This window comes from Syzygium oleosum, unplaced genomic scaffold (genome assembly GCF_021117445.2).
Source record: "Syzygium oleosum isolate NSW1041296 unplaced genomic scaffold, Sole_v2.1 Sole_v2.01, whole genome shotgun sequence".
NCBI classification, from domain to species: domain Eukaryota; kingdom Viridiplantae; phylum Streptophyta; class Magnoliopsida; order Myrtales; family Myrtaceae; genus Syzygium; species Syzygium oleosum.
The window spans coordinates 985,965-1,058,053 of NW_026607485.1; the positions used below are offsets into that span (position 1 = coordinate 985,965).

At 40.2% G+C, this 72,089-nt stretch overlaps 3 protein-coding genes and 2 pseudogenes across 5 annotated transcripts; all 5 read right to left on the reverse strand.

Annotated features, from left to right (window-relative positions):
• Nucleotides 1-6,730: 6,730 nt before the first annotated feature.
• On the reverse strand, nt 6,731-13,707 carry LOC115661648 (tRNA-specific adenosine deaminase TAD2-like). 2 transcript variants are annotated; one of them, XM_056310269.1, is made up of 8 exons: nt 13,408-13,707; nt 11,982-12,019; nt 11,790-11,856; nt 10,651-10,810; nt 10,471-10,567; nt 9,218-9,321; nt 7,751-7,848; nt 6,731-6,957 (listed from the first exon to the last, which is right to left on the reverse strand). In XM_056310269.1, the coding sequence occupies exons 1-7, from the start codon at nt 13,483-13,485 to the stop codon at nt 7,805-7,807; spliced, it is 588 nt and encodes a 195-aa protein (XP_056166244.1). In that variant the 5' UTR covers nt 13,486-13,707; the 3' UTR covers nt 6,731-6,957; nt 7,751-7,804. The 2 variants fall into 2 exon arrangements, with proteins under 2 accessions (XP_056166244.1, XP_056166248.1); XM_056310273.1 differs by lacking the exons at nt 11,982-12,019; nt 13,408-13,707 and adding an exon at nt 11,956-11,978.
• Nucleotides 13,708-18,845: 5,138 nt separating this feature from the next.
• LOC115661647 (uncharacterized) lies at nt 18,846-20,283 on the reverse strand. Its single transcript, XM_030583875.2, has 3 exons — nt 20,036-20,283; nt 19,302-19,744; nt 18,846-19,191 (listed from the first exon to the last, which is right to left on the reverse strand). The coding sequence occupies exons 1-3, from the start codon at nt 20,115-20,117 to the stop codon at nt 19,099-19,101; spliced, it is 618 nt and encodes a 205-aa protein (XP_030439735.1). The 5' UTR covers nt 20,118-20,283; the 3' UTR covers nt 18,846-19,098.
• Nucleotides 20,284-21,876: 1,593 nt separating this feature from the next.
• Nucleotides 21,877-26,321, reverse strand: LOC115661646 (inosine-5'-monophosphate dehydrogenase-like). 2 transcript variants are annotated; one of them, XM_056316442.1, is made up of 5 exons: nt 26,139-26,321; nt 24,627-25,617; nt 24,226-24,405; nt 22,969-23,223; nt 21,877-22,313 (listed from the first exon to the last, which is right to left on the reverse strand). In XM_056316442.1, the coding sequence occupies exons 2-5, from the start codon at nt 25,611-25,613 to the stop codon at nt 22,242-22,244; spliced, it is 1,494 nt and encodes a 497-aa protein (XP_056172417.1). In that variant the 5' UTR covers nt 25,614-25,617; nt 26,139-26,321; the 3' UTR covers nt 21,877-22,241. The 2 variants fall into 2 exon arrangements, with proteins under 2 accessions (XP_056172417.1, XP_030439733.2); XM_030583873.2 differs by having other exon boundaries at nt 26,149-26,319.
• Nucleotides 26,322-29,053: 2,732 nt separating this feature from the next.
• Nucleotides 29,054-31,449, reverse strand: LOC115661651 (protein SRG1-like; annotated as a pseudogene).
• Nucleotides 31,450-38,960: 7,511 nt separating this feature from the next.
• Nucleotides 38,961-48,602, reverse strand: LOC115665599 (protein SRG1-like; annotated as a pseudogene).
• Between the last annotated feature and the right edge of the window lie 23,487 nt (nt 48,603-72,089).

The window sequence follows — 72,089 nt, forward strand, 5'->3', positions numbered from 1 at the left end:
TCAACAATTTTTTTATGATTGTTCGAACAAAACTGTCCGTTTTAGGACATGAAGGGTATGTCCAAAATTGACAATTTTCATGTTTGAAGAGTTGTATTTGAATTGCAATTTTTCGGACATGAAGGGTTATGTCTGAATGGCGGTTTTCACACACGAATGGTTATGTCCGAATTGCAATTTTTCAAACATGAGTGGGTGTGTCCGTATTGACAGTTTAGACACCAAGAGGAGTGTTCTATTTATCTTATATATTGGACAATTCTGTTCAATTTTTTATGAACTTAACTTCCTTCATTTTTTTCATCTTCCTTAAAAGGAAAAAGAAGACAGCCATTTTTTCAATTGTTTCGCAGAGAGTTTTAGGAGATTTACTGGAATTGCTATCTAGTATTCTCATAGTGACTTTGTTGTATCCTGAAGGAATTTGCCAGTGATCTATAGCAACTTTGTGGGGCAAATTGAACCTAAAAGAGAGTGATTACACACATCAAAATCCGACTACATTTCGATTCCATTTACTCCAACCTTTTATTCAACATTTATTAGCGAATTGAGTCGGAAACTGAGGTGGAAGAGCTCGATCAACGCCTCCATTGCCACCAAACAAGTGTTTGACTGAGAACAGAGTACCACGAAACATGTTCAGACCTTAAATCTGAGGGGAATGTGCGGTTTCCTCTCGACTCCATCCATTTGTTAGAATGGAGAAGGGAAGAGGAGACTATTTCCTTCTTTTGGATTTCGAATAATTTCTATGAGAAGTCGCCCTATTGCTTTCTCAAATGTTCACTGATTTACATGAGTAAGTTCAAGTTTTTCCTTTCCATGTAATTTCTTCTTTAAGTGCAACTTTTTTATTTTGATATGACGTTGTAAACAGTCCTACTTATCAATTATTCATTTGTATAGTATTGTCTGTGTATATAGACTTTAATCCTTTTGTCTTTTTAAAAGAATTAGCTTAGGCTGATGATGTTGTGTGGTTGTTTTGAGTTAACATATATTTGTTTTCTTCCTCTGATTATATAATTATATCATTGTGCAAAACACATTTTTTTAAGTGATTTTGATTCTGTTTCTAGGTGCCTCTGCTGGTAGAGTTACTCTTGGCCGGATTATAAATGTCATTGGAGAGCCCATTGATGAGATAGGAGAAATAAGTAAGGAACATTGAGATGCTTAGCTCTCTGAATTTGAACTAAAAATGTGGTAGTGTTCTTGTTATTTCAAGTCATTTGATCTTTGTATTTGCTTTTACTCATTAGAGACGGACCGCTTCTTACCTATCCATTGAGAAGCTCCTCTTTGGAATATTGGAAATGGTTACATCTTCTTCTCGGCTCGTTCTTCATGATGGTCCTTGTGCTGATGAAACCATGTCCAAGTGGAAAAGGTTAATTGATCTCATTTCTTTTAAATATCCTTACATCATCTCCCGCCTAGATGTTTAGGAGGAAATAAGGGTGCTGCTGGCAAACTTAAACCTCATTGGTAACATTGAAAACCTCAAGTTTTGGGAGAAATATGAAGAGTTTACATTTCTCTTCGACTATAGCTTACAAGCCTTCAAGTCCAACATTGAGCAAATTGATTCCGTCCAGTCCTTTGCAGATGAATATTGGGACAAGGAGAAACAAGCCCATTGTGCAAGGAAGGTTCTCAAGGGTCGACATAAGGACTTCAAACAGGCCGAAGAACATTCCAAACTTATGCAAGATAGGAAGAAGCTTGTGACCAAGCTGAACATTCTCGATACTTAAATCGAGACAGAGAGTGAGACTGCCAAATCAACGATAGTGAAGGAAAGGATCTTGAAGAGGTTGAACAACATTGATCACGAGATTCAAGTTCATCAAGGCCTTGTGGCGCGCCTTAGTCAACTTTTGGAAGAGCAGGAATCCTTGTCTGACGAACTCAATGAAGAATATGACTGTCTGTCCACAAGATTTAAAAGACTTGACATCATATAGAATTGATGTACTAAGGAAAATGAACGGTTGGAAGAATGTTTGTCTGTCTTTTGTTAGCACTCTAAATCAGCATGTTAACCCTATGTAGTCTATTGAAACTTTAATGAAGCATTCTTTTTTAAATCAATGCATAACATCGACTTGGTGTTCTTTAAACTACGCAAAATACAATTGCAAGAAGAGGATTGCGTCATCAATAACCCCCATGTTACTAGATTTTACTTTATTATGAGTACATCATACTACAAAACAAAAATCAATTAAAACCTACGATATCGTTGGATTTGTTTTTGGTTTTCCTTCAACTGCCTTTGATCAAATAAAAGGAATCCAAGTTGGTTTCGGTTTGGTTTAGTTCAATCAATGGCTTGAATTGGTTTTTTTATTTGTTAGTATTCCCATGTAAAAACCGGCGCTTCATTACAAGATGTGGCGATTAATGACAGCACAATGACTCTTTGTTAAGGATCTCTTGGGGCATACAACAAATTCATTTTCTTTCTAGTTCTTCCCCTATGCCTTTCATTACGAGTCCCAATCACTTGGATCTTCTCATCACATCCACACTTTCTCTCTAGGTCTTCCTCTGGATTGTCTCCGCTCTCGCTTAGGCAAGCTTTCGCCTTTTCCTTTCCCTCTTCCTTTTGTTACGCCTTATGTAGTGCTTTTTTAGAATTCTCGAGAATGCACGAGTAGGGAAAAAAAAGAAAAAGACAAACCCGAAACCCGACCTGACTCGGAGAACTACCCGAAGTTCTTTACTTAATACTTGAACTGGATGAGACCTGAACCGAAAATACTTGAAAATTTCTCTTCAGGTCGGGTCGGGTCAAGTAAAATTGACACCCAATCAAAATGTGGCTTAAATTTAATAAAGCCCAACTTGTGTCCATGGCCTAGACCCGCAAAGTCCGATTTTAGTCCACATATTAGGATCTGGCCCGAGTCCCCATTTTTTGGAAATATAGATTAAAAAATAAAAACAATCGAAAAATTGGTTATCGAAATAACCTCTGATTAGGCTATTAGATTTGAGTATCAGAATTGGTTTAGTTTCATTTAGATAGTATACACATGATTTAGGATAGTTCATGATTTCCTCTAGTTTAGATTTAGCGAATTAGTCACTTTGGAAATTGAAGTCAATTTGAACTAAGCTCATAGGGGATTGTCGTTCTAGAGCTTAATAACAAGGCCATGTAATATTCTTTGCCCAAATCGTAACAAGTTACTTATTGCACTACATTGTTTTACTCATTCTTCATTCCTCTCTCATATCAATTGATTGTGATTATTTTATATTGTTTTCTTATGTGGTGATCTGCTTTCTTTAGCTGAATGGTTAGGTTACCGTTTTAGGATTAAAATAAACATGAATAAAAACATCGCACGGACACTTAGCAGGCAAGAACTTTAGGACTAATAACTGGTAAACAGATTACATGGACACTACAAATAATCAAGTTTAGGTATCGAAATAGCACTAGTTAGAATTATTGTAATCAAGTCACCAACCCTAACTCTCTGTTTGCGTAAGAAGTGAGGTATACTTCCATAGATCACTTGATTTCTAGCTGATCCCAATAAACTAGTGGACTCCTCATTTTCGTAGGGTTAATCGAAAATAAAATTGAATATTTCAACGTTGAGCTAGGTAAGGGTTTAGGAGAACCTGCGCTGAATAGGGACCGTTGGTTCACCTTTGGCATTACCTCTAAACCTCATCCTTTTCCCCTCAACGGAAAAGAGGGTCGCGACAACTTGGTGACTCCAATGGGAAAACGAACGAGGTTAGAGGTAATGTCGAGTTGGGTACCAATGATCCTCAATCCGCACAGATTCCCCCAAACCCTTACCTCGCTTGACGTTGGAAATTAATTTCAATTAACTCTATCAAAATTCTAAATGAAGAGTCACCACTAGCCTATTGGGGTTGGCTAGAAACCAAGTTAGGTATGGGAATATACTTCACTTCCTACACAATCAGAGATTTAAGGTTGGAAACTATATTACACTAGTTATTTAACTAGTATCTTTTTGGTACTTAAAATTGATTTTTTGTTAACTAAAGTGTCTATGCAATCATCGTATCTAATTATGAGTCCTAAAGGTCATTCAAGCCGCTAAGTGTCCATGCGATGGTTTTGTATTTATTATGGTCCTAGGATGTAACCTAACCATTCAACTAAGAAAATGAATCAAAACACACAATCGATATAAAAACAATCACAACAAACAAACAAATCAGGAATAGTAATGAAAGTGAATAAAATGGTGAAGTGCAGTAAAATAACCGAATACAAATTGGGCAAAGAATATAACATGGCCTTATTATTAAGCCCTAAGACAGCAATACCATGAGCTACAAGCAAATCGAATCCAATTTGTTGTTTAAAAAATCCATCTACCAAGACTAAACTATAACAAAGGTCACTAAAATCTCTAAACTATATGAATATCAAATAAATGAAACTATGCTAATTATAATACTAAAATCTAACAACCTAATCAAGGCCTATTTATCTAACCAATTTTCTAATTTTTTATTTTCGGATTTTTTAATTTTTAACTCATTCTTTTTTTAATAATTTTTTATTCTCAGTCCATCTTCTCCAGAAAACGCAAGCTTCTTCTTTTCCCATCTCTACACAGGACACTCTAATTCAAATTTTCCAACTCAAATTCTCGGCCAAATCTTTATCATCTCTATTCAAGTAACAAACATACAAAGTTACTTATCCAGAATCTATCAAACCATTCAAAATAGAATCCTCTCAACTACAAAACATCTTCCTTGGAAACCACTATAGCTGAACATTTCAAGATAGTACAAATAGTATATAAGCATCCAGAATTTGCCCAAGATCAACACGTATGAACTTGATCCACATACTGTCAAAAAAAAAAGAACTTGATACACAGAATCATTTACCCCCACCATTGATCATCTCTGACCATCACCAGATTTACAGTCTTTCAACATTTACAACTGTATGTTTGCTAAAAAGCACAAGATACAGATATCAAAAATGGAACCACAACAGAGAAACTAACTCAAATATCACCAGAGATCAAAGAGTGTATCAGTGATTCCAGTTCATGTTCTCACCACAATCGCCAACCACCAACACCAAGACATACAGACTAGAAAACAGAGCAAATAAACATAGTGCAGAGAGAGTCTCAACAACAGGTCCAAGAATTTGCAACAAACACCATTGCCCATTCGCAAGTGCGGCATATCCAGTAAAGATAATCATTTAAACATGACCAGAAGAGGATGACAAGTTTGATCCATTAACAAGTATATGACCGTCAGAATCTATACGATTCTATTCACATTTAGCAAACCTATTGCGGTACCAATTTAGTTTAAGCTCAGGCTCAAATACATCTATAGCACTTTGACGGATAGAACACAAAAAACGAAAAAAGGACAAAGATCAAACAAGCCACATATAAAGGAGATCCTCAGTCTATGAACTAATAGACACATCAAATGATCAGTACGACAGACAAGTTCATCTCAGTCATGTCAAAACTCTCTCTAATTGTTCAATAACAAGAGTTCATCTAACTTGTGCATTTTCATCGAACAGGTAGAGTATCTCTCAGCTAAGGATCTCATATTCAATATAAGGACACCATTTAGACCACAAATCATCACATCAGCATTTCTCTGTCTCTACACTGGGCGAAAAAGTAATGGAGAACAGGTCATTGAACTTTACCTTGGACAGAAACTGGAATTCTCGCTCCGGCCGGAACAGAAAGTCCTAGGTGCGTGTGAGAGAGAACCTTCATTTGAATGGGCTCAGGTTTATATCTTTTCCGAGTGGGCTCTGTGTTCTTCATTTTTATTATTATTATTATTATTTTTTATTTGTTGATTTCCTTATTATTTATTTATTTATCTATTTTTTTTTGTTATTATCTTGTTGTTTTTAATTGGAACTTTTATAAGAATGAACACTAGCATTGATGACCAAAATCCAGGTGTCGACAAGGGCTTCTTCAAGGGAGAAAAGAAATTAAGACACCATTGCCCCTATTCCTTTCTATTATTTCTATCAAGGCTCTCTCTAAAGTCGATGACTTTAAGATATTCTTCAATGGCTGTTTGAAATCTTCAATGTACTCCATATATTGCAAAGCATTCTCTGGATTGAAACTGAATCCCGATAAAATACAATTGTTTTTGGTTGGATATGAGGATCGATACTGTGCTGAGTTGCTTCAATTGAATGGTTTTAAATATGGAAAATTGTCTGTTAAGGTTTAGGTTTGGGATCTTTCTCTTATCCCCAGAAGACTGAGTGACAAAGGATGTAGGTCCTTGATCAGAAAGATTCCAACTGGATGGACCGTAAAAACACCTCAATTATGCAGGTAGACCCCAACTGATCAAGTTTGTTATTATTTACAGCTTGATAAACTATTATTGTCAAATTTCTACCATGCCAAAGAAGTTGACATGAAATGCTCAACATTTGTGTAAAGGAAGGTCAGAGAATACTCATGGGGCCAAGGTTGCTTGGAAGAGGTTTGTTTGCCTAGAATTGGAGTCTTGTTTCTTTGTAAATGACATGTACACTAAATAGGATATGGTATTAGTGAGGCACGGAACAGCCCCGCATCCTAAGGCCTGTGGCTGGGCACTGGCCCATTAGATCGCGGACCGTTAGGGATCACACATGATATAGACCAGAATAATGAAGCTCAGACACATCAATAGCATGCCTAGAATTACCTCAAACATCGAAAGCTCATAAAAAAAATCAAGCTAGATTACTGAATATTTTGATGACAAAAATTAGCATCAGAAAAGTGATGCCTACACAGGGTCATGCAATAAAGTATCTTACAATCTGATAATCAAGTTAAAGCATGAAATGGACTTGTGATCACAGCTACAACCCTCAATAAACACATGAACATCTAGGCAAAAACTGATCCGGATGTGCATCACGCTTCCTTTCTCAGGTCCCTTGATAAAATTCCATGATTGAAAAAGCAGTAAACGACAATGCATTGTCAGTCAAAGTGCACTGAATCATTTGCAGACACTTTATCGTCAATAACGTTCACACAAATCTCTTTACTTAGAGGCCTATCTGAACAACATTATGATTATACAACTTTTTAAGATCTAGAGACAAGATAATTACAGTTAGCTGTTTCTGACACCACAAAACAAACAGCAGAGAATCTTATTATGCTAGAATCTGCACCAACGATGTCACATCTAGATTTGCACTTTTCATGTAGTATACAAAGAGTCAGAAAACTATTAGTTCATAAGTTATTTTGCGATGAGTTCACCTCAAGAATGGGAACTATCTTGAACTGCAAGTTTGACTTTAGGTTTAGTCAAATGAAGAGATTAACTGACAGGAATAAGAACAATGGCCATTATAATTAAAATAAACCAAGAATCAGGAATGAAGAGCAAGGATGTTGTCTAACTTCATTTTGAAGACCTTTATATTGCCTCGTGATTGAATACCACCATGCAAGAGAATTTATAGCTATAGGTATACTCAATCGTCACATGAGCATCATATCATACTGCCACAGCAAGAAACATTGCCACAGCGCCCTAATCCGAGCCATTCAATTGTTAACAGGCTATACTACAGAAAGGTCTCACCATGCAGCCCATTTGTTATATGCACAAGTAACTGATAATCGTTCAATATGCAGCAGAGGTGCTTCATAATACTATACATGATGTACATTATGTTCAGAAAAGCAAGGAATCATAAGTTCAACGGTCTTACCTAGTTGTGCAAAGGCATAAGAAGATTCAACAGGAAGAATCAATGCACATAGATCTAATGAGAAGCCTGAGTAACCCGTGACCTGTGAGGCTTTGGAGCTGAAAATCAAATATTAGCATTCAGCATACATATATATAAACAAATCATAGATTCCACAATGTCATAAACAGAGAATAAATGGAAAAGGAGGGGAAAAAAGGAGAAGAGAAATGATACTTCATGTAACAAGGTTCAACAAAACAAAGAAGAAACATGAACCAAATTGATTTTATCATTGCAAAGGCAAATTATTTAAGGCCATCTTTTCTGTTTTAAAGCATACTAATTATCTCAGAGGCATGAAAAGGTTATGGTCCTATCAGTCTCTTGAAATATTTGCAACTGAAGAGCACAAATTAGACATTTGCTCGACCAAGAACCATATAAGTTTAGTAACTCACAATAGGAATCAAGGAAGAAGATATTTCTCTCTAACGAGTCTAACCAATGGATGATCAACTATTAAGATACTGCACTTCATCTTTTCCTTAACCAAGGACATGACATCCCATTTTTCAAATGGCAATCTGGCTTAGGTATACCGAGTCTAGAGGTAAGCTACTTATGATTAACAGGGTATCTGAAAATCAGCCAAGAAAAAAAAAGACTGGGCATCTGGAAACTCTATCTTTTGTTTACTGGGCCAATTCGACACCTACTTATGGCAACTCTGAACACCGCTCCCCTCAAGCAACTATACTTAGTGTCAGTTTGGATGTGTGCACCATCTCAAGATGAGCACTCTTGAGCACCTTATCCTTGATGGAGAAAACTTCTGAATAGGTTCTTATCCAACCAATGACCCACTAGCTCGATGCTTGCAATTTCACTAACCCTTAAGTCATTACAAAACTTTCCATTGGGCCAGCTTTATTTACCTGGGATGTGCAAATATTTCTCCACATCAAGGATACAAAAACATATCTTCACTGCAGCAAACAATTTACATATGGACAAGTGCGAGAGAGAGAGAGACAGAGAGAGAGAGAGTTGTTCAGCAAGATCTATAATCACCAAAAGCCCCAGCTACAGTTCTTTCTCTAGCTGGTTGAGAGAATTGATTGAAAAGTAGAAATAAAAACAGGCTTCCTGAATTCTTCATAATCAATATGGAAGGGGATCAGTGCTAGGAAGATCATCGTATTAGGCTCTAAAAGATAAATTTTTCCAGAAAGGTCTTTCAGGGAGACGTTGCTAGCAGACACAATGCTCACCTTCATTGATTGATAAAGAAAACTTTCTTTCAAGGGTAGAATTTCTCTATTATGCTCATAAAAGCCTCCTCTAAAGTATTTAACTATGCGTCCATTGAAAACGAACTACCAGTTCCCTTGGGTTATCTAATGTAAATAGGTGCAAACTGCATTATAATAACATTCTTTCGAACAAACAGTTCAACTTATTAAAATGGTTGATCGCCATTTATACCATTAGGGTTTCCTCGTTCATAAAAATCTCGCAGAAGAGAAATGGCTTCTGATGCCATTATACCCCCACAGCATTTGAAACCCTTAGATCCAGAATTCCCAATACTGCAAGAGAAACAAGAACAAAGTTGGAAACATTCATAAATCAGGCAGATGCATCCCAGAATGCTTTTGACTCATAATCAGATTATTAATCGCAATGTAAATATAAATTTCAAGCTCTAAAAGTATTGAGTTTTCATGGTTTATTCTTTTCCCTAAACTTTCTGTTGAGCTGCATCCTTGGTACATCTCTTGCTTCTTCCCCCAGTACTCGAGCTTGTTCTTTCAAAACTAACACTTTAAACAGATAAACAATGTCCATAATCTAGATTAGCAACTTCATGTACTGCTCAGATCACAATAAAACAGATCCTGTTTCACTACATCTTAATTCTATGTCAACAAAGTCGGATTAAAAAATTGATGAGTTCAGAACAACCTTAGGAAACATGAACTGTTAGCTCAGAACAGAGTCAAAGAGATGAAAAATCATACTGCAAACACAAGCAATACACCACAATTTAGCAGGCACATGCTCTCATGTATGCAAGAAGAGACAATTGCAACTATTAAACAAGAAAAGATATTTCTTTATCAAGTACATTGCCCATGGCCGATCAGAAAGCGTAAATTTTTCCTCATAGTTAAAATATCATACTTCTTTGAAGATACTATATATCTTGATTTTAACATGATAATATTAAAGACATCAAAGAATCTCACTGCAGTGAAAAAAGCCAGGAAGAAGAGATGAAGAAACAGGGGGGAGAGGGAAAAGGAAAAAAGAAACTAATGTTAGCTTAACATGTGGCACTTCCCAAAACTGTAAACTTTTTAGGGCAAATAAAGAATATAGAAATGTCTAACAAGTCACCAAGAATTTAAGAAAAAGGAAACAAAGCGGGAAAAGAAAGAATAAATATAAACTTGACTTCTTAATGCTTCCAGAAACACTTTCTTCCATTTAGACTAAGGAAAGGACAGAAAAGATGGAAAAAGTTCCATAAACCTCCATTTATTTTCGTGGTTATGTGTTGCAATATTCAACATGCAACAACATACAGAATCACAATGAACCCACATCCATCAATAATCAACATAAGGAATCACAAACCTCCAGTAAGCTTTAGTTGTCAATTGTCATATGTCACAATTTCAAAGTAAAGCTACATAAATACAAAACCAGCAGCAAAAGCAAGTTCATAAACTGACCTAATGCATGCCTCAGAGCTACTTGAATGCAACGACAGTATTGAGCCACAGCCTCCAAATTTATCATTTGCACAGCCATAATATACTTCCTTTATACCTAAAAAGGGTAATAGTCATCTAATCATAAATAAGCAAATTTTAGGAAGTTCAGTTTTATTTCAGTATGATCAACAGATGTACCAATGATAGATAATGCTGCTGCACACATTATGCATGGTTCACATGTCACATAAAGGGAGCATGCTGAAAACTTCTCTGCAACTTCTGCAGCCGAAAATCCAGTCCTCTGCCACTGTACAAGAAGAACATCAAGAGCTTCCATCTCTGCATGTCTCGTTGCCTATAAAAGCACAAGGAGAAAAACAACACAAGCATGTCAAACTTAGGAGCTTTGTTAGAGAGACAGTTACTCATAGTGCAGTTTCAACATAAATTTAGGAAAGGCATTTCATGAGAAATATTCTCCTTCAAGTTAACTGATTAAGAGTATATATAAGATTGAATAAGGCATATACTACATGAAGTCAACAAGTTTTGCTCACTTGAAGTTGCTGAGAATCTCACAAGGAAAAAGGCTTCTTATTGGATTAACCACCTCCACCTTTTCTAACAGTATTTTTAAATATACCCTTGTAGCAAAGGTGCCTTTGTTTTTTTTATTAATCTCCACAAGATACTAAAAGGGTCAAATATTTTTCACATCAACTATTCATTACTATGCATGAAGTCATTTATAGTAATGTATTGCCACCTCATGACTATAAATTATTACAGAAATAGACTATTAGATAAGAGATGATCCCTACCTGAAATCAGGCTTAAACTAGTTGTGTAAATGGTCATTGTATGAAGAACTGTGCCCAAGGAGCAGGTTCTTACATCTTAAAAGGCAATACAATGGTAATAATGCATTTTTAGACCATATAAGTACACCAAAAGTCTAGCTGAAAACAGCCCAAGAGAACAATGTTAGGAACTTCACAAATGCAGATAAACACCGTAATATTATTCGAGACAGAGCACAATGGTGAACGAAAAAAGTAAAACTTTGTGCATAATATTCTTAGCCATAGCCATATTTTATGAAGAGTAATGAGAAAAAAACCCCTTACAGCCTAATAATGCATGGAAAATTCCACTTATTAACATATTTGATAAGATATTATTTTATTATCTAATTAATACATATTAACGGAGAAACATAAAATGATCAACAATAAACTACAAGTGGATAATTCGAGGGTATTAATTCGGAACAATAACAAAGTGCCGTTGGCCAAAATTTATAGGAGGGGGTGGAGAAGCAATGATAAACATACATTCCGTGTCTCGTTAGTCCGGTTTCTTCCTGCCGCAACAACATTCCCATCCTTAACAATCACACAGCTGTTCAATCAAAGAGTCCAATCTAAAATCATTCGCTAATTAAGACTAAAATCCTAATCATCTTAATTAGAAAAAAAAAAAAACATATATGAAATGCACCTCATTACGGACAACCATTATCTTACCCAACTGGAACTTCAAGGCTGTCCAATGCAAGCTTTGCCTTGTATAGGAAAAGCAAATAGGTCTTGTTACTTGTTAGGAGAAAAAAATATAAGAATAAGAGTCAGAAATTCTTTCATGCATGCATGCATATAGGCAAATGCAAGAGGAAATCAGCATCACGTTTATGTCAGTATCAATATGCAGTTACTAAGGGAACAAATGCATGTCCCATAGTTATATGATCAAGTTCTTGCAGGTCCTGTACAATATACTGGTCACTAACTTCCAAGCAATGATTATCACCCCATGCTCATTTAGTATTAGAGATGCAAATCCCACCTAACGGTTAAACTGATATGGCTCTAACAACAGTACAGCAAAAACAAGAACTAATTTGGGAAACTACATGTTGCTCATTCTAGTGTGTCCTATCATGGGTATCTCAGAAGCTTTTCTCTCATTAATGAGGTTTCACTCAAACATTCAAGAAGCTTCCTGGAATTTTAGCTTCTGGGTCATTTTCCTTTACACATGCTATGGTAGATAAGGATAAAGAGAGATCCCTAAAACTATAGTGAAGCCCCCAGAAATCAGAATTGACCATCAGCTTCTTGTGATTTGGTCTTTGTTTTACCGAATAACTTTGGTAAATTCTGTGTTTCTCTTGATTTTTTCTTTTTCATATCCACAGGCCACAAGACCAAAGAAAAATCCACCTAACTAGTTATCCAAGGGCACAACCGATGTTCATATTATTCTCACGCTCCAAGTAAACTTCGTTTTCAATTCTCCCTAGGTGCCAAAGTCAACAAGTGGCAAAAGGACTGTCCTATCCCAGTGATCGAAGTTTCTCATAATTCAATTGTCCTGGCAAAGCTATCACCCACTGCACATTTTTATGACAGGCAAATACTACACATCTGCATTTCCTAGACACCTCAAAAGCACCCAAATCTCTCTCTCTATTTTTTCAGTGTGGCTGGTTGTCTGCTTCAATGAATGGTTTTGCGTGAGGGAGTTCCCAACCCTATAGCACCCGGATTGGCTCAGTTTTTCACCTGAGAAAGGGACTGAACCAACCCATGTACACCCTAATTCCCTTTGTTTCCCTCTCCCTCACTTGCTTTTTTAGTGTTTTTTTTCCTTTGAACCTAGACTTCACCTACTTCTTTCAATAAATTGCCACCTACAAAAACAAAGAAATAAAAGCTATACCTTCTAGAAACTGTTGTTGATTTTGCAGCGTGTAGCTTCGATTACCAATGGATTCACTATGAAGCATCCACAGGCAGCACTTACAAAGAAACACTTATTCAACGTCTCTTGAATAAATTCAACTATACATTCTTCAAGTTCCCATGCAAATTGTAGCACCAACGAATCGGATTCAAAATTCAGCTCAAGTATTACATGAACTCAATACAATCCGGCCGTGCCAGGTGTTACCTGATCGATAGCAAGCTGCATAAAACCCAGAACCTCAGGAGAGAATCGTTCACCCAAAGCTACATTATCAGTTTCCATGGCTTCGGTCAGTGGTGGTAGTCTGTCACCTCCAATCGCCGGTCTCCGTCACCTTCGATTTGCTAGGCTGTTTTAGGAAGAACTTCTTCTGTTCGTCGCATCCATTGGTAGGTGGCTATCTTCCTTTCGTCAAAGCTCGCTGGTGTCGGATGAAAGATAAGCAGTCATGATATTGAAAGTGGCGTCAACGGAGTTCGAAGTTTGCCTATGGTGGAGGAAAGGAAGGAGCTTAGAACGGGAAAATCAAAGAAAGAAGGTGGAGAGAAAGAATTAAAAACAAACAAAAAGAATAAATAGAAGAAAGAATTACAGAATTTTATTTTAGGATATGAAGAAGTTAACCAGAGTTAAAGGGGATTTAGCGAAAAGAAAAAAAAAGGTTAGGTGGTCATGCTTATTCATAGATGAAAATAGGTGATTATTTATGAAGTATGTGGTCCTTAAAGACCTATTATATTTCTACTATGATTGAAGGGTAGTTTGGGAAAGATGAAGATACATTTTGACTTAGGCTCTGTTGTTTGGAGGAAAATATTTTACCGGAAAACTTTCTTTCCATTTTTCAGTATTTGGTGTGGGAAAATAAGCTGGTCAAAGGAAAATGACTTCGATCAACTACCAAGTTCAAAAATAAGGAAAACAACTTCCTAATTTAAAAAGTGGAAGTCATATTCCAAAAAAGTACGAGGACTATTCTTACCCAAGTTTTTGACGGATGACTAAGTATAAAAAGTATAAAAAGGTTTCTTTCAGGCATATGCACTCAAGTGAGGATGCATTTTCAATTGAGGACCACATAATTCTATACACAAAGCTAGCATAAACTGCTCAAATGGGAAAATTGTGTTTCGATGTGATTCACAATTTGATGTGCACCAAACTAGCAGTACGTCATCACACACCAATATAAAGCAGGACAAGCCCTCTCACAAATCATGTTCAACCACGAATGAAGCAGGACATTACGCAACACCAGTGCAGTCACAGAATCTGTAAATTCTCCGCTCGTTCAAGGTCCTCTCCACATCATCTCTAATATACTGTCGTCATCTCTAGCACACATTCACAAAAGACGATTATCCGATGAGATATTCAACTCAATTTTCTTTGGGGAATTTTAACGAACACCTGGCGGGCTAATCGTAGCAACCACCACAAGATGAAATTACCCCCCCAAATTCTAGCCATCTCCATAGAATCAGTCCCATTACACAAATCTAAACACCCCCAAACATCATAAACTCAAAATCATCATATAAAACGGCTTAAGAGACTCAGACATGTGGTGGGTCGCCAAGATCAGAACAACAAAGAACAAGAAGAACGACCGCCGCGGGGAGGGGGGGGTGTGCGTGCTCGAGTCAAGGACAGTCAACAACGAAAGAGACAAGAAAGACGCACCTGTAGCGCTCAGCTCAATGGCACACCGCAGAGAGAGAGAGTCGCAGTGGCAGAGGAAGAATCGTGAGGGAGGGAGTCGCTGTGGAAGACAGCCGCTAGAGTTTCGAGGAAGAGGGTGGAATCGTGAGTGAGGGTTGACCTTACTTTCGAGGTCAACTTTTAAGGTTTGCTCCATCAAAGGCAATGCAATTTCCTAAACGGATAATATCACGAAAAATCTTAAATTAGTATGTCTATGATAAATTTATCACATATTAACTTTCTAATCACAAAAACTCTTAGAATGGTACATCTGTGACTAATTTATTTCAAACTAATTTTTTGACAGCCAAAAACTCCAAACAGGTACATGTAACAAATTTACCCTTTGTTAATTTGGATTAATAGTACGAAAAATTACAAATTGATAAACATGTGATAAACGGAAAGGTAAAACCTCACACCGTTACATATGTCAATTGCCACGTCTTATCAAACTCAGTAATTTGACAGTAAAATTTAACGGAAACTAACGGAGAGTAAATTCATCACAGGTGTACCAAATTTGGGTTTTTGATGGTCAATAAATTAATTTAAAGTAAAATTGTCACAGGTGTACGGATTTTCGTGGTATTAAATCTTTCCTAAATATACTCTATGGCCATCTTGATGTCACGATATCGAGTAAGAGCATGCATTCGGTCCGGTTCAACTCGAAATCAAATCAAACTATTGATTTTAGGTTCTCAGAACAAAAATTACTTTTGAACCGATCGAGAATCGAACTTGGTCTTCAACATAAATAAATAATATAACAACTTGACCAGCATATGATGAATGTTTATATTTTATTATACGAATTTTGAGATTTTACACAATATAAAATAAAATAAAAAAAATTAGACTCGATGATTCCGTTCCCGATTTCAAAATTTTGGAACTAGGATCGGTTTCTAATTATCTCCCCTAATATTGGGAGAAGTCAGGAAAGGTGCTATTAGAATGTGTTTCGTGCCAAACAACATTTCTCTCAAATTGCTCCCCAATGCACTTTTCGATTACGATTTACCAAGCAGTCTTTGCAATTTCCTAAGGCTTTTCCCAAAAGCCGAAAAACTAGAGAAAATACCATAACTTCACTATCACCAAGCCAGCATAAAAGAAAACAGCCGGTAGGCAGAAAAAGACCATACAAATATTAAGAGCATAAACAAGGTAATTATGTATATCTATCACCTTCCCTATCGATTACTTCTTGCCTATAAAATATCTCAGTTCTTTTATTAGTTTTCTCGGCAATCAAGCTACAAGGAAAATAGTTGAGATTGAGATGAAACAGTCGAAGTTGATAATAGAAAACTATGGAAAACGGTGAAATGTGAAGTCATTCATAAAAGTTTACATTCGTGATGCTAGCACCGTTTTTTCGAGTATATAGCACAACACGAATTTCACAATTAACATGTTCTATTGCTCGAGGGAAAAACATCAAAATCCTTTGAATTGAATATGATTTAAGTAGTACCTGACTCGCTTTGTCCGATTTGTCAGAAGACCCCCGAAACTACTGAACATATTTTCGCCCTCTGCAACTGGACCAAAGCAATCTGGTCGATCGAAAACTAAATGTGCAGGCATCTCCGATGAACATAACAAGGATAGACAAATGGGTAGATGAAGTGCTTATATCAAGAGCCGGTCCTTCTTCTCAATTCTATGGCTAATTTGGAAAGAGCAAAACGCATTTGTATTCCGAATAGACGATCCAACCCGGAAACCATTGTTGAAGATGCCCAAACACTAACCAACACCTTCCGCCGGTGGAACATTCATGCGCCGAATCGGTGGACGGAGAAGAAAATGCTACCCGAGCAATGGTCGCCACCAGCAAAGAAGGGGGTATGGAGATTCAACTTGGATGGGTCTTGGATCGACGGCTCAAGAGGATCGGCGGCGGGAGTGTGTCAAGATTAGGGAGTGATAATGGCTGGATTTGCAAAGAATTTTGCAGCTTCTTCAGCCCTTGAGATCGAAGCTCTAGCGCTGAAGGAAGCGTTGGAGTGGCTGGTAAATACCACCGAACTTAGGCAAAATGGCGTGCTGCACGTGGAAGTTTTGACAAATAATGAAGCTATGGTTAAATTCTCAGCTGAACCAAGCCAAAGCCCATGGTACCTAAGGAGTTTTTTTTAGGATTGCAAAGAATTATTAGCTCATTTGAAAAGCGTTTCCTTAGCCCACTGCTCACGGGAAGCCAACAAAGTTGCATTGGACCGCGAAGGCCAATCGGAAAAGGATACTCCCATGTAATTGGCTATCTAAGCCACCCCAACACCTTTAGGATTTATTATGCCTTGACTCTTGTCTTCAACACTTGTTAAGTACCACTTTGAATGAATGAACGAAATGGTATCTAGTTGGACCAAAATATATATATATATGATTTAAGTAGAGCTCCATTGTGTTTCCTCATTTACACTAGTTGTAAGTGCAGTAAGAAATCCTAAATCTCGTGCAATGTGTAATTGAGTTCTAAACTTTTCAATTGTTTCAATTAAATTGTATAACTTCTTTAAAAAGTGCACTTAAACCTTACCAATAAGGGTTAATACCAAGAAAAATCCCAAACTGATACACTTATGATAAATTTATCCTATGTTAGTTTTCGTTAAATTTTATTGTCAAATTACTAGATTAAATGACACGTGTCAATTGATAGATGTACTAGTTTGGGGTTTTACCCTCCGTTTATCACAGGTATACAAGTTTGTGATTTTTTTTGTATTAATTCAATTTAACGGAAGGTAAATTTGTTACAAGTGTACTATTTTGGGGTTTTTTGCGATCAAAAAATTAGTTTTGGGTAAATTTATCACAAGTGTACCAATTGAGGTTTTTTTGTTATCAAAAAATTAATTTTTGGTGAATTTGTCACATATATATCAGTTTGGGGTTTTTTGTGGTATTAACCCTATCAATAAATAGCACCTAAAATTACTATTATGTCACTCAAAAATGCTCATATGGCATCCTTAAATTGCACTTTTCAACATAATTTTAGACTTAATTGTTTTTTTGTTATAGAGACTAAGGACTTAATTAAACCAATTGAAAGGTTTAGGATTTGATTGTACATTTTGATAAACGTTTAGGACTTAATTGAATTTAGGACTCGATTTCATTCAGTAGATAAGATCCGGGACTTGTGATGCACTTTCATCACACCCATCATTTTACAAATTTAGAAATACAAGATTGAACAAAATGTACGTGAGATATGAGGATTATAACATTCGAATCGAGCCAAAAGATAACACCATCCTCTAATTTTGGACTACTTGTAACTCTTTCTCTTGACACTTCCAATATGAGGGATCAAAATCATCATACTAGCAAACTGTCAAGTTCTTTGTTGAGCTCACTGTCTTTTGACTAAAACCGATTCCCAGTTCTCTCTGCATCCAAAAGACAATTTGAAGGAGCCAAGCTTTGACAGTTCAAGTTCAGGTGAAGCTCCGAAAGTTTCCACCGGTCCAAGTCCGAAAATACTCGTCCCGAAGATTTGTTGATCAGAATCAAGAGAAGCAATGCCACGTAATTTTTCAACAAGGCTGTCATTCCCTTTGGCCAACATATATACTGTTGTTAGAAGGAATAGCAAACAAGGTAATTCGCACCAACCAAAACACGATCCGGTGAAAGTGCACCCGCTGGAGCAAATAATCTGGAGTAACTACGTATCGAATTGTTCCCCACCCTTAGCAAACTGCTGCTGCTAACTTCTTGGGTCGAGTATTTTAACGTCGTTTTCTGTGACCCGTGTCTCAAAACGGATTTGAGAGGAACTCCTGAGTCCCACATACAACAGACTCCAAGCACTTGCAGGCTTGAGGGCCATGAAAGCGCGACAAGAGTTATGATAGCTCATAAAAATGTTGACCAAGCTAAGTAACGAGTTCATTTAAATAAAGATGCAGAAGTACCCGGAAGTAACAGCTGACTTTATAGAAATAGGGAAGGGAACATGAGGATGGTCAAGTTCTTCGGCACTAGCCTAGTCTCAAAGGTAACAACTGAGACCTCAAAGAGTCGAGACCCTCCTTGATAAACTTGTAAATGCTGCTGTACTACTAAACCTAGCTTCTACAGCTATAGAATGCAATGGATACCGTTCTTAGCCATGAAACAATCATACCGATTTCCCAGGTGACTGGAAAATCCAAATCCGAAAAATTATGTCCTGGATCCAGATATGACATCAAGCAATCCACAGCAGTTCATCCATGAAGACCTTCGCGCCACTCTCAGGGTCATTGGTACCTCAGGCTGCAGAGCAACATCGCAACAAGTTATTAAGCGAATTCCATTTCTGAAGCATATATTCAAGAAGTGTCATGAAATTGGAGGCTACAATTGATCAAAAACAAGTGAAGTACCGGGTTCTCTGCCGAATTCACCACCGGCAAACTCTCACTCTCTCCATTGTAGGATTCCTTGGCGGACTCAAGCCTCTCGATGTAGATGCTTGTGCTCTCCAACTCTTCCTCGGTTTCCTCTTTCTTGACAACCTTAACTATAAGAACACCGTTAGATTTTAACTCGCTTCCTTGGCCATCAGTTTCATCACCAACAGCTTCCTCAACATCCCTCCGCTCGATCTGTAAATCAACTCCGGCTTCCACCTTTTCAACAATCTGAACAACCGCATTTGACTCTGGAGGTTTGTTCTTAGACGCGTACAGAGGAGACGGAGATTCTCCACTCTTCAAGTCCTCATTGCCTTCATTGAATGAGTTAGGATGGTCCTCAGATGTTGGGGAATTATCCTCGGCACCGCCATCGCTATCCTTCTCGTTTTCACTTATCAGATCACCATTTTCTAATCCCAAAAGTACCAAAGGAAAAGGAAACGAATTAGTCAAAGAAATCGCCGAATATCTAATGCCAAGATCAAACTAAAAAAGCAAAAGAAAACTCAGACAGGGGTTAAAAAGGTTACAAGAAAAATAAAGATCGGGATATTTTGAAAGATAGGCCATCAGATCAGCCACACACAGAGCCAAATGAACAAACATCTAGCGAACCAAACGACATTGACAAGTACCCATTGACAGAAAAGAGAAGGTGAGAGGTGAACAATGCTAATTGATGATTGATCGAGAGAGATCACCGTGAGGGTTGCTGGTGGTTTGGCTCTCCAGTTCCTTCTTCTTCTTCCTAGCGGCTTTTCTCCTTTTTGCAGCTGAAGCCATGATGACCCTCACTCAAATCTCACACCCCACAAACTCTCTCTCTCTCTCTCTCTCTCTCTCTCTCTCTCTCTGTATGTCTGTGTGTGAGAGAAAACAGAGAAGTTTTCGTGAATACCGTGAATGAAGGTTTATAAGGAAAGTGGTTGGAAAGGCAGGTGGAGACGAGACCGTGGGAGTGGAACCTGCTGAAAGCTGTCATGTGCGTAGTGCCTGCAAATTTCAAATCTCTTTCCCTCCTCTTCCACTCGAAAAGCATCCGATGTTTCCACATAACAACGGCGTCGGCCTGGTTTCCCTAAAAAACCAATGTGAAAATTACCCACGAAACACACTTCAACTTCCAAAGTGTTTTAGGTCGCCGTTGCAAGAATAATGTGATATAATTGATCGATTACATAACCGGCGTCATCTGCATTTGATTTTATGTGGCACTTACATTTTAGAATTACTTACTTGATTAACTTGTTACATCACGTAACACTGTCGCTTGTTAGAGCCATCACATGAAAAAACTTATCACCGTAACTTTGGAGTTGTACGCATATACCTTATACTTTCAACGACTTTTATACTTTCATTTTGTTACATTAAACGTCACTTTTCAAAGTTTTCATATTAAAAAAATGTATAAAAAAATTCGTGTCGAGCCATTGCACACTAGGCACATTGAAACTCAAAGGCCCGGTCCAAAACCTTGAATGGAGTAAGCCCAAAATGCCAACCGGGGGCATTCGGGCTAGGGAATTCCGAGCTTTGGTGTTTTCATTTGCACCCTTAGTCGCATAAAAATCCTTTGGAGGGAATGAATCTTGGGAAGATGCTCTTGATGCCCCTTTTTTCGTTTCTCTTCTTTATGGTGTGAATTCTGTGTATGGAGTGTCATTGTTGTGGTTTGATGACTTGAGCTGACATATTTCGGTTTCTTGCGATTATATTGGCTGTGGAATGTAGAGTTAGAATGAGACTGCGGCGTCAGAGGGGCATTTTGCTTCTTGCTTTTAGTTTGTAAGTGATAGATAAGTGTGACAATTAGGTATAATTTGGCGTGACTTAGCTCAGCAACTGTTCGTTGGATTAGGTATGCAAGACATTGGTAAGTCTTCGAGCATGAAGGGTGGCGATGTTTCGTTTAATTAGCTCTCTCGAAGCATTGTCATTGTTGAGTTTTGTGTAGCATGGAGCTCCGGTGTCTGGGCTATTCCACTAGAGAGGTTTGATGGGAAGCGGAATAGGCGAAGCGGGTGTTTACGTACTGCTAATCGATGCAGTTATGATGTTCGCTTTATGAACTAAACCTTGTTTTTCGCAAGTTAAAGAATCTTGGATATGAATCAATTACCAAAATCCGGTTTTGTCGTTGGAACCGGTTCCAACATGTGATGCTACGACCTCAAATTGCTTTGAGAAGGAGATTTGACTCACAAAAATTATGATTATGTTATGCAAATGGTATGTGAAAACTTATGGCCCTGTTTGGTATGCGAAAAATTATGATTATGTTATGTGAGATACATTTCGTAAAAACTCTCTGTTCAGTAAACATGTTTCCATTCATTGCAGTGTAATTACATGTCATTCTGCAGTGATCAAAATTAGAATGAAACATGCTTTCAGAATTTCCGTTCCAGTTGAAAAGTTGAATCTGCATGAACAAAATGCATTTTCAAGAAAACAGAGAATGAAGACAGAACTATTTTCGTTTCCGTTTTCTGTGAAAATGAAAACTGAAAAACTTTCGCGAACAAAACAGCCCCTAACATGCAGTGATAAAATACAATTTGAATGGTACAGATCTTGATCGAGTTAACAGCAAAACCTTTAAATAGTAAAAACCTTCCCCGGCTCTGCGCCGCTTCGATCCCTCTGCCTATCCTCATCTAGAATCACCTACAAATAGCTTTGATATAATTCGCCATGTTACCTTAAGACAAGCGAGGGCCAAAAAAACAAGCTCTGAGATAAGTTCCGACGAAAGAGAAGAGAGCTCTGGCCAGCATGACCTAATCCCTAGCAGTTCTTCCTCATTCAATGCCAATAACACAATGGATGGCTCCTTCAATTGCCGGCTCATTCAATTTGATGTTGCTTAACCAGGCAAGATCAACTTCTAACAGGAAGAGGATCTCAGAACGGTTTCTTTTCGAAGGAAACCAGCCCGTGGACTCCGCCTTCAATTTGTGCAGCTCCTGTTCTTACCTGTAACAAAGCAAGAGCATAAGGGAACTGCACAATTATAAGCCTCATAAGCTCCTGTGAGAGGCTACGACCAGACCAAACAAGTACTCGTTTCACAAAAGCTTTCACTACAATAATGGGATGTTATGATCTAATTTCCATCTAGTACGACGTTTGGCTTTCAAGTGGTAAATCCAGCAAGAGGTACACAAATGCTAAACAGCGAAGTTCAGCGAATTCATCAAACAGATCCATTGACCTTTTGTAATCTAATATATGAAAGGACAGAAAGGACCACGTTTCTCTCAGGGTTCACTTATATTTGGAAGTGCCTTCTATTGCAACAGCATTCCAACAATCATGTTGAAATTATTCTAACAATCATTACCGGTTAAGAATTCTTCGCGATGATGATGCTCTTACATAATAAATGATGAACGGGTACTCTTATTGTCAACGTAAAATACCCCATATGATAGTGCCATTTTCCTCAGTTTCATTGATAGATTCCAAGCAACATTATTCACGAAGAAAAATAAACCAAAATAAACCTCTTCAGAAATCATAACAAACCTTCAAGCACTAGTCAAAATTCAGACAACTTATTAAAACATTGAGAAAAGTAAAAACCAAAACAAACCTCTTTAGAAATCATAACACTGTAGAATGGCCATACCTCTAGCCTCAGCGTTGTTTTTATCATGTCATGAGCTTCTCTTAAAGACTGAGCTCCAAGATCTTGGAAACCTTGCTTAACAGCTTGCATTGTATAAGGGACAAACTTCAAGACAGACCCTTTATCTGCAACTGCGCCTACAACACCCTGTGCAATCTTTAGTTTGGATGTGTCACCCAAGTATCTTGCATCACTCCCTTTAGTCATAGCCTCAAGTGAACCCATGCCTCGGTACTTTTTCAATCGGCGACCATCCTGAATAAACCAAAAGACACTTTACTAATATAGGACAGAATAAATCATCCATAGGAACCAAATGAGTCCACGCAAAGATGATAAATACAAACTTATCAGTTCAATTTTGAAAAGGTTTCTGCTGAAACAATATTTAAAAAACACCAAGCCCATAACCAACTTTTCATATGACATGGTTGCAGTCAATGACAGCCAAATCAACACTTAGACTAAATCAATTTTATGCATTTGTATCCATTACGTGATGCACATGGTAGTTAATCTTGCTAAGAAGCTAGATAAAAGCAAAATTTTAACCCAGTAACGATCACGTCACATGACGTACAACCTGACATGTTCCACAAAAGGATAGTCATATAAGCAGTACTTTGCTGGCTCATGGAAGGCAAGAGGTAGCTGTAAGTCTGTGTAAACAGAACTTAAGCAGTACGAAGTACGCCCGACCATATTAATCCTTGCAGAAACGTCAAATGATATATTATTTATGCGTATGGAAATGTTGTTGGACAAAAACTAGTAGAATTCTCAGCTTGCCTTTGAAGTGCTTCTGGGAGATTCCAATCAAATTTCTGCAAAAGATATAACGTGTATAATACCCTTGGCCAAAATTCTAGTTTCAATAAAGATCTACAACCTCAGTTCTTGCATTTATTTCTTCAAATGCTAGAGGATACAAAAGCCAGAACAAGTGAAAGCTTCATTTTGCAACTCTGACAAACAGAATATCTATATATAGGAAAGTGATAAAAAATGATATCTAGAGAGCATTTGAAAAAGAATGCTCAATTGACCAAAAGTAAATCAGAACTGATGCAGAAAAACAAAGACAAAAGACTCAAAAACACTTGGGCAGGAAGTTCAGAGTTCTTCATCTGACCACATCACGTGTCAACAGAAAAAGAGATATAAAGGAAACAGAGATCATTTTTCACCAATGAGAAACGTGTGGCACCTTATTGAGAGAAGAAAAATTACGCATAAACGGTAGTAACTACAAATTACCTGAACCACATAAGCACCAGGAGCCTCAGTACTTCCAGCTAGGAAGCTTCCCATCATCACAGTGGATGCCCCGAGGGACAAAGCTTTGACAATGTGGCCAGAGTTTGAAATGCCACCATCAGCAATGACTGGCACACCACATTGAGAAGCAAGGGATGAAACCTTATAGACAGCAGTAGCCTGAAAAGTTTACATGATTGAAGTAATGAAAGAAATCTTAATTAGAATGAGTGCTTAAGGGAAGCAATTTGAAGGAAGATTAACGAAATTACTTCAAAACATTTACTTGTCCCATCATCTCTGCACACAGTAATTGGAAAACAAAGAATTATTCTATAAGAAGTTACTCTATTATATTGAAGCGTAAAAAAAAAAAAAAAAGACATGCCAAGTGGCTTTACCTGCCCACGTCCAACGGCGCAGACCTCCTGGGTGGTACAAATAGAACCAGACCCCATGCCAACCCTCAAACCATCAACCCCAGCCTTGATCAAATTATCTGCCTGGTACATTGTGACCACGTTGCCACCAATGACATCCAACTCAGGGTATGTTTTCTTCACATACTTGATCATATCAATCTGATAAAGGGAATTTCCCTGAGAACTGTCGAGCACCACCACATTGACACCAGCCTTGACGAGATGCTGCAGCCTCTCCTTATCGGCTTCTCTCGTCCCGATTGCTGCTCCCACCATCCACTCTCCATTGGGATCCACTGAACCCCCTCCCACCAATCTGGGGTAGCCTCTCAACATCTCCACATCCTCTCTCCGTGCGACATCTACTATCTCGCCTCCCTTCACTATCGGCGTAAATTCCTTCCCTGCCTTCTCCTCAAAGTAGGAGATCATTTTTGCCAAATCACAATCCCAAGGGGCAAAATCAGAGGACTTGACCATGCAATCAACCAGCCGTGTTTCCTTGTCTGCGAGGTTCATCCAATCAGACTTGGCCACATAGCCCACCAACTTTCCACGGCAATCACCGGAGTCTGTGACCAGGATGCAAGGAGTGTCAGCGAAATCCTCAAGGGAGATGATGGAATCGGATGGGGATCGAAAGACAGGATTGGAGAGGACCGGCAAGCAGGAGGATTTGGCCGCCTTGATTACGGAGGCTTGGTCGGAGGGAGGGATATTGGCGTGAATGATGCCGATGCCCCCAAGAGCTGCCATGGCTCGGGCCATGGACGATTCCGTGACAGTGTCCATCGGTGAGGAGACACATGGGATGTTGAGCGAGATGTTGCGGGTGAGCTTAGTGGAGAGGTCAACCTTCTCCACCGGGAATCCTATATAGCCCGGGAGGAAGATGACATCATCATATGTGTAGGAGTAACCCTGATGGAACAGCTTCTGCGCCGAATACCCGTCCTCGAACTCCATTATCCTGCAGTAGTCAAAACCCACTTTTGAGATTGACTAAACATGATCATAGAACTCAAGAATAGACCTGCCTGTTTGGCAGGCTTCCTTCAAATTCAAAATCAAATTACAAACTTTCCGATAATTCTATAACAATAACAAGCAGACTCTGAACACTATTATAAAGGATAAAAATTTGTTATAGTTACAAAATTTGAGTGAAGAACAACATTAACATCTTTACTTGTCTCTTACAATCTGCTCTGCTTATCATAGCATCAAGCTCTGTCCGCTCATTATCTGAATAGATTAATTCAATCTAAAGCCTGCTCTTTATGATCATCCAAAGTTCTCGACCTCCATTGGGACAACAAATATATGAGCTAACAGCCGAAACACTACAGAACAACGAATGTACGAACCAAAAAACCTCGGCATGTCAGATACGAGCGACAGCAACAGAAACTTGACCCACAAAACAACAGCTAGAAATCAGCAAAAAGATCTCAACCCACAAAAGAACTGAAGAAAAAGACAAGGAAAAACCAATTGATACTTGAGGTAACGCCGGAGTAGCAGTGGGCCGGTGGGTCGCCGCCGGTGAGCTCGGCTGCGGTGGCTCCGCCGCCGTGACAGGTGGCGGAACGACCGGAGGAGAGGCGGAAGAGATGGGATTTGGGAGACGTGAGAGACGAGAGTTCTGAATCAGCGGGTTTTTATGTTTTTCGTAGGGTTTACATTTTCTTTTTCGTATCGATATTTCGCCAGAAAAAAAAAAGAAAAGAAAAAGGAAGGGAAGGTTGATTTTTTAAACGGAAAGCTGCCCAGGCGGGAAGACGACAATAATAGCGTACGGCCTTCCGCCCCCCACCCGTCTCCCACTTTTGTGTATTATATATATTACATTTTGACAAGGACGGAGCGATTTTATTGAAATTTTTTTTTATTTTTTATTGGACTGTTATCTGATGGAAACCTAATATTTGTTAGGAAAATTTTCAAATAAGAGTTTGAAATACACTCATTTTCTCAAATAAAAGTTTGAAGTGAACCTCGTATTAAATAACGGTTTAAAGTGACCAATTGTCTTAAACATGAGCCTAAAGTGGTCAAATTGTCTCAAGTAAGGATTGTGGCTGGCCGGTGACTATTTCGGTCATTGGAGTAGGGGTATTTTAGTCAAAAGATTTGAAGTATATTTTTTAAAATTTTTTTACTTTCTTTTTCTTTTCTTTTCTTTTTCCTCTTTTTCTTTCTCCCTCTTCTCTTCCCCGACCATTACAGGTGACCTTCACCGGCCTTAAGCGAGGGCCGCCCTTGCCGGCTTCAGGCGAGAGCCACCCTCACCTGGTCTAGACCCTTGCTTAGGCAGGAGAGAGTCGCCTTCACCTGGGTTGGGCAAGCGAGGGCGGCCCTCGCCTGAGTATGTTGACCTCCGCATGGCCAGCGGCGGAAAGAGGAAAAAAAAAAAAAGGAAAACAAAATTACAGAAAAAAAAAACAAAGAAAGGAAAAAGAATTTCAAAAAAGTAAAGAATGAAAATGCTCTTTAGCCAACAAGGTCAAGCCATTTTTCTAGGCTCTTATTTGAGACAAAATTCATTTCAGACCCTTATTTGAGAAAATGATGGCACTTCAGATTCTTATTTGAGACAATGTCCACTTGATGTATTTATTTGAGAAAATGATGACACTTCGTACCCTTATTTGGGATTTTCCCTATTTGTTGTACAAAAATGACCCCAATCACGATGTAAAAATCAATTTTCTCTTGGGAAGATCCTTGTCAAGTGCGAGCAGCAACAGTTACAAGGTGATTTTGCACCCTTAAATCTACGAAACCAAGTGAGGAAGATAGTAACCCCCATGATCTAATTTCAAATTGAGTCTAGCTTCTTACTTAAAAGATCAATATACTAAAAATAAACTGATATCAAAGGTGATCACTAATATCCCTAAACTAAAAGCCACGTTAACTAAATAAAACTAAGCCACGTCTAGTGCTAAAATAAATGAAAAACCTAATCACCAACTTGCTTCCAAACTATTTTCTGAGTTTAAAATTTTTTTTGCCAATTTTTTTAGTTAATTTTTTTAAAATTTTTTTGATTTGTCTATAAAGAGTAATTTTATTTATGATTGTATTAAGGCCATCTAATTCTATATCATAATATATTCTAATTCTATTTCTAGTCCAATTTAATCCAAACATGAAAATTTGTTAAACATACTTCACTTGTGCACATATGAAGCCCTATTTCTCTTTCATTACTTCTACTTTATTATTTCTTTTTCTTTCCTAATCCTTTTTCTCATCGTCTTCCTCGCAATACCGATACTTTTCATCGCCTTCCTCGTAGTAAGAGAGCACCCAAAACACGATCAACGATCCATCTACCAAATCATCCAAGCATCAACCACATATTCATCTCCCTTAATCTTCCTATTACTTGTTATCAAATCTCCACCCATCATCGTCCGCCACACAGTCACCAACATACGCCGGCCACGGCCTCCACAGGCGCAAGGAACAAAACAGGGACGTGATCGGATAAAGGGATGCGATGAACAAACCTGACCAATCGAGCTTATAAATTGACCCTCGGACCGTCGATTCTTGAGTCAGTTCCTCGCCTGATGACCATCATTGAACGCAGCAGGAAGACATGTAAACGCCGAGCAAGCACAGTCAATAAGAGAAGTTGTTCCGATTTGGTCTCAGGTGGAAATAAATGCGGCAGAAAATCATGCTTAGCCATCAACAAAGAGTTGCAATCATGTGTGACGTATCATTATACACTCAAAACGAGTCAGGATTAAGGACCAATTTGTACGGATCCAGTTTTGGACATTTTGTCGAACATGTTATGTGCGTCACAAGAACAGAGGTAAACACGGAACTTGGTCCGAATACCATAAAGTCGGCTATGATTTAAAGTTATTTCCTCGTACGCTTATCGGTGGATCTTGAAGTCAGAACGTAATATAACAAAAGGGGCCGAGGTTACCTTGCTGAGGAGATGAGATGGTCTCAGCTGCAATCACTACTAGTCCAGCTAGTGCAAGGAAGATGATCCGGGAAACGTCGCTTGTGAAGATGAGCAACGGGTATGGAGTGTCGGATTCAAATAACTTGCTTCGAGTCTCCAAGACCGAGAACAAGGCAGAACAGGGCACTCTTTGCGGCGGCCATCACTGACAGAGACGAGAAGCGCTTCGGTGAAAGGCAAGGATCAGCAAGGCAGGAGAACTGCAAAAAAAACGCTCTCTGCTCAAGCTTTTTCCGTGTGCATGCTCGTAAATGGCAGGTCTTTAATAGGCTTTGGTCTTGTCAGCTTTGTATAGAGCCACGAACCAGCAAAAGCCCCTCCTTTCTAACAGCACCATGTTCTAAGTGACAAGGAAACTACCTTGAATAAGTTAGTCAAAACTTCAAAAATTCCCCGTACACCATATAAATCCATTAACGTAAGATGCAAGCGATAGTCTCATAAATTTCGATTTGGCGTTCGTTAGAGGACATAAGAACAAGAAAAAGAAAAAGAGAAGGGCCGAACAGAAGGTCAATACCATGGATTTTAGAAGACTGTTTGATGGTTCAGACAAGCAAGAGATGAGAATCACAAGAAGTTTTGAAGTTTTGAAGTCGTTATTGTCTTCCTCGAAAAGGACATCCCTAAATACCAAACCCATATCATATAATCAGGTTTCATCACCATTCTCCGTATCACAATTTTCACCTTCTTGCTCAATAGATACGACTCGGCTCTTCTAGGCTTCATTGTGCCGAACCCTCATGGCGTCGAGATAAGCTTTGCCGTTGAGCTCCCTTGATAGATAGCCGTTCAGATATTCTGCCACTGTTATCCTCTGGAACATTGCTGGGGTCTCCGGGGTGATGAGGCTCGGCGTGCGACCAATCTTGGCATCGATTCTCGGACTGAAGAACGTTGCAGTGGAGATCCTCTCTTTCACTGCATTCACTGTCGCTTGATGCTCGATGCTCTGGTAAATCCCATTCGTTATAATCTGTTATCGGCCAATGACGGGAAGGCTTTGAGGATGAGACAATGAATCATCATCAACATGGTCAAATGAGCAATTTGATTTTGCAAATACTATTACCTCAACAATGTCTCCAACATTGATGATGCAAACACCAGGGAGAGGTTTCACAGGAACCCACTTCTCATCTTTCTTTATCTGGAGGCCCTCCATTACGTTGACCTGGAGGAGGATGGTAATGGCGTCGCCGTCAGAGTGAGAGTTGAGGTCTATCACGAGTTCAGGTTGCGGACATGGCGGGTAATAGTTCATCCTCATCCCTTGCAACCCTTCTTCGAACATCCCCTCAAGGTCCTTTGCCTCCATTCCTAAGGCCTTCGCCATGAGGTAGAGGAGCATTATTGATGGGGTTTGCATTTCCTTCGAGTAGGCATCCAGATTGTCTTTACCATGTAGATAATTTTGTTCTTTAGGCAATAAGGTGATATTTGGTAACAGGACCCTTGCAACAAGAAAGGTATTCATGTAGAAATTACATTGCGTGCTATGTTGACGTGATATCACTCACCTAATTAAGTAATTTCGTATATTATACATGTTGGCCCATGTGGTACAGTGTCATATGAAAGATTTATGGTGTCTTTTATGCGTATATTGCCCCTGGTACGAGAGAGAGAGAGAGAGAGAGAGAGAGAGAGAGAGAGAGAGAGAGAGAGAGAGAGAGAACCTGACGGGAAGAGGGAGTTCGGGGAACAAATGAGGCTTCCTGAGAGAAGCAGGGAGAGTGAGCATGTAGAAGATGTCAGCCCAATCAAGCTTTTGGTCTTCCGAGAGCACAAAGGCCTGATCCGAAGCCATCCGATTCGCCGTCTCTCTGCCAAAACTTCTTCTCTTCCATTGGCCCGTTGAATAGCTCTTCGGTACCCTTCTTCACTTTCTCTATCAACTTAAGGCTCACTTCATGATTTATCAGCTGAACAATTGTTAACATAGCACTATCATTCATGATTCACCCAGAAACAGGCAATCCTTTGAGATCAAGACAGAGAAAGCTCTGATCTCCCGAGTGATGAGTAATCAAGAGAACTCAATTTCAACATAAATCAGGAAAGTTGCAATAGATAAGTTTGTCTTATTAGCATTAATTAGAACATAGACAATCGAGGAAGTCACATCTTTAAATTCATCTAAGGTCCCACCTTTCTTCTGCCGTTGGAAGTTTTCAATGACCCATTTTTAGTATTCTGGTGAATTAGGGCAAGATGGCACAGATTATATCCCACTTTCTTGAGCCATTGAAATCAGGATGCGTCTGATGCAGAACTTAGATTTGGTAGGAGGCAAAAAGTGTGTCGGGGAAGCAAAATAAAAAAATTTCATATGAAATTCACAGACTACACTCAATTGTAAGTTGGACATCTATCTGTCCCTAGTGGCGAGATTTGCCAGCCCTTGCAAATGCATCTGAGTCACCCGTCATCAACATGGGTCTCGATTTTGAGAGCCTAAATGTATTCAAAGTTCTTGGGGCACTATGTGGATTTTAATCTCTTCCAGTCGATGGACTCCCATTTTTCTCTAAACAATTTCTTGAAGTTGTTCTGTACCTGAAAGAAGCCCCAGTCTTTGCACGTATGGTGCAGCTTCTTGAGCTCCGGCTTCGCGCAGTCCTCCGAAACCAACCTCCCCAAGTCGATCACAGGGACTTGAGGCAAGCCGGAACGAGCGTCCATGGGAGGCTCTTGATCGTCACGGACGTATCTCTTTGGGACCGTGGTCGGGTTCTCCTTCAGTATGTCCTGAACACACGGCACGAGGAGCGACCTCCCTAGATTTTTCGCCTGCATCTCCATTGATAACTATTGGAAACAGATTCCTAAACATAATGCGGAAAAACGGAAACACATTCCTAAACGATGAAAAACTCGAACTAACGAGTAATGCTAAAAACATACGCGGAAACGTGCCCAAGAAAACTTGAATCACCGATCGTAAAACACATCACCAAAAAGACAGGACGTACCTTGTTTTCCATGGATTAAATGCACCATTTACAGACTTGAGAGTTCTTAACGGATACTACTGCGGGGCGGAACTTCCTATGTGCCTTGGGAGTTTTTCTAGAACTTACGTTCTTTTTTTTTTAGAAGACGATAGATACTTGATCACGTATCTGCTCTCTACATTTTTAGAGATAACTTCTCAATTATTATATTTCACAATATCTCCCGGTTCTATTCAAACTGCCTTTTGCAGTTACTACTTTATCCATAACCGCCTTATCCGCAAGTAACTGCTCAATGGATGATGGGCCGACATGATAGATCATGGACCGGACTTGCCCAACACGGGCGGCCCACATAAAATCCATCAATAACAATCCAGAGGATGAGAAATCACAGAGACTGATGATATAGTTGCTCTGAAGGATAAGCTTAGGATGCTAACAAGAGAGAAAATAGGTGACACGGTCGTGTTTCAGCTAGACGGAGATGTCATTCTTCTTGGTTAGGAGGCCGATATTTATACATGGACTTGTTAACGAGTCTGCTCGTAATAGGCAGTGTCCAACGAGTGTAATGGTCCTTCAGAAAATGTTCTTTCTCCTAACAATTATTGAAAAAACTATGCAAATTTGCAGATTTGATTGATTAGTTTGGATAAGTATTCTATTATATTAAAGAACGTTTCAGCCGCCATGTTCGACCTTTCAATTTATAAGTGCAAGTCGAACATTCTCGACTTTTCCATTATAACTGCAAGTTGAACATCTCCAATGCTTAGCACCCCAGCATTGACGCAACAATTGGAGTTTTGGGACTTTTAACTCAAGAATTGAAAGTGGTGGATCCTACCAATTGTGTGCAAACTGCTTTGAATCTAGGTGTTTGCATAAACCAAATGTCTAAACTTAATTGATTCATGGAGCTTGCAGAGTATTTCATGGGCTGCAAATACTTGTGTCTCCACCGCTGCGACTCGGAATTTTTTAAATTAAAAGCATCTCTTAGATCTTGAGCACGATCCTAGTAACTTTCATGCTCTCTTTTGTGCAATAATTTTTTTTTTCAATCAATATCTGATCATAGAAAGAATATTTACATGAATCTGAACAATCAAATTGAGTAATGCAAGAAGCATGAAAATCTTTCACATAGCAAAGTGAAACAAAAGACATCATGAAGTAAGAGGTCGACTACAACGTGTCCTTACCTGAAACTATGTATAGTTATCTTGTGGATTAGTGGATGAGCGGCATGAATTGGTGGATAAGCAGAGTCAAGAATTGGGGGTGTTTATCGTATTTTGAGCTAGTATATAAGTGATATGCATCTCTTCAACATTCTTTGATAAGAGTTAGCTCCCGATGATAGATTTCGATAAAATAATAATATCTAAGAAGACGGAAGACATTTTTGTAAATATAAGGGTGGTTACCAAATTGAAAAGTTCAATTTATAGTTAGAATAGATGGTAATTTAAGAATATGCTCAAAGAACAGGAATTGGTATGATCAATATAATTCATTTGTTAAAGTGAACTTGGTCCTTCGAAAACATCCTTCTGGGTTGTAGGTTGTTCCTAGTCCAGTGTGTAACTATCTTCATCGGCGTCCATTATAGACTATCTAGCAAACAAAAAAAATGCTTGGGTGGTCAATATCTGTCCTCTATTTTCTTTGTTTTATAAAAAAATTTATCTTTAAAAGACAGTCAATAAAAAAAAAAAAGAAATTTTCTACACCAGATTATCCTCCCACCCTTTTTATATTATTAAAAAAAAATTTGGTTGGCTGGTTGCTTAGTCAAGAGTGACTTCTTAATAGCGCATTCGCTGAAGGTTAAATAGCCATGTTCTAGCTGAATGTGAGGTGATGGCGTGCTGCCTAAAGAGACTTATGGCTGAGCATAGACCAAGGACATGTTAGTTTTGATGAGATAACCTTTCTTTTAGGATGCACGTATGAATTGTGTTAGAAAAATACCCATTGGAAAATTAATATGGTGTAGAGCAGTTAATATATCCTAGTTAGCTCATAACTTATTAGCTTAAACTTTTGAATAAAGATATATCTAACTGGATATGTTAATAGGCTCAGATTTGGACTTCCTCTTAGTGATCTCCCTAGACTAAAAGTATCGAGCTTCTGCTGCGTGCTAACAAACCTAATAGATTCTTAACAAGAAAGCTATATTTCTACAAATCCAATTCAGGCCTTGTTTTTATTCCAAAATTGATGTAGAAATATTTGATTAATAATTTGGAAAGTATGATTTACTCTCCTCATAGTTCATTGCACGACCACTTTCCCTCCTCTTTTATAAAAAATACCACTCTCCCTCCTAAGACAAGGTCCCATGATGAAAAGTACCAAATTGCCCTCTCTTGAAAAAAGGCCTAGAAAACCCTAGCTCTGAAAATTGCAACAAACCCAAAGCCACCAAATGCAAAACCCCAGAAGCCCCCACCTCAACAAAATCAAACTCGCTCCACCCACTCGTCACTGCCAACGTAAGCGCATGCAATTGCAAGATGTTCACAACCTCGATCCAGGGTCACCGGGCTCGCACAACCTTGAATCTAGGCTTTGGAAGCCATGGACGATTCGAGGATGTCCATCGCGGATGGCGACCTCAGATCGAGATAAGTACCGAGGTTAGGATGGCTGGGGTTATGATTTTCTAATGGGAGTTTTGTTTTGAAGAATTAAAGAATTTAGACAAGGGGTAGGGACAGTTTGGGAAGAAAGACTGCATTTTCGTGAATCGCTACAAGATATTAAATCATGGGAGATGCGATTAGATATCTAACATAAAAGCTGAGGATGCAGAATTGTAATTTGAAAAATAGAATATGCAAAGTTTAAAAAGTAGGGAGATCATATATTTTCCCTTACAAATTAAAAATTAATTATAGGGCTCACTTTTTCACTCTCTCCCTTCTCTGTAGTTCCCATTCTCCTATGCGCCTGCCTTTCTCCTTTTCTTGCAACTCCATGCAGCTTGAGAATTTCTCCCTTCTTTCTACTATAATTTCTCATGACATGTACTCAAATTGTTCTTCGGCTTATCGAGTCAGATTCAATAATTAAATCCACCTTGTACAAAACCCTCACCTTTGATAGAGACCTTTGTGAGGAAAAAAATTTGGCTCAAAGATTTCTGTGTGTTTCCTTTCCTCTACATTAAAAAAAATATTTTGAGTAAGTACATTTGTATCGCGGAAAAATTACCGTTGAATAATATTTTGCTCATTTTCCAGTGTTTGGATTACTCAGAAAAATGAGTTTGGCTGAAAGTTTTTCCTAGTCAATAAATAATCTATACTTAAATTCAAAAAAATGATATTATCTTTTAATAAATTAGAAATCATTTTCCAAAATACACCTAACCTGGGACACTAGGTTAAGAGGCCCCGAAACTGGACAAGGAAACCTAGTGAATAGGTCCTCGGAGGACCCTAGCTCGAGTCCCCGGTGACCGTGCTTGATAAGCCGAGTACAAAGCCTAAGTACCCGGCTCCCATACCCAGGCCACTTGAGCCTAGACCCAAGTCCTTGAGGCCAGGCCGGAGTCCCCTGAGATTGGGATGGTGCCCTAATCCCAGCGATTGGACCGGGGACCTTGGCTCCTATGCCACGGTCCCCCAAGTCCGGATTCGAGTCTGCTGCACCTAGGTTCGGAACCTTAATGGCCAAGCTCGAGTCTCCCAAAGCTAGGCTCGAGACCATAATGCCCAAGCCCCACACTTCATGTTGTAAGTATTCCTAAATCTATCTAAACATGTTGTCACTACAAAAAAACTGGATTTTGCCACGAAAATTTGCGACGAAAAAATTTTCGTTGCAATTTGCGACAAATTTTCCAACGAAAAATTTTTCGATGCAAATTTCGTTGGAAATTTCCAACGAAAAAATTTTCGTCGCAAAATTCGTTGGAAATTTCCAACGAAAAAAATTCGTTGGAAATTTTCAACGAATTTTGCGAATTCAAAAAACCCGTTATTGTTCGGCATTTTTATATTTGTTGGAAAATTCGTTGGAAATTTCCAACGAATTTTCCAACGAATTTCAATTTTCCGGGCAATTATTTCGAGTGCGTACAATTTTCGTTGGAAAATTCGTTGGAAATTTCCAACGAATTTTTTTCGTTGAAATTTCAACGAATTTTCCAATGAATTACAAAAAACCCGTTTATTGTTCGGCATTTTTGATATTCGTTGGAAAATTCATTGGAAATTTCCAACGAATTTTCCAACAATTTCAATTTTCGGACAATTATTTCAGTGTATACAATTTTCGTTGGAAAATTCGTTGGAAATTTCCAACGAATTTTTTCGTTGGAAATTTCCAACAAATTTTCCAACGATTACAAAACCCGTTACTATTCGGCATTTTTATATTCGTTGGAAAATTCGTTGGAAATTTCCAACAATTTTCCAACAATTTCAATTTTCCGGACAATTATTTCGGTGTATACAATTTTCGTTTGGAAAATTCGTTGGAAATTTCCAACGAATTTTTTCGTTGGAAATTTCCAACAATTACAAAAAAACCCGATAATGTTCGGCATTTTTATATTCGTTAGAAAATTCGTTGGAAATTTCCAACGAATTTTTCGTTGGAAATTTCCAACGAATTTTAATTTTCCGGGCAATTATTTTAATGTGTACAATTTTCGTTACAAAATTCGTGAGAAATTTCCCAATTTTGCAACGAAAACCCTACTTCTTCCTTATTCAATATTTTCGCTCATTATTCCCACAACTTTCAATTTCCACGTTCTCTCTCTCTCCTTCGCCTTCACCTTCTCCGCCTCCCCCCCCCGCCGCCCCCCTCCTCCTCCGGCTCCGGCGCCATCTCACTGCTGCTGTTCTTCTTCATCTTGCCATGGCGAGGCCGAGCTCGCCTGCCGGCGAGTGTCTGGGGAGTCGAGCTTGCGTCCGCGTGCCGGCGGCGGGGTATAAAATATTTTTTAAAAATCCATTTTAAAAAATTTTTAAAAAATTGTGGAAAAATATAATCAAAAAATTTGTTGATTAATTATTTGTTGAAATAAAAATTTGTGTGTTAACACAAGGAATATTTAAACTTATTCAACTAAACGAGTCCGAGCGCATTATAAACAGGATAAAGGGTCAACTCATGCGTGACAAGTTTGATTATTTAGCACGATTAAGCTTATATGAGCACATTAACACATTGTGCATGTCTTGTTAGGGGTTGTGTCGAAAATTACTAGTCCGAGATAATGGTCATTGAGGTTTATCTCGAAGAATTATTTGATGATCCTAAACATACTCAAGTGGAGGCTGTTAGAGAGAAAGAACAATGAAATAATAGTTTAAGGACAAATTTGAACAAACAAATGATGTTCAAGGATGACATTGAAAACAAAAAGGTATGATAAGTCAGAACTTTAATAGCCACAACAAATTTCGTTATGTCTAAAATAAAACGACCACATTGAATAAAAATTAAAAAATGCAGGGATGACATCGAAAAAAATCGATAGACATTGAACAATAAGCGAATTTCAAAGGCTTTTTTTTTTGTGTAAATGTAAGTAGTATGTATAAGATGACGTACAGAAGCTTAGGGGCATTCCCCAGCATTACAAATAGAACTAAGATTACAAAAAAATGGAGTGGGGGAGTCTCCATATAGTAGCCAAAGTTTCATTTGTTCGGGACGGTCTAAAAGATTTGTAGTGCGAAGCTCGCTCTCTAACAAGTTTGCGAACTTTAGCCAAAATGATAAGGGCATCATTTGACTTTTGTTGGAAGCGTTTACGATTACGCTCCATCCAAATGCAGTATATGATCGCTAGGAAAGATACCTTCAGAAGTCTCGCCGCCAAGTCCTTACCTTTTGTAGCATTGATCATCCATTTAAGTTCATCATTCCATCCTTCTACAGGGCATCGAATTCCGTATTGTGCAAGAATAGTGCGCCAAATGCTTTCGGTCCAGGTGCACCGGAAGAATAGATGGTCTTTGCTTTCCAGACCAGACATACAAAAATTGCAATGAATATCTACTTCAGGCTTCCAACGTGATATGATTTCTGCTGTTTGTAGTCTATCTCTACAAACTAGCCAGCCGATGAAGTTATGCTTGCTAATACCTCCTTTCCAGATCAATTGGGACCATTCCACAGCCGGTCTCACATTTCTAGTTTCATCGTATACCTCTTGGCAACAATATCTTGGTCTAGATATGATTGAAGCTAAAGCCGGTCTTAGTTGAAGAATACAACGCCAACTCCATGCCATAGAGCCCTTGATTTCGAGCTACATAATCGAATTGCCTCTACACTTGGTACTATGGACCCATTTACTCCACAAGGTAGATGACGGACAATTTATGAGGTTTCAAAGCATACGGCCAAGCAAAACTTTGTTCCATAATTTTAGATGAGGCAACCCTAGACCTCCTTCCTTTTTTGGCGAACAAACAACTTCCCAAGCAACTTTGTGTGATCCGTGGCCTTCTGTATTTCCAACCCACAAAAAATGTCTAATCTCATAAAACATATCATCATGCATACTATAATCTCTAATTTTAGGAAATTGATTTATGAAATGATGTGTCTAGTCATAAGTGAGATAGCTATATTTTGAATCTTACACGAATCTCTCTCTTCATTTGTAAATCAAGTTTACAAAACAATATTATTGTCTTCCAATCATTGTGAAACGTATATCTATTGAATGGAAATCTAGGTTTTGTAAATGAAACTAGTGTTTTTCTATAATGTGGCAGATTGCAATTTGCAGCTCTCCCCCAAAAAAGAGGGATAATTTTCTTTGGATCCAGCTCTTTATTGAACACTGAGTCCTATACGGACTCCAGGTAAGTCTTCCAACATCTGATGCTGGCGATGGCATCCGATTCACAAATCCTTATAATAGAGACATAACTAGTGAATGGTCTAAGATAAATTTTGACTTTTTTACGTCTTGTGGTTTGTCAGGATTGGATGCTCTGTTGGTCAGCAAGGAGCTATTTTCAAGCTTTTCTCACTTCACAACGCCATTGATTTTTCTACTTCTTGGCCCATGTAAATGAGAGACTAAGGCCTTTAGAATCTTGTATACAAGAGCATGATTTTTACCAATATTTATGAAATTAAGCCAAACTATGAGCTCATCTGAATTATTCATGGAAAACATGTTAATGTGCGTGTACTTAGACAATGCTATTCCATATATCTTATGTCTCGGGTGGCCTTCTCTATCGGTCTACGATTATTTTGAATCAATGGATACACATTACCTGATCCGCCAAGGTAAGATGCGAGCCATAGTCTCATATATTTCGATTTGGCCTTGGTTAGGTGGTTAGGAGGATGTGCACTGATCACTTGATCAAGAGAAGGATGTAACAGAAAGTCAATGCCATGGATTTTACAAGGCTGTTTGATAGTTCAGACGAGCAAGAGATGACAACGACAAAATGATTTTGAACTCATTATTGCCTTCCCCATAAAGGGCCTCCCTAAGATCCAAAACCCATGTTATATAATCTGGTTTCATGATCATTCACCATTTTAACATTCATGCTCAGTAGATTCAATTCAGCTCTTCTAGGCTCCCTCGTGCCGAACCCTCATGGCGTCGAGATAAGCTTTGCCCTGCAGCTTGCTCGTTAGATAGCCCCTCAGATGTTCTGCCGCTGTTATCCTCCTGAACAATGCTGGGGTCTCTGGGGTGATGAGGCTTGGCGCGGGACATATCTCAGCATCCATTCTTGGACTGAAGAAGGTTGCAATGGAGACCCTTTCCTTCACTGCATTCACCGATGCTCGATGCTCTGGTAAATCCCATTTGTTATAATCTGCTATAAGCCAATGAAGGGAAGGCCTTGAGTATTAGACAATGAATTATCATGAGTATGGTCAAATGTGGAAGTTGATGTTGCAATACTATTACCTCAACGATGTCTCCAACATTGATAATGAAAGCACCAGGGAGAGGTTTCACAGGAACCCACTTCCCATCTTTCCTTATCTGGAGGCCCTCCATTTCATTGACCTGGAGAAGAATGGTGATCGCATCGGCATCGGAGTGAGAGTTGAGGCCTATTACAAGCTCGGGTTGTGGACATGGTGGGTAATAGTTCATCCTCCTCCCTTGCAACCCGCCTTCAAACATCCCTTCAAGGTCCTTCGCCTCCATTCCTAAGGCCTTCGCCATGAGGTAGAGGAGCTTTATCGTTAGAGTTTGCATTTCCTTCGAGTAGGTGTCCAGATCGTCTCTAGCATGTGGATAATTTCATTCTTTAGGCAATAAGAAGATATCTTGGAACATGCCACGCACTATACCCTCAACAACAAGAAAGTTGTTCATGTAGCGATTACATCGGGTGTGATGCTGACGCAGTATCATTCACCTAATCAAGTGATCTCCTATTTTATGCATGTTCACCCACATGGCACAAGTGTCACACAAAAGTTTTATGGTGTTTTTTATGCGTGTTGCTTTTGGTCTTCCGAGAGCACAAAGGCGAGAAAATATTAGGTGAGTTTAACACTCCACGTAGGATTTGCAGAAAACCACCCACAAATTGACACATGGCAATCAGGGCCCACATGTCAGGGGAAAAACTTGTCTCTCTCCTCTCTCTCACGCGCTCTGCTCTCCATCTCTCTGCAACCCCGCGCTCAACACCCTCTCTCTCTCTAACACCTTCGCTCATGTTCTGACGAGCTTCTTCAATTTATCTCTCCTTTGAACTCAAGTCCTTCAAGCTTTCTAACAAAAAAAAACAGTCCTTCAAGCTTGACTCCGCCATCTCCGCCCACTCCCTATCCATGCCTCATCTTGTCACGCCCCGAACCCCAACGGGCTCGCGACACCCCTTGATGGTCATATTGAACACGACGTTCCAGGACGCGTCGCCGACCCAAACGAACTACGCAAGCGGAAGCGAAATAAAATAACCCAGACAACAAACATGATGACAAAAGGATAGCATGAAACAATAATTGCATAACATTATAAAACAGTCACTATTACAAAACGATAACCTAGGCTACCAATTTCAAACCACAATTTTAAAAAGGGGGCAATGGTTGACAAGCTTATCTCCTCTACAAAAAGGTACTCAAAAGACAGGGTAATTTGATCTATCCTTCAATCCATGTGGTACTCTGGCGGCATCTCCGAATCGATCACGGTCGCGGATCTGAAAGTGGTTATATAATAACCATGAGAACGAGTCTCAATAAGCAACACCCTAAACCCCACCTAGGCCAATGCGTACCCAGACAAGTCGTACATGCAATCTACCCCATAACATATAAAATTCGCATCATTGTACTTACCTTGTCATCAAGCCCATGCCGACTCTACACTTTAGTCACAACGTGATAATACAATAATAGTAATTTGATAGCATATCACAATCGCTCAAACACCAATCACACTTGCACTCAATCAACCCAATTAACTCAACCACACATCCAACCAGCCAATTCAACCACACGCTCAACCAGTCAATTCAATCGCACTCAAATCGCATGCATGGACGAAATTCTTTCTCACGACCCGCGCCACTGCGCCTCAGGTCCATTCTCACTGCCCGCGCCACTGCGCCTCAGGCCCACTTGGCACACCGGCCATTCATGCTTTCACACGGACCGCCGTCAACACGTCCCAAGTCCGTAGCCCTCCGATCAATCCGGGCTTAATTCTAATGACCGACGTAAACACGTCCCGGTCCAACACACCTTTAACGGGCCACCGTCAACACGTCTCAAGCCCGCATCCATTTGGCACATCGGCCATTCATGCCTTCACACGGACCGCCGTCAACACGTCCCAAGTCCGTAGCCCTTCGATCAATCCGGGCTTGTAATTGACAGGCATACACACGCCATTCAATTCAATCAATTTCACGCCAATTGCACCAAGCGATCCACATTCACAACTCAATTCAATTCACGACACGCCACACCAACCCACAAACTCGACATTCAATTGGCCACATTCAAACATCAAATTCATCCACAACGTCACAATAACACCGAATAATTCTCGAGAGAGAGAAAAATCGAGAATATACAAATTCGGGTCCAAACTGGGCAGTTGCGCAGTGATAGAAATTCATTTGAAATAAATATTAAATAAACTCCAAAAATTCTGAAATTTTGATATGTTGCATAAAATATCTTGATAAACATTTTATGTGAAGAACTCGAAACCCAGTTCCAACTGTCAACACATATTTTTGTTACTTGAAGTCAGACAAAAATCAACCCATCCGGTCAGGCCGCCTGACCATAAAAATGCATCTCATCCAGTACCCAAATCACTTTGGAAAGCTCTGAAATGTTTATATGTCATAGTCACAAATGTTCTCAACAATTTTTGTGAAGGAAGTATTTTGAAAATGGGTCTGGAAAAATTTATAAAAATTTGAACAGACCCGAAGGTCGGGTGAACAGTAACTCCGGCAGCCCTGAGACGGTCCGAAAGCCGACCTCCGAATGACCCCAAAAAACTTCCAAAAATTCTGAATTTAAATTATGTTATACCTCAAGATGTTGGGAACAAATTCCATGAAGAACACTTCCTCAGATTCGGCCCACAATGATCACCAAAAAAATAACAAGGCGCAGAGGTACAGTAAGAACCAGAAATCCGAGAATCATTAAACTTGCACCATTAAGCAAATCAACCTTATACAACCACTAAACCAACTATCCACAGCCCCTAACCCATCCCTAGACATGCCATTAGTAACCCACTAGCCTAACCAAGGATTAGGAAGTCACTTACCAAGGGTTTAAGCAAGAAAACCGGTGAACAGGCAAACTGAGCTCCGGCGGTGAACAGGGCTGGACGGGAATCTCCGGCGACTTTCCGGCGACCAGGCTGGGATGGTTGAAACGAACACAAGATGGTGGTGGTCGGGGTACCAGGATTGAGGCCTAAAGAGAGAGAGAAAGAGGGGAAAATGGGTGTTTTCCAGTTGGTTTCTGGGCTAGTTCAGGCTTTTGTGAACAGTGCGCACTCCGGCGGTCGGACGGGTGGGTGGCCGGCGATTCAGGCGGCGAGTTTGGTGGCGTCGGAACCGGAGAAGCAAGGCGGAGGTGATGGTGCTTGGAGCTTCGGCCGATTACAATGAGGGAGAGAGAGAGAGCTCCGGGAATAAGAAGAGAGAGAGAGAGAGCAAGTCAAACCTCTTTTGACCCATCCTAGGGCTCACATTTGATCTTGGTGAGCAAGTCAAGATCCTAGAGCCACGAAAATTCCAGATTTCAAATTAAAGAAAATGCTAAAAAGACACTAAATAAAATAAACCCAGAGGGAGGTCTACTAGTCCAAATCCGCACCCGGAAAAAAATCCACTTTTCACATATCCCGGGCAATCTCGAGGCTGGCCACAATAATATCGACACCGTCCAATTAAATTCGTCCCGAAACTCCGAGAAATTCGACACCAAAGTTTGGGCTCTAAATAACGGCCAAATTCGATCGAGCGCGATTCTAGCGAAATCTCAATTTTAAAAACAATAACCGAGAGTGATCAGTTCCCGGGCGAGATTTTACTATAAGCACACTGACGAATTACACGTTTTATAAATCCCAACTATGGGCCGAAATTCGGAATGTCACACATCTCCCCGACCGCCGCGCCTTTCGCCTCTTCCTCCGCGGCCGCAACCGGCGACCTCGACGACGGCGAAGACGCACTCCCGAATCTCGTGGTCGATACAGAAGCTGCTGTGACATCCTGAAATTTTCCCATTTGGGATTTATGAGATGCTTGGTTTTATGAACGTACTCGTAGTTAGTTCTCGCCCGGAACTGATCATTCCTGGGATACTAACCATTACGGAAAGGCTAATTAGGGATTTAAATTCGTGCGACTAAAGAAAATTCGATTGTGAATTGATTTTCGACCATAAAATCGTCGAGGTGACATTTTGAGCCACTGTAGGCCGATCCAAGGATAGCCAGGGGTCAGTTCGCCACTATCATAGTAGTGGATCGCGGGTGATTCCGCTGGACCACGAAATGAATTGATAAATGATCCAAAACCTATACCGAACGATCGTGCCCGACGAAACTAGTGATCGAACCTCGCGATTACATGACAACCGAAGTCGTCACGAACCGAATGAACTTGCACGTGACTCGATTTATTATCAGTCACGGGTCGAATATGCGAATTTTCCCAAAAGCCGCCCATTAGTTTGAGAAACGCTCGAGTTACGTTAAATAAAATTCAATTATTAATTAGAGCCTAAATTGGGTATCGGAAAATTAAGAAGTCACGACGGGACGTTAGGACGACGTTGTGGTTGGAACATACAGCTTTGGATTTTCCCGGATCCTTCAGAAAGATTCAATTTCGGCAAGAAAATGGAAAAGTGACCATTTTACCCTTGGAGGTTTATAAAGAGCAAGTATTAAAGGGGAAGGGCATTTTGGTCATTTTGCCCTAATTTTTGAGTTGGACAATTTTGCCCTTGGAATTTTATGAAATTCCCAAATTGCCCTTGGATATTTTTGGGAAAGATTCGATCTCGGCCGTCGATCTCAAGATAAGATCGAATCTCGACCGTCGATTTGATTTGTGAGACAAGGGCAAGATGGTCATTTTGGCCCCTCAATTATTGGTCTTGACTATTTAGACCAAAATCCTCTCTCTCTCCTCATTCTCTTACTCTCTCTCTCGGCTCAATCTCTCTCTCCCCCTCACCGCCGACCGCCCCTCCCTCTCGGCCGCGCCACCGCCGTCCGCCCAACCGCCGCCGTGCCACCGCCGTACCGCACCACCACCACCACCCTCACGCCGCTGTCCCTCTCTCTCCCTCTCTCGTGGCCGTGATCCACGGCCAAGGAAGCCGTCGTCACCGCCGCCGTCCGTCGCCGAGCCACTGTTCTCCGTCGCCACCGCCGAGCCGCTCGCCGCCGCTCACCGTTGACCGCTGCCCGTTTTTTGCTCTAGCCGAGTTAGTCTAGAGTTTGGTAAGTCACGCCCTAAACTTTATTTAGGACTTCGGGTATCGACGGACAAATTTGAGGTGGGATCGGGTTTAATTAGACGCGTGTTAGTATAGCTTTAGGGGCGGAATTGATTAGCGAGCCTAAGGAATGAATTTGGGAGATTTTGGTGGAAAATTAGAGGCCAAAAGCGGGCTGTGAGTGGCTGAAATGCGTGCTGTGATGTGTTGTACGGTGTGTAAATTGGGTATTTGGATTCGGCGATTAATTGTGTGAAAATATCGTGAAGGGTTGGAATTGATTTGCCGTAATTTGGATGTGGAAGAATGGCAATTTGTATGTTGATTGTGTGTTTGTAATGTGGCTGTGATTGTGGGCTCGTGAGTGGCCATGTATGTTTCTTGAGTGGTGGATTGAATGACTGGGTTTTGTACTGTTATATGCACGCGTGGGCCGAATTGAATTAATTGTCAATTAGCCGTGTTGGATGCTTATTGAGCATGAGATGTGTGTGAATTGATGCGTGCACGGGCCACGTGTGATTGACCAACTTATTGGCAAGTGGGTGTTGAGCATGTGATTAAGCAAGAAATTGTGTGTGGTGTAGTATGCGTGATTGTGGAAATCCCTGAGGCGGTATCATTACGCAGGGATATTTGTCCGCCCTGAGGCGGTACGACTACGCGGGACGATGCCCGGTATTACCGGAGGACGACCAACCTGAGGCGGTACCATTACGCGGGTTGTGTCGTAGGTGGTGGGTGTTGAGCCTGAGGCGGTACCATTATGCGGGCCTTGAAGTGTTGTTATAAGTTAGTCGCAGTGTACCTGAGGCGGTATCATTATGCGGGTCACTGGCGAGTTGAGAATGAGTTGGTCGCAGTGAACCTGAGGCGGTATCATTACGCGGGTCACTGGCGAGTGGTGTGGAAAAGATGTGATGAGATTGGAACGAATGCATGAAATGTAATTAGAACATGCATGTGAGTGGAATAGTGCTATTGTGACTAACGTGCAGGTTGCACGCTGGAAAGGTCCAGGTAAGCATTGATTGTGTGCCTGCGATGTAATAGCTGAGTGTGATTGTTTGTCATGATTGTCTGGAGGTACGTGATAGCCTAGGTGGGGTTTAGGGTGTGTGCTTGCTGAGATGTATTTTCATGGTTGTTTCAACCAATAATTTCAGAACCCCGGCCTGAGCAATGAATCCTCCGCCGCCGCCACCTGAGCGTTTTGGAGTACCGGTGCACACCGACCACAATGTTGTAGAGTTTCCTATAGATGATAATATGACCTGTGTTAAGCATACGACGGTAGTTTGGGTAGACGTAGGACTACCCCTCTTGCAAGCCAACTCGTACACGGCTTGGTTCTTTCGAGATGGGATAGGCGAGTTTAGTCCCGTTCGTGGATTTGACGTCCCCTTTGATGGAGTTGGGGACTGGGACTCGTCTGCTATACCTCCTCCTGATGGCGAGTTGACTAGTGTGGAGACTAGTCTGGCGCAGTCTGGATTGCAATAATCGCCTGCAGCTCCTGAGCCCTCGGAGGCCGAGCATGAACCAGAACCTGAGGAATCGCAGGCGGGGTACGATCCAATGGACGTAGATCTCGAGGCGATCCCAGAGGAAGAACAGGAAGAGGAAGAGCCCGAGGCAGAACCCGAGGATGAACCTGCTGAGCCTGAAGGAGAACCGGAGTATATACCCCCGTATGAGCAGTGGATTGACCCCAAATTTGTACCAGAGTACGGGTCTGATGAGGAGTCCGACTCGGAGGAGCGGGACGAGGTTCCAGCGGAGTCGGGTGACATAAATCACCCGATCGAGGTTGAGGCCGAGCCTGAGTCCTCGGAGGAGCAGACAGTCCAGGGGGATTCAAATTCAGAGGGCGAGGAATCTGACTCAGAGTAGACGCCAAGCAGAGGGCGTAGGGGCTAGGTCTAGGGGTTGGGAATAGTTTTTTTTTGAGGTGTTCCATTTTTGGTGATAGGGAAACCCAGGCTATCGATCCTTTTGATGTCGGTGGTTAATAGTGTAGAAGCTCGGTGTGCTTGTGTATATGGTGGTTTGTAAATTGTGAATATTATATAAGTTTGGATGAGCAATGAATATGTTTATTCTCCCTGATCACCCCAGTTCTATTTGTCCGGGTATTTGTGGTTTCCGCTGGTCGATATAAATCTCTGAGGAATTGAAATTGGGTCGGCGATACCCTGGGACGTCGCATGATTCGACCAGAGAAGTGTGTCGCGTGCTCGATGGGGTTCGGGGCGTGACAGTTGCTGCGTTCGGTCTTCAAGCCGAAGACGAGCTCTACCCCGGCGTTCGGCGTCGCCGGTCCGTATTCGCCCGTCGTCGGCGAGGACGATGGGTTTTACGTTGGGTACGACAAGTCCGGCGCGTTGACCACGATTCCGGAGTCCCCGGAGGTTGAATATCTTGGGAAGTTGTCGCCGGAGATGGATCGGAGGCGATGGCGACTAGAAAGAGCAGAGCTAGTCGTGCATCGGGCAGGAGCGAAGGTGTTAGAGAGAGAGGGGGTTGAGCGCGGGGTTGCAGAGAGATGGAGAGCAGAGCGCGTGAGAGAGAGGAGAGAGACAAGTTTTTTCGCTGACACGTGGGCCCCCGATTGCCACGTGTCAATTTGTGAGTGGTTTTCTGTAAATCCTACGTGGAGTGTTAAACTCACCTAATATTTTCTCAGCCACAAAGGCCTGTCCAAAGCCATCCGATTCGCCATCTCTCTGCCAAAACTTTTTCTTCTCTTCCATTGGCATGTTGAACAGCTCTTCGGTCCCCTTCTCCACTTTCTCTATCAGCTTTGGGCTCACATCATGATTTATCAGCTGAACAATTGTTAACACAGAACTATCATTCATGATCCACCCAGAACAGGCTTTTCTTTGAGATCAAGACAGTGAAAGCTCTGATCTCCTGACGACGAGTGATCGAGAGATCTCAATTCCAACGTAAATCAAGAAAGTTGCAATAGGTAAATTTGTGTTATTAGCATTCTCTAGAACAGAGACAACCGAGGAACTCACTTCTCCAAGTTCATCTAAAGTTCCCACATTTCTTCTTCCGTTGGAAATTTTCAATGACTTATGTGTTCTAGTGAAACAGGGCAAGATGGCACAGAAAAATTCCACTTTCTTAACCCAATAAAATCAGGATGCACAGTGGCTGATCAAGCAGAATCTTAGATTTGATAGGAGGTTAATTTCATATGAATCCCATAGACTACACTAATTGGTGGCTAAAAATTGTACATCTAACTGTCCTCACTGGCGAGGGTCGCCCGCCTTTGCCAGCCTCTTGGGTTCATCGGTAACTATGTATCCCTTGCAATGCATCCGAATCATTCATTATCAACATATATGACGACGTTGAGAGCCAAAATGGAGTCATGTGGATTTAAATCTCTTGCAAACGATGAACTCCTATTTTTCTCTGACACTTCGCTGAATACTCTGTATTTGAAATGCAAAAGTTGATTCGTACCTGAAAGAAACCCCAGTCCTTGCACGCATGGTGCAGCTTCTCGAGCTCCGGCTTCGCACGGTCCTCCGAGACCAACCTCCCCAAGTTGATCACGGGGACTTGAGGCAAGCCAGAACGGGCATCCGTGATCACAGGAGGTTCTTGATCGTCGCGGACGTATCTCTTCAGGACTGTGGTCAGGTTCTCCTTCACTATGTCCTGAACACAGGGCACGATGAGCGAGCTCCCCGATATGTTCACCTGTGTCTCCATTGATAACAACCTGGAGGATGAGAGATCGCAGATGCTGATGATGTGTTTCTTCTGATTCTTGATGATAAGGGAAGTATGCTAACGACAGAGAAAGAGTAGGTTTCAGCTAGAGGGATTGGTCATTCTTTTCAATCAGGTGGCCACATTTATAAGTGGATTTTTGTTAACGGGTCTGTTCATACAAGGAAGTGTCCAACGAGTGGAACGGTCCCCAGTCCCAGTAAGTCTTTGTCTTTTCAGTAGTCCACCATCCCTAATGACAACTGACACGTATCCTTTTCACTTTCAATCACTGTACATGTGAAGACTTGTGAAAAGAAATTTATTGTATTTTTATTGACCGTTGTTTTATCGTAAGGCAAAATGACACAAATAATTCATGGATTTTGACTTAATGTACAACATAATTTCTGAACTTTTAATTTATTCAATGTGATCTCTGAACTTTTGATTCATATTCGACTTAGTCCATGAACTATATAAAAAATGTTCAATGTCGTTTCTGAATATTCCAAGGATCACATTAAATAAATTAAAAGTTTAGAGACAACCTTGCACATTAGGCTAAAATTTATTGACTAAATTGAACAAATTAAAAGTTCAGGGATCACATTACATATTGGGCCAAAGTTCAGGGACTATTTGGGTCATTATCCTTAACATAACTTAAAAAAAAAGTAGTTATACAACTTAGATAGTCTAAAATGGATGCTGACAAAGATCTAAGTAACCAATAGGCATGCAGCCCTACTGGTAAAAGGATTGGGAGGGCGTGAGGATGCTAGTATCACAGATGCGATGTTTGACTCCCACACTCTGCTAGATGTAAAGCAAAAGTTAGAGAGTGAGGAGAGTTAGAGATAGGAAAGACAAAAAAAAAACAAAAAGATAGTCTAAGTACGTGTGGAAATTTCTGTGCCGCCACATTAGAAAATAGCAACATTTGTAATAATTGTCGGGGTAATGTTTGACAATGCTTCTAGAGAGATACGATGTCACGCCCCGGACCCTCGAGAGCGTGGACATCCTTCCTTGGTCGTGGAATTGCGATGTCCCAGGACGCGTTGTCAACCCATTCATTTTAACTTTCAATTAAACGCAAGCGAAAGCAATCATAATCCACCCAATCACAACATTAGGGATAGTCAGGAAAACACACCTCAATATATACAACATCATTAGCAATACATCGGGTTAACATATTACAAGTCCACTACGCGGACCTTTCCAATTACAACCACAAAAGGTAGGGGGTTAACCTAGCTCCTCTATTTATGAGGGCAACCTCAAAAGGTGTTCCCTCTCAAAACAGCAGGTTCCCATGGAACGCAACGCATACTCATACCTGAGCACTTGAAAAATGGTTAACAACAACGAATGAGATAAATCTCAGTAAGTTAACGACCTAAGCCTCGGTTAGGAAGTCAACTCGCCTCGAGCGCTCCTAAACATGTAGCAACCTATTGATGGCAGATCAATAACAAAGCAACCCCTACTTTGCCTTAACTATAAACACAAGCAGTTTACCCAACCCATCATAAACAAACGTGCCATTAAACAATCGCAGGCATTCTTACCTTGCCTTGGCACACATACACGCCCTACATATAATAAACCAACATGTGCAATCATAATGCAACACGTATACAATACAATCAGAACACGCTCAGTAATTCTCATGTACAAGGTATCCACACGAGTCTTGATTATGAAGTGAAACCGTTTTGGCTCATCCCATACCGTGCCTCACAATTTCATCTCATAATAAGGCGCAATGCAACATACTCTTTCACACGAGTTCCGATTACTACGACCTCACAGAGCCATGGCACAACTTGCGTTACTCGCATCAGGTTGGCCCTCACTAACCATCATAACTCCGCAATCTCTCCAATGAGCATATAATAAGATCACATGATTGCATAAATTAGAGACATATCATAGTGCATAAGCAGGCACAACATCAATTTAATAATCCAAACACATATAATTATCACTTTCAGGTACAATGCATTCATCCATGCACGTTGCACTCATAATAGTCCAGATTATTAAACGACCACTCAGGGCCACAACCGAACCCCCGCCGGTGTCTTCCGGCATAACCGGGCATCGTCCCGCTCCGTCGGGCACGGCAACATCTGGAACCCCCGCCCAGACGGCATTCCATAAGGAGCATCAGTCCAGCCTCAACCGCGACACGGCATCGTCTAGAACCCCCGTCTAGACGGCATCCGAACCCCCGCCGGGCATCGTCTAGAACCCCCGCCTAGATGGACTTTCATGTGACAATGCAGGCACACCAACTACTCAAGCCAATTATTTATCTTTGAATTTAACCAATGCAACAGGGTATATGATGTGCTATTCTCTTATGCACAATGTCACATATTGCACTCACTTTTCGCACAATGTCACACATTGCATCCCCAGACTCTCGCTGGGTAACAGGTTCCTTTATGTGATCACACGAGCACAACAAATACACAACTCATTTATATCTCAGCATTTAGCCAAATGCAAACGTGGTTCATGCTCACACAATAAATTACTGCAACTTCCATACATAAAAATGCGGTAATAAATTCACACGTGATCACATACATGTAATTAAACCATCAAACTTGGCATACTTTCCAATTCAAACATCCACGCCCTATTTAGCTCATGAAAATTGACATACAAACCCGACACCTCGGGATTTACTGTTCATATGCCCGTAATTCCATCTTTAAAAATAGCAATACAATTCATTTAGCTATACAAGCTAATTTATACGGCAATTTCTAACATAAGCATCACAATTCAAGCCTAAAACAATCACAATTTATTATTAAATTCTACACAAAAATATTAATAAAATATTAATATTTAAATTCCGAAAATGAATTTATTTAATAATAAAATATTTATAATAAAATAATCTGATAGCTTATTGCATTTTCTCGATAACTTATTAAGTCCACTTATCATTTATCGCAATAACTTATCGACTAATTCCTAATTAATTAGCACTAAGCAAGATTAACTTAGTCTAATCAAACCCTAAGCAAGTTTAACGTACTAATAAAGGGATTAGAGCGTTAACTCACTTAGAAACGATTTCGACGACACGAGCGCGACGGCGGCGAAGAGAGCTACGCATGGCTCTGTCCAGAAACGACACGAGGTGGCGACGACAACATGGACAGCAGTACCACAGCTTCTGTGGGCTGTTTTGGCTCGCAGTAAGGGCGAATTAGCGAGGAAACGGCTTGGACGGACGGCACACGGTGGTGGCTCGGCAAGGGCGGTTCATGGTGTGGCTTGGGGGCGGAGATGGGGGTGAACGGCGGCCAAAATAGGAGCCAAAAGGGGCGGTGATGGTGGCGGAAAATGGTGAGGCCGAGAGGGAGAGAAAAACGTGAGAGAGAGAGAGAGAGAGAGAGAGAGAGAGAGAGAGAGAGAGAGAGAAAATGAGAGAAATGAGGAAGAGAGAAAGTGTCTCGCAAGACACCCCAAAATGGATGGCCAAGATCCATCCTTGCCCAACAAGTCAAGATCCAATGGCTAGGAATCAATCTTGCAAAAAGCTTCTAGAAGGGCAATTTGGTAATTAAGAGAAGATGAGAGGGATATTTTGGTAATTTCAGCCCTTGACACTATTCATGTGCACTATTCACATGGGCTTAGGCTCGGGTCAACAAACTTGGGCTTGGGCTTGAACGGGTCCAATTTGAAGAGAAACGGGCTTGAAAAGGTTAACGGGTTTGAAATGGGCTTGAAAGGTTTAGTGGACTTAAACTTGGGCTAAGCTCATTCTTCTTGGGCCGAAATCCTCCTTGGGTCCTGTCATTGGGCTTAGTTCCTTGCGGGCTTCTCGTCTCGAGCTTTTCTTGCACAAATTCTCAAAACTTCTTAAGTTGGGCCCAAAAGGGCAAAACTGTAATTTCCCTTCCATTGGGCCCCTGTGGCCAACTATATAGTCCATGAGGCCCATTGGGCTCTTAGAAATTTGTGGGCCTCCTTGCAGGCCCCAATTTCCGGCCCAAATTTCACTTTTCCAAGGTTTCTCGATTTACTGATAAATAAACGATTCCCAGAATTTTTCCAATAATTGTTTCTTAATCGTCTAGAGTCCAATATCCTCAACTGGATTAGAATTTGTGGTTAAAATCACTCAAATGCGTTTTTGGCATAATTAGAACAATGGACGGCTTTTAGGGGTTTCGTGCGTTTAACCCGTGGTTGATTCCAAATCAATCCACGATTAAGAATTCTCAATCCATGAATGACCCTCGGTTGTCATGTAATCGTAAGGGGTCAATAGCCCGTTTCGAAGCATACGATCATTAGGGATTGGTTTAGTGTCGTTCGAAATCAATATAGTAATCGTGCGGAATCATCCGCAATCCGATTCTATACTATTGTCGAATCGATCTATAACCATTCCTGGATTGGCTTGAAACGGCTTATGGTTGTTCTTCAACAATCCTTATGATCGAATTGTCAATCCATGATTAAGTGCTTTGGTCGCGCGCAACGAAGTCTTTATTCGCCTTTCCCAAAGCTTGGAATACCCTTGAATGATTCAAGAATCAATTCAGAGCCTAATTCTACTCATTGCGCATTGATGAAATAACCACTCATTACATCCTGAATAGGGTCAAAATTTGAGAATGTCACATATAAACTTTCAAAATAGAGCCATATATTCAATTTGTCATGAAAATAGAACATGGACTCTTCCACCCAAATGATGTGAAAGCTTAATCTATTTATTAAGTAATACCGTAGAATCATATTGCATATTTAGATAAGTCCATTAACTTCGATATCCATTTATAAAGCATCATCTTACTTAAAAACCAATTTGATAGACTATTGTTGGTATATGTAAGGATGCTCAATGTTTTCTTTGACCTTCGTTTGGGACCTGAGCGCAATCTCGTGTTCATATTCCACCTACTTATATTCGTACCAGCAAAAGAACACTAGAAGTGCCACAACTTGTGTACGGAGATCACTTTGGTGCCATAACTTTTTTTCGGATCACTTTGGTGTCAACTTTTTTGAAAAACGATCATTTTAGTGCCAATGCTGATGTGGCTCGCCGAAAATCCGATGTGGCGTTGACACGGCTCGCCGGAGAGATCCACAGCTCGCCGGAGAGGTCCAGTCAACATTAAAAACAAAAAACGACGCCGTTTAGCCCGCTGACATGTACTTTTTAAAAAAAATTAAATTATATTTATTATAAAAAAAAAGGTTGCAGCAGCGACCGCCAACCCACCACTGCCGGGAAGGGTCGGCGGTGGTGGGTGCAGTGGTCGGTGAGGGTTGCCGGCCCCTGGCCGGCGGTGGTGGGTTGGTGGCAGCAGCAGCGAGGACTCCCTTGCCGCTGCTGCAACCTTTTTTTTATAAATTATTATTATTTTTCTAAAAATTAAAAAATTCGAAAAAAAGCCACATAATTTTCACGTGTACAAGTTAGACCATTTTTTTTTAATATAAATGCCAGGTCAGCTTTTTGGCCAGAATTTTGGCCGGAGTCACTAAAGTGATCTATTTTCCTCCGAATTGGCACCAAAGTGATCCAAAACAAAGTTCTTGTACCAAAGTGATCTCCGTACACAAGTTGTGGCACTTCTGGTGTCCTTTTGCCTATTCGTACCAACAGGCTGAATGCCTAGGCACTAGTCGATATTAGCGAGATGACAAGATTATAATTCAATAACACAGTAAGGCAACTTATGATGCTGTTTCGTCGGAAATATTCTCGCGACGAAATATAATTTACCAAAAGTCGTTCTTCGGCTCTTAATGAAAGGAGACTGAGTTCTACATCCAATTCCGGACAGGAGTAATCCAGGCGTGAATAAAGAACTTGATTTTTACAGAATATTCAGACGAAACCATCCAATTACTGGCAGCGTCCAAAGTTCATAAGGACCTAAACAACTACAGCTAGGGAAACTGAAAATGCAAAACTGGAAAGTAAGGACTACAGCTATGGAAACTAAAAGTGCGAAACTGGAAAGTAAGGACTACAGCTATGAAAACTGAAAGCGCGAAACTGGAAAGTAAGGATAAAGACAACATTTGTTTTGTTCATGTGTGCCGAGGGGCCTTTCTGTCGATAATCAGATGCTATTTATAACGCAGACTTGGTAACCGTTCTTGGTGTTGTATTCTATACCCATCGTTGATTTCATCTTCACCGCTCATTTAATGCCACCTATTTATCAACTGTTATCGATCTTATCTTTTGTACGAAGCAATAACCGCTCTTGAGCTTTCTCTGTGTTGACATCTGTCCTTAGTGTGATAACTGTCACCGAACCCCCTTTTATCTTTTGAAATGATAACCATCATCGAGCCTATTTGTTCTCTGGAATAACAAACGTCATCGAGCCCATTTGTTCTCTGGAACAATAACCGTCATCAAGCCCATTTGTTCTCTAAGGCGACAACCGTCATCGAACTTTTCTTTATTTGTCATACGTCCTTTGAGATGGCAACCGTTATCGAGCTTTTCTCCGTTTGACACCTGTCTTTCGGGACGATAACCGTCATCGAACTCTTCTCCGTTTGACACCTGTCCTTCGGGACAGTAATCGTCATCGAACTTTTCTCCGTTTGACACCTGTCCTTCGGGACGATAACCGTCATCGAGCTTTTCTTCGTTTGACACCTGTCCTCTAGAATGGTAACCATCACCGAGCTTTTCTCCGTCTGACACCTATCTTTCGGAATGATAACCATCATCGAGCTTTCCTACATCTGACACCTGTCCTCCGGAAATAAGGACCTTCATCGAGCTTTTCTGACTTGACACCCATCATCCTTCTCATCGATGTCCTCGATAAAAAACACCTTTGGCACTTTGACACCTGCTTTTCTGGAGCAAAGGCCTTTATCGAATCTTTCCTAGCTTGGCATTCGTTCTTCTCCTTGTCGACATCTTCGATGAAAATACTTTCAGCACTTTTGGTCCTCATCCATATGAATTTCAAATTTCCCGCTTATGACTGCCAGTACCTACTAGCTATCATTTTAGTACAGGCGACGTCATCTCTTGTCGTTTTATTCATCTATCCTAAGCGTCGATATCCCTAATTAATTTCAGATGTCAACATATGCCCCTTTTTAAAAGAATTAATTCTTTTGTTTAATTCTTTTAAAACAAATTTGATCTGAATAATCTTAATCTTAATGCCTCGTAACTTATTTTGTTCATCCTTCCTGAAATGCTCCGCTTCACTCTGACATGTCATCTTGATCATTTATGACCTAGCAGATTTTCATGATAGCAAATCACTTGAAACGTCGTATCCTGGCAAAAAATCGTAACTTTTGACCTTCCATCTTCTTCTTCAATTCTAGGTTTTCTTCTCAGTTTTTCACTCCTTCGTTTCCTTTCAGATTTTTCACTCAGTCCGCACCCATGGCCCGTAAATATTGTCCCAAATCATACATTGAGAAATTCGATCAACTACATCATGATCAAGAGTCCTCGAACTGTGACTTTCGGCTATTACACTTAGTCGACGAATCCTCCAACCAACTCATTCTGGGTACTTGTTTTCACAATCATCACCAGATTCCCGCTTCTCTTCGTCCCTATTTTCCAAAGAGAATAGGAGAACTTCTTCCTGTTTAGAAGTCGACGGTTGCAAACATCTGGTTTCCAGAAACCTCGCGATTTCGGGGGTTTCCTTCTCTTGAAATGGGTTTTCACCACTGGTATGTGAGATTAAAGGGAGACATAACCACTCACCTTGCTTGGATAAGAGCTGGTATTGATACCGCTCTAGAGGTCAGCATGCTGTCATATGATTTAAATCTAGGGTTTTTGGGTGCTGCCATCAGTTTCTGGTCCCCTTCTACCAATTGTTTCTTTTTTCCTTGGAGCCCTATGTCTGTTACTCTTTTGAACATGTACGCTATTACTAATTTTCCTCCGATTGGGACCCCCATAAGTGACATGGCTTCGATATCAGTACCCTTTATCCCTGATGAACATCTTGCTTATGGTAGATTTCTAGAAACATATTCTCTTGGTGTTGAACCAATAACCCCTGACGAACGTACTTGTTTCCTCCTCTTCTGGCTGTCTAAATACGTTTTCTTTGCTCCCACACTGAAAATTTTCAAAGATTTCTTATCACTCGCAGCCAATCTTGCTGCTGGTAAAATACTCACTTTGGCACCATTAATGCTAGCTACTCTGTATAGAGGAATAACTCATGCATCTTTATCAATGACATCCAAAGATGAAGGTACTTTATTTGGGCCATTATGGATACTTCAATGTTGGATAGTACATTATTTTCCTTTTCTTTCCACTCACACCCTTCGCACCTTTCGTCATCATTCTTTTCCAGAATTCCAGCCACCAACACCTCCTCCCTTTGGATGTCGTTTACTTAGTTATTCCTCATTAAGTATCTCGGAGGATCTTTCTCCTTTTTCCTTTTACCTTCGTAAACTCTTGACAGTTCACTCGAATGAAATTGAATTTTTTGCTTATGATGCAAGTGAATTCAATTATTTGTTTGATTCGATAGCTCGCCCTAATTCGACTGACTTTTGGCTATGCATCCTTACTCCTGTGGACTTTCCTTTAAGACTGTCCCAGAAAGGCAAATTTTACCATGGCTTTGAGATTTATTCTCCTCAGTACTGTGCTAGGCAATTTGGTTTAGTTCAAGCTATTCCCATGTCAATTCCTTATTCCCTTGAATTTTCAAACATGGTCAAACAAAAATATCCTTTTAAGAAGGATGCCCCATTTGCATGCTGTGCTGAAATCACTCGGCTTGTGTATGCCAAATTTGCCTCTGATGTTGATGACTTCGAACCTAAGCTTGGATGCACTCCTGCATGGACTTCTTGGTGGCTCTCCTTTTGTCTTGAAAGCCCTTATGAGGAGGCAACTCAAACCATGCTGACTTGAATAGCGGGAGGCGTATTTAAGCCAAGGAGTAAAGGTAGGAAGGGTAAAAAAACCCTTTCCATAGGACTAGATGTTCCAAATTCTGAATCAGAACAATTGCGGATAACTCAAGGGACACAAATCAAAAGTCCTAAGGCCAAGTCGACAATTTCTTCCAAGAAAGTGGTTCCCTCAAGAAGTGTTCCTATTCGGACCTGATTATACTATGCTACCGCAATGAATCAACCCCCAGTCGATGATAACACACTTCTTCTCAAGAGAAAATCTGATCCGGTGCAAGGTATCCATTCATTGCAGCCTTTTCTGTTTCATATAATTCCCACATTACCTCTTAACCCTGGTATTTGTTCTTACAGGGTCTTCATCATCTAGTCAGTCTATTGAGAACGTAGATGAAGAACCAATTGCTGCGTTGATCAAAAGAAAACGTCTCAACCCTTCAACTACATCAACTTCCTCTTCTATGGCCACTGCCAATTCTGTAAAGGCTTCGGGTTCTCAGATCAATCTCACCGAATCTGAAGACAATTCAAACGGTATACTTTTGTTGTACCCTTCTTTACTTGTTCTTGCTATTCAATGCAAAGTGATTAATTTTTCGGCAATTCATTACTGGCAATATATATATATAGCAGGACTCTCTGTTGACCTTGATCTTGAGATTGCTACTGTTGATCCGCCCATATTACTCCTTACAGCACCAGAACAAGGTATTTTGTGTTATAATGGTATGTTATAATTCACTATATGTTTCAACGACTGATTTCTTTCTATTTTCAGGATCTTTAAATGATTTGGTACCACCAATCTTAGCAACTTCAGAACTTGGGACAACTGCCAATACTCAACCCATCGATAGTCACATCACACCTGGTTCCACTGTCCACTTTACTGAAGTCAATCCTTCTAGTTCAACTTTGTCCCCGGCCACTGCTCTTATCCCAATACAGAGTGCTGCTGTTCCTTTGACACAACCTTCTTCGAGCCATTCACTTCCTTATGCCGAAGAAAGAAATTCTCCACAGTCTCTCTTGAAAACTAAGTGCATGCTAGACGAGGCTTCTCACATACTGGGTTTTACTTCAGATGTAGCTTCCCCAAGGCAGATGGCCATTGAAAAGGTCAGAGATAAACTATTGCGATTTCTAGACCTTTCTAGTGGGGGTTTTCCTATGCTTCTGTGCAATCAGACAACTTTTGATTGTCTGAAATTTCTGCTCGATGAACTGTGTAGTGCTGAACCTAGTGAAATACTGCCCCCTGAGCTGAAGGCTAAACTTGATGATTTCTCACAAGCTTTTGTCAGCAGGATAGAGTCTTATCGACGTAATTATGACCTAATTATGTCTTTAACTCTTTCTGATCAACCTTATACTGAGAATAATCAAGCCATAAATGAGCTCAGTTCTACTGTAAAGGAAAGGCAGACTAACCTTCACGCCCTGGTCGAAGAAATATCCGGACTCAATGAGGAAGAAATTCTTCTTGAGAAGCAGAAAGCAGAGATTGAACAAAAGCTGGCCTTTCTTCGAGATACTCAGAAACTCAAACACACATAGAGGCTTCAACTGGAGATGGACTTTGACAAAGATATTACCATTCTCAAAGACCTCAAGCAGACTGAGCATCAATGTCGGCTGGCAGCCGAAGCTGAAAATCGATGTACCAAAAACAAGTGTATAACTGAGAATGGTCAATTTGACCGTAGTATGTTGTCCCTCCAGAGTGATGTAAAGAAACTGTTGTTCCCCAAGAAAACTTCTAATCAATAAAGTGACCTCTATTTCGTTTTGAATTTATTTTAATATTTCCTTTCAATAAATTATTTCCAGCGGGAATTGTTACATTCAAATTTCTCCACGTTCCTGATCGTGGGTAAAGTTGGTTACTATGCTGGGTCTATTTATACCCTTCTACCTCCATTTTTACTCCATCCGCCCCAAACATGGCATCCAATTTTCCTTTCTTTTCTCATGCCTCACCTTCTATGTTCTTGAATCGTCTTGATGAACTTCAATCCTACGAGACAAAAGGCCGTATTTCTTTGTCCTTTATGGACTATAACATTAACAACGATCACATTATACTGGGTGGGTCCTTATCTTAAATCCATTCCAGCCCCTCCTATGTTCACTAAATGTTTTCCTCGCTATTATCAAGAGATTCTTCCCATTAACAGTGGCCGCATTCATGCTCATGCTTGGGTGACCTCCGATTATAGGTTTAATTCTTATCCCGGGTTTGACAGGAGGTTTTTCCAATGGTATAAATGCTTGCGTAGTGTGATGAAGTTCAAATGGCAATTAGCTCGAATTGACACAGCTCTGATGTTCTGTTGCATATCTGTCAATCCAATGGAGTATGGTCTCATTGGCAGTCTCTATACCTTTTGGTCACCTTCTTCGCATTGTTTTTTCCTTCCCTGTGGTCTAGTAACCATCACTCTTTTGGATATTTGGGCCTTAACGGGCCTTTCATCTTTTGTCGAGTTCCGGGATCAATAGGTCTTGAATGTTTGCCTTTTCAAAACTCGACCTCCTTTAACCTCTCCTATGATGAATTTATGGACCAATTTGCTAAATCCGAAGGAGAAATTCATTCCGACGAGCATGTTGTATTTCTTCTATGTTGGCTTTCACGGTATATCTTTTGCACACTAACCTTATCAGTTTCTTCTGAGTTCCTCGACATTTCTCACATGCTCTCTCATGGTCTTGATGTTGGTCTCGGTCGAATTGCTCTCGCTGTTCTTTATCGATCTCTTACAGATGCTCAAACCTCTCTTTCCAATGTGCATCCTGATCCTTTCTTTGGTCCTTTATGGATGGTGCACGGATGGTTACGTATGTACTTTCCTGATCTCTTCATTGATGTAGGAATACCTCCTGTTCATTGGTCTGAGATTGATATTCCTCCTATCGAAAAGGAATTTGGACTTTGGAGACTTTATCGTCCTCTTTATTATCCCTCAATAGGAACTTCCCTTTTTAAAGGTTTCCTTCAACATTTGCTTTCATCGAGGAACTTTGTTTTCTATAGAGTTTGCGTCGATGTTCTTGAGGTTAGCCCTTCCTATTATTAGCCTGATGCCTGTATTTTCTGGAAAAGCATTCTCACCCCTTGCGATCTAATTGTGGACTTTTCGATCAAAAGCCAATTTTTTCCAGGGTTTGAGGTATACAATCCACACTACTGTTCTCGTCAATTCGGTCTTACCCAAGGTATTCCAGCTCCTATTGTTTACTCCATGAAATATCCTTTCTCTCGTACTAGTAGTCATTGTTTCATCAATGAAGGAAGTATTTCTTGCTGCAATGAAATTACTCGTACCATTCTTGGAAGATTTAACTACATACATTTTGCCGGAGACCCGTATAGTACCGATGCCTTCGATGAATGGTGGGTTGAATATCGAGCATATGTCTTTTCTTCGCACGTCGATATAGTGATGTCCATAGTCACTCACTATCTTTCTAGACTAAACCACCCATTTGAGAGACCTTATGATCTATCATCTAACTACGATGATCTTTTCTTAGAATCAGAATATTCATCCGATAAAGGTACCGCCTTTAGCTTCCAACCCATGTAAGGTTCATTTCTTATTTACTTTAAACTTCATCTTCTATTATTTCTTATCCTGCAGACATGAGTGTTACGTCTTATAAAAGGGAGGTTGAGACTTATATTGGCACACCTATCGAAGTCTATTCTCCAACTTATATCCCAGTTTCTGATGACAACCCATGTTCATCGAGGCGAACTTTTGGTAAACCGTCCCTTTCTTGGGGAAATGACGAGTTTCGACCCAAATGGATTCGACGTCTCCATTTACTATCACCTGGTTTATCTCATATTTCTAATAATGTTTCTATGGAGACAGAAATTAAATCTCTTCTGACCGAGTTATCCAGTTTACCTTGTCCTTTGGATTGTCTAGCTATGGAGTACGCTGTCGAAGAGTTGGCTCAATCTTTTAACTTAGCTTTGGCATCTTATAAGTTTCGACAAGATCGTATCGATACCTTCTACTAGATGGAAAAGTCATATCTGAACAAGCAAGAGGATCTGGAGCAAGCACATGCTGTCCTTGCACGTTATCAAGCAGTTGATGATGTTCCACTGCAGCGCCTAGCTGATCAACTTAAACAGGTAGAACAATTGGAGATCGAATGCAGGACTATGGAGGATGAACTTCAAGAGATCACCCCTGAAAAAGATCAATTCTTCGAGGCCAATTGTGATCTAGAAATACGCTTACACAACTTCTGTCTAGGAATTGAGCAGCATTTCATGTAACCATAGGTCCAGTTCGCCTTGTAAATACTTAATGTATATATTAGGATCTCTTGTTTTCATTCACGTCCAAGTGTACTCTTAATCCTTGAATATATGCACTTTCCCTTTCACTAAACATGCTTGATCGATGGACTTTATTTCTTTTCTGGTATTCTTTATCCAAATGGCATTGTACCAATTTCAAACGTTCAACTTCTTACGTCAAACATGCTCAAATTTATAGCTGGTCATAATGACCCATCTTCCTGGTGGATGAAGTATATAATTGCAATCCTTCATATTCCTGTACCTGGCCGATATGGATCTTAAATACCCATTAATTCCGATAAGCTGCACCTATCCTTTCCTCACAAAAGCTGGCGACGGGTTCGCTGCACACGATTTCCCGTACTTCCATTATGCCGTTTTATTCTCTTTGATATCAATAATGTCCTGACATATCTTTATTTTCGTTTGTTTAAAGAACCTGTCAGTTACGTCTATTTCCCACTTCGTTTGATTTCTGCACGACCCTTTTTATGTCACTGGGTCTTGATTCACTATACCCACCTTTTCTTGTAAAAACTGCCGGCGGACACGATCCCCTATATGAACCCATCTTGTCGTTTCATTTCTACCAGCATTAATAACTCCTTGCGACATGTCCTTGCTCCCCAATTAGTTCAAAGCACTTGTCAATTACATTCATTACTCATGTCGCTTAAGTTCTTTACATTTCCTATTGTGCCTATTCGCTTCGGCTCTCTATTTAAACAATCCTTGCAGTCTTACTATCTTAACATCTTCATCCAATAATCCCATATTCCAGACTAGCTTTGCCATGGCCAAATCTTCCTCTTCCTCTTCTTCACATGCTTCACTTTTCACCGAGGAGTTTATCTCCTTATGGAATGATATATTATGCCATCTGTCCCTCACCTATACCTATCTGTCTGTCGAATCCAAGGCTGTAGATGAAATCTTCACTTTCCTCAAAGAAGCTGAACCTTAGTTCCTTCCATCTGACCATCCTTTCAGATTTGACTTTAATGAGTTTTGCAGCATTTTTCCCCATGGTCTTCAAGCCTTTTCTGAAAACAAACTAGCAATCGAACATCATGCAATCGTTGAGGGCGAATATTTCAACAAGGTTAACCTTGTCACTCAGGCTGAGAAAGTATATTTTGACCGGCTCAAAGTTCTGGAACCCGCTCGTGCAGGACTAAGTAGTTTGACCCGAACAAGAGAAGCGAAAGCTGAACTGCTGGACATCACCACCCGTCGTCTCCAAGGCAAATTGACATCCGAAGAAAGAGCATCGGAAGAGACAGAAAAGAAGGGGCTGATTGAACTGCTAGCCCAAATTGAAGAGAACATCAACTCCTGCAGGTCGCTGGTGGATTACTTGGACGAGCAGGCCAACACATGCTTCGTCACTCTCACAGCACTAGAAGCAGAATGTAACCAGGCTTATTCAGCCAGGAACACCAGCTCTTCTGCCTACTTCCATGCTGAAGACGAGAATCGTCATCTGGAGAGTCATCTATGCAGCTTTGTAAACAAGTTTAGGCGTTATATCGGTTTAGACTGATCATGTAATGATGCCTAAACTATTTCTGTAAATCCGACCCTCTAGTTTGGTTAGCTCGACCCCTTTAACCATTTAGTTTACCGGTTTGTTTTATGGACTCTTTTGTCAAATGACTATCAATTTCTTCATTCTCCTTCATCTCCCACATAGTTGGGTAATATTTCTTTAAGTATTTTCCGTTGATTGACCTAGGCATTTCTCTAAGCCCGTCAATATCCATCAAATGATAAGTATTTCCACTTAAAACTTATGTAACTAAATATGGACCTTCCCAATTTGGTGACCATTTTCCAAACTTTTCATTATTCAAACCCACGGGCAAAATAGTTTTCCAAACTAAGTCACCAACGTCGAAGCGTTTTTCCCTCACATGTTTGTTATATGCTTTAGCAACTCTATTCTTCTGGGCAATTAATTTTTCCAAAGCTATAACTCTGTTTTCTCCCAATTCATCAATGTTTCCATACATCAATTCGTCATATTCTTCCTTGGACATGCCCCCTTGTAATTTTACCCTTAATGATTGTAATGTAATTTCTACAGGCAGCACAGCTTCCTGGCCATAAGTTAACATGTATGGACTAACTCCCATACTCGACCTCCTCGATGTTCTATAGGCCCATAATATCGTTGACAAGAGTGAATCCCATTCTCAAGGATTTTCTTCCAAATGCCTTTTGATAAGGTTAATAATAACCTTATTAGATGCCTCCGCTTGCCCATTCGCCTGAGCATAGTAAGGAGTTGAATGAAGTATCTTGATCCCCCTGGATCTAGTAAACCCCAAAACTTCCTGACCAGTAAATACAGTACCATGATCTGCCGTTATTGTCTCTAGTATTCCATATTGATGAATAATTCTTTCCTTTATAAATTCCTTTACTACTTTCTGAGTTATGTTCTTATACGAGGCGGCTTCGACCTACTTGGTGAAATAATCCGTAGCAACCAATATGAAACTATGTTTTTTAGATGATAGGGGATATATTTTTCCAATTATGTCCATTGCCCATCCTCGAAATGGCCACGGTTTGATAATGGGTTGCATAATTGCCGCAGGGACATATTGCAGTGGTCCATGTTTTTGGCATGTCTCACACCCTTTAGCATAATCAATACAATCTTGAGTCATTGCTGGCCAAAAGTAACCATGGCGCCTTAATAACCATTTCATTTTTATACCCACTTGATGCGCACCGCATATTCCTTCATGTAGCTCCGCCATTGCTATAAATGACTCTCTTTTACTTAAACATCTAAGCAAAACATCATTGATTGTCTTCCGATATAATTCTCCATCCAACAACAGGTATTTCAACACTTGCTTCTTAAATGATTTATCATCAGAGACTGGGTTCTCTAGATATTGAATGAAAGGTTTTCTCCAATCTTCTTCATCGACATCGATATGCTCCCTATTGGACTGTATCATCATAATTCGATTGTCTATCGATGGCAAAGTTTTTGTTTGTGTAACAATAAATTTCGCTAATTCTTTTGATATTTTATATCCAGATGCAATTTGAGCTCACTCATTGGCTTCCGCATTATCATTTCTTTTTATATGCTCCAGTTCATAATCAAAGAACTCGTTCAATAAAACTTTCGCCATATTGAAGTATCAAATAATATTCTCATTGAGGCATTGGTAATTTCCTGATAACTGATTGATCACTAATTGGGAATCCCCTTTTACTTTTACAAACTTAACGTTCATGTCAGCCAATATATTAAGGCCAACAATTAACGCTTCATATTCTGCTTGGTTATTGGAACAATCAAAATCAAGTCGACACATAAGTTTTGTTCGATATCCTTGAGGGGATACGATTAAGACCCCAATGCCAGATGTTGTTGTCGTACTTGACCCATCAAAATACAATATCCATGGTACCACCTGTATCGATCCTTCGACATTATCCTCTTCCAGATGTACACATGGATATTCTACAATAAAGTTAGCAACCGCCTGACCTTTAACTGCTTTAAGCGGCACGTATATCAAATGTATTTTGGACAAAGCGCAGGCCCACTTGGCAATTTTTCCTCTGATAATCGGGCGAGTTAACATATATTTAATAATATCTGTCTTACAAATTACCCGAATTGTTGTCGGCAACATGTAATGACGTAATTTTGTACAAGCGAAGTAAAATGACAAGCATAATTTCTCTACCGGAGTATATCTTTTTTCTGCATCATTCAACATCTGGCTGAGATAATATATTGCTTGCTCTTTTCCATTGTCATTTTCCTGTGCCAGCATACTTCCAATGGTATTGTTAGTTGCCGACAAATAAAGCTTCAACGGTCTACCTGGCTTAGGCGTCATCAAAATTGGTAGACTGATCAAATATTTTTTAATCTGCTCAAAAGCATGATGATGCTCTTTTCCCCAAACGAATTGATCTTGGTTCTTAAGCTTAAGCAATGGAGAAAATATTTCTATCTTACCTGACAGATTAGCAATAAATCGACGCAAGAAATTTATCTTACCTATGATCATCTGCAATTGTTTCTTGCTTACAGGTGGTGGCAACTCTAGAATAGCTTTAGTTTTATTCTTATCTATTTCTATTCCCCTCTGATTAACCATAAACCCTAGAAAGTTGCCAGCCCTTATCCCGAAAGTACATTTAAAAGGATTCATTTTCAATTTAAATTTCAGCATCCTTATAAAAGCACGCTCAAGATAAGTAAGATGACTTACCTGGTTCGATTTGATGATGATGTCGTCGATGTAAACTTCCATGAAATCCCCAATCATATCGTGGAAGACAAAATTCATAGCCCTCTAATAAGTTGCTCCGGCATTTTTTAATCCGAATGGCATCACCAACCATTCGAACGTCCCAATAGCTCCTGGACATCGAAATGCTGTTTTATGAACATCTTCCTTCGATATAGATATCTGATTATAACTCGAATGACCATCCATTAACGACATAATCTCATTGCCGGATGCCGAGTCGATTAACATATCTGCCATTGGCATTTGATACTCATCTTTTGGGGTTGCTGCATTTAAATCACGAAAATCTATACACACCCTTAACTTCCCATTCTTCTTTTTAACTGGCACGACATTTGATAACCACTCGACATATCTTGCAGTCCTAATAAAGCCTGCTGCCAACAAGCGTTCAACTTCCTCTTTGATCTTCTGCACAATTTCTGGTGCAAACCTTCTTGGTGGTTGTTTGTGTGGTCGAAATCCTTTCTTAATTGGCAATCTATGCTCAACCACGTCTCGTCCTAATCTTGGCATTTCATGATAATCCCATGCGAAGCAATCTCTATGCTTTCTTAATAACTCAATTAACTGGGATTTTGCGACCTCATCTAACAATGCACTGATGAAAATTGGTCGATGGTGTTGGGAATCTCCAATGTCAACTTCTATTAGCGGGTCCTGAGCTTCAATGAGTTTATTGTCCTCTCTAAGAGGCGATTCTTCAAATTCCATAATGCAATCGCCAAGATCTTGACTACTTACTTCGGCCTTATAGGCCGTATACCTCCTATTGAGGTTGCCTAATAATGTAAGGTTCTCCATGAACAACCTTGTCCAAACACCCCGCCAGGTCAGTTTTGGGAATCCAATGGACATTTCCCTTATCAAACCGGCAGAATGCAATATCCCTTGAATCAATTCTAGGTGGTTCGATAACACATGAATTATCATCTGACATCTTCCTTAACTCTCGATCAGTCCTTAAAGCATGTGTCCATGACACATGAGCCTTACTATTAGCTTTAACATACTCAACTTTGCTTTCGTTCTAGAAAGCTAACATCTGATGAAGGATCGATGGTACACACTAATTTCCATGGATCCAATCTCTCCCCAACAACAAGTTATATGAACCATCTGCCTCGACAACATAGAAAGCTGTTCTAGAAGTTTTCGATCCTACAGTCAAGTTAGCCACAAATACTCCTTTGACCTTTATTACTTCTCTTGTAAAATCCGACAATTGTATATTTGATGGGATAATTTCTTCATCTTTTTTCCCCATTTTTTTTAAGAATCTATATGGAACTAGATTTAGAGTAGATTCTCCGTCGACCAGAACCTTGGAAACCGGACGGCAATCTATCCTAGCGTTTATATTAAGTGCCCTCAGATGTTTGGATCCTTCGTAAGAGGGTCTTTCAAACTCCATTAATCCCTCTTCATTTTCAAATTGAAACTTTGCCTTGTCTTCCTCATCAATAATTGAACCTCCATTGGTTGTTGAGTCTACATATGTCACTCTATATTGTAATGGAAGTCTAGCTTGAACCATGCATGAACTCAAAGGCGAAACAGATCTCGATAATACGGCAGGTCTAAGTACAATCTTGTCATTAATCTTAGCTTTTTTCTGATCATTATTGTACTTGTCCCGACTAGAATCCCCAGGATTCCTTTTCCATACTAAATTCGTAGCTCGAAACTTCTTAGGTTTATAAGGTACTGATGGAATTTGAGTAATATGAATATGATTAATCTGTCTTTGTAGTTCATGCATCTTCTTCTTTCTTTGTAACCTCCTTTTTTGAGTCCTTGTTATGTTGCCCCTTGGCCTTTGAACTTCTCCTAATTCAAACCACTAATCTTCTGGTGGATTATTTGGTACTTTCAAAGTTCTAGTTCGGTGAGGTGTCAAAGTCGTCTTGGTCTCTCTTTTAGGTGGATCATCGAATTCCTCACCCCATCCAGTTGCAACCACTTCCTCCGAATATATAGGAGGTGGACCATAGTCAACATAGTAATCGAATTTACCACTAGGCTCTCCTAATGTTCTAATTCTAGGGTTGCCTTCTTCATAGCGTTGCTTGAAAGACTTCCATTTTGTTGGGTATTGTCTCGAACTATCGACATCCTGAGCATTTTGCTCCCGATCCCAATGTTTATTCCTATCTTGAACATTTCGGGATCGACTCCAATATTCAGTTTTCTTGTTATACTTTTGGTAATCAAATTGATCCCAAAAAGTCTTTTCTTGTGAAGCATCCTGTGCCGAAAGATGTTCTCTTCTTAAATCATATTTGATTTCTTCTTTACACCGAGCGCATAGGTGTGGCTGCATCATTTTACCTTTAGGTTTTAATGACACCATTCCCGTCATCACAGGGAATGGATCAACATCCACCTCCATAGTAGCATTTTCTTTGTCATCCGCGAATTTGATTTTGCCTTGTCGAATCGCTTCTTGAATGTTCTTTCTTAACACAATACAATCAACTATATTATGACTCCATGAATGATGCCACTTACAGTATTTCTTTCCTCTCAAATCCTCTGGGCTTGGTATAATTTGGCCCTCAGTAAGCTTGATTTGCCCATCGGCCAAAAGAAAATCAAATATTTCATCGACCTTATTTATGTCGAAGGAATAATACTGGACGTCCTTTGATTTGACCATGACAGTTCCCTTTTCTTTCGTTTTAGCTGGCTTCAAAGCAGGGCAAGTGTATGGCTTTTCTATTATCATCTTGGCAACTGCCACTTCAGCGTATTCAGATTCATTTTCATCGACCAGTGTTTCATCGACAAAGTTTACTTCATGTCTAGTATGCTTTCGATCCTTTTCTTTCAAAAAGTTTTCATGCTTTACAGCAATGGTAGTCAATGAAAACAAATCATAATAGGCTTGTCCTACCATTCTTTCCCTAATGGCAAACTTTAGACCGTTAAAGGCAAATTCAACAAACGTTCTTTCAGGTAATGGTACAAGACATCTATTTATTGCCTTTCTAAATCAGAACATGAACTGATCAAATGATTCATTATTATACTGTTTCATTGCTGATAAATCTGCCACAGATATGTCTGGCACTGCCCTTTGAAATTGACTATGAAACATCATTTCCATTTGATCTCAACAGACTACAGAATGAGGCGGTAGAGATGTGTACCAGGTAAAAGCGGTTTTGGACAATGATAATGGGAACAAACACAACTTCCAATGATCTCTATACGTAGCATCTCCACATAAAGCAGTGAATCGATTGATATGCTCCTGATATTGAGGTATTGTTGTTTGTGGGATTGGCTGCAGTAATGGATACTGTGCTGCTGGCTGCGGATGTCGTGGAGCTGGATTTTGTAGTGGTGGTTGTGGATATTGTGGAATTGTGTTTTGCAATGGTGGTTGTGGATATTGTGAAATTGGGTTTTGCAATGGTGGTAAGGGCTGTAGCGGTTGTGCACTTGATAATGTGGTACTGACTGTGGTGGTGTTACATTCCTCCTTGGACTATCCGTATTTACATTTGGCCTGAACAACATTTGAGGAACGCTTGGTTGAGCAGCAAAACCACTAGACAACACACTGTCGTGCAATTGGTACGGAGCAGTATGATGAGGAACCATATTTGCAGTAGTCACATTTATTTGAACTGGACCAGACAAATTTACTCCGTTGGCTGCTAATTGTCCCGTATTGATACTCTCATTCCGATGTGCCAGATTAACCGCATTACCTTCATTTGTCGACAACTGACCGTGTGTTTGACTTGCCAACATGTTTTCCCCTCTTTGAAGAATTCTTACTGGTGCAAGAGGCATAAGCTGCCCTGCTGTTGCACTGCCAGAGTTTGTAACTATGGGCTGTCCAAGACCTCCGACTGCACCTAGAGCTACAACGGGAACCGTTTGTGGCTGAGAAGAATTCATCAATGAATTTGGCCTTCCAGTGATCTCCTGAACCGTATTGATAAACAATAGCCTAACAGTATCAGCCACACATCTAGTGACTAGATTAGCCAAATCATTATGTTGTTCTTCCATGATTCTTCTCATAGTAGCAAGTGTAACTGGATTTGGTTCCAATTGCCTTCTTTGCTCTTCAGTAAGGTGTCTGGGAACATCTATCTCCCCTAACTGACCTTGCTCTGTAATTGTTCGCCCGTTTGACGACTCTGCACGTGTCACTCGTTCTACAGCAGGATTCGGGGGTGCACTGCTCCCTAGAACATTGTTATTCTGATCTAATTGGCCCTGACTTCTCGTTCGTGCCATTATTACTCCTCCAATTGATCTAAGGGTCCCACCGGGCGTGCCAAAATTATGTTTCGTCGGAAATATTCTCGCGACGAAATATAATTCACCGAAAGTCGTTCTTCGGCTCTTAATGAAAGGAGACTGAGTTCTAGATCCAATTCCGGATAGGAGTAATCCAGGCGTGAATAAAGAACTTGATTTTTACAGAATATTCAGACGAAACCATCCAACTACTAGCAGCGTCCAAAGTTCATAAGGACCTAAACAACTACAGCTAGGGAAACTGAAAATGCGAAACTGAAAAGTAAGGACTACAGCTATGGAAACTAAAAGTGCGAAACTGGAAAGTAAGGACTACAGCTACGGAAACTGAAAGCGCGAAACTGAAAAGTAAGGATAAAAGACAACATTTGTTTTGTTCATGTGTGCCTTTCTGTCGATAATTAGATGCTATTTATAACGCAGACTTAGTAACCGTTCTTGGTGTTGTATCCGATACCTATCGTTGATTTCATCTTCACCGCTCATTTAATGCCACTTGTTTATCAACAGTTATCGATCTTATCTTTTGTACCAAGTAATAACCGCTCTTGAGCTTTCTCTGTGTTGACATCTGTCCTTAGTGTGATAACTGTCACCGAACCCCCTTTTATCTTTTGAAATGATAACCATCATCGAGCCCATTTGTTCTCTAAGGCGACAACCGTCATCGAACTTTTCTTTATTTGTCATACGTCCTTTGAGATGGTAATCGTTATCGAGCTTTTCTCCGTTTGACACCTGTCCTTCGGGACGGTAACCGTCATCGAACTCTTCTCCGTTTGACACCTGTCGTTCGGGACAGTAACCATCATCGAACTTTTCTCCGTTTGACACCTGTCCTTCGGGACGATAACCGTCATCGAGCTTTTCTTCGTTTGACACCTGTCCTCTAGGATGGTAACCATCACCGAGCTTTTCTCCGTCTGACACCTGTCTTTCTGGATGATAACAATCATCGAGCTTTCCTACATCTAACACCTATCCTTCGGAAATAGGGACCTTCGTCGAGCTTTTCTGACTTGACACCCATCATCCTTCTCATTGATGTCCTCGATAAAAAATACCTTTGGCACTTTGACACATGCTTTTCTAGAGCAAAGGCCTTCATCGAATCTTTCCTAGCTTGGCATTCATTCTTCTCCTTGTCGACATCTTCGATGAAAATACTTTCAGCACTTTTGGTCCTCATCCATCTGAATTTCAAATTTCCCGCTTATAACTATCAGTACCTACCGGCTGTCATTTTAGTACAGGCGACGTCATCTCTTGTCATTTTATTCATCTATCCTAAGCGTCGATATCCCTAATTAATTTCAGGTGTCAACAGATGCACATAAAAAATTCGAGATCTCTACCAAGAGTGAGTTTTGTCTCCCTGTTTTCCTTCTCATTTAACTCTGATCTACGTAGTACTTCAATATTGTGCTACAATTTTAAAGAGAAAAAAAAGAGAAGAAAATTGGCAAAAGAAAAAGGATAAAAAAGAAAAAAGTTCACGCCCCCTAACAACTACACCCGGTGAAATTCTTCAATTATCCTCACAAGTTACAGTATAATAACCACCCTTATGCTTTTCTCGTTTTCTGTTTCTATATTTTGAATAAATTTTTGCTATTAACTATTGATAGAATAGCAAAATGTTCATTCCATATTGGATTTCCAGAAAAGAATCCTTACAGTGGCACAAAGAAATCCTGTTTATCCATATTATTAAGGGCAAAAGGACACTATAAGTGCCATAACTTGTGTACGGAGATCACTTTGGTGCCATAATTTTTTTTCGGATCACTTTGGTGCCAAGTCGGAGGAAAAACGATCACTTAAGTGTCATAAGTTTTTTTTGGATCACTTCAGTGCTAAAATTTTTTAAAAACGATCACTTAAGTGCTAAATTTTTTTAAAAACGATCATTTAAATGCTAAATTTTTTGAAAAACGATCA

Coding starts and splice junctions, on each gene's coding strand:
- LOC115661646 (XM_056316442.1), bottom strand. CDS start 25,613: ATGGAGTTCGAGGACGGGTATTCGGCGCAGAAGCTGTTCCATCAGGGT. Junction 23,224..24,225: donor CTGGTGCTTATGTGGTTCAG/GTAATTTGTAGT, acceptor TGGTTTATTCAG/GATGGTCGCCGATTGAAAAA. Junction 22,314..22,968: donor AAACAACGCTGAGGCTAGAG/GTATGGCCATTC, acceptor GCTTTGTTACAG/GTAAGAACAGGAGCTGCACA.
- LOC115661647 (XM_030583875.2), bottom strand. CDS start 20,117: ATGGCTTCAGCTGCAAAAAGGAGAAAAGCCGCTAGGAAGAAGAAGAAG. Junction 19,745..20,035: donor AACCACCAGCAACCCTCACG/GTGATCTCTCTC, acceptor TTTTGGGATTAG/AAAATGGTGATCTGATAAGT. Junction 19,192..19,301: donor TGAATTCGGCAGAGAACCCG/GTACTTCACTTG, acceptor GTTGCTCTGCAG/CCTGAGGTACCAATGACCCT.
- LOC115661648 (XM_056310269.1), bottom strand. CDS start 13,485: ATGGAAACTGATAATGTAGCTTTGGGTGAACGATTCTCTCCTGAGGTT. Junction 10,568..10,650: donor AGCAGCATTATCTATCATTG/GTACATCTGTTG, acceptor TACCCTTTTTAG/GTATAAAGGAAGTATATTAT. Junction 7,849..9,217: donor TGAACGAGGAAACCCTAATG/GTATAAATGGCG, acceptor TTTGATTTTCAG/CTCCAAAGCCTCACAGGTCA.